Here is a 72,089-nt window from a genome sequence, read left to right on the forward strand (position 1 = left end):
TGTTGCACTGGTGATGGAGGGTGTTCTGTTTATAACTGACACCCAACTACAAATATGCTTGTAATCATGGTGCTTAAATAAAGATTTCTATAAAAAATTTTTAAGTTTTTGGAAGGATTATTAGGGTCAAGTCCTGAGCCTCACACAAGAAAGGCATGGTCTCTAACACTAAGCTATATCCTGACCTTGATAAAAAAAATAATAAAGACCCTTGACCCCTTATTTTTATATAAGTGTCACACCTAGTGTGATGCTAGTTGGCTCAGCAACACTTTGAGTGATACTCTGCTCAATGGTATTGTCTTCCAGGTGCTCAGGGGACACCAATACCACAACCTAGCTGTGCTTGGAGGACATTAGGAACAAACTCATTGGTTCTCAGGAGACACGTGGTACCAGAGATCCAAGTCAGGAACATTTCAGTGTTAAACATGTGTTTTGCCACTTGAGCTATTCCCTGGCTCTGATCCTGACTTTATCTTTCCTTTCATTGATGTGATTTCCACATTAATTTGTATGCATATGTTGAGCACCCTTTTGTCCCTGGAATAAATTACACTTGCTAGGTTTGATTTGCTAAGATTTTGTTAAGCATTGTTTAATCCATGTTTATCATAAATATTGACCTGTAGTTTTATTTTGGGCTGTACATGATATATGCAAGGGAAATGTCTTAACCCCTGTAATGCCTTTCTCGCCAAGTAATTTTCTTATTTTGTGATGATTTTGTGTGCTTTTATCATAAGGATTATGATGTTCATATAAGTCTCTTTTTTGATTCTTGGTATTAATTTCAAAATCCTGAGTTCTTAGAGAAAATTTTTCATACCAAGTGGCTAATCTAGAACAAGTTTGTTTTCCTGGACAAATTTCTTCAGCTGTTCCATTTTTATTGAAAATGAGTATACAGCTTTTCTTGCTTGGCTAAACAAACAAATCAGCACCAGAGGAAAACTTACTTTAATTGCATTTTCTTTTTTCTTCTCCTCCACTTTTCTTCCTCTCCTCCCTTCTTCTCCCTCTCCTTTTCCCTTCTCCCCTCTCCTCCACTCCCCTCTTCTCCCTTCTACTTTCCTTTCCTCCCTTCATCTCCCCTCCCCTTCCTCCTCTCCTTTCTTTCTTTTCCTTGCATATGTACCATACTTCGATGCTTAGCACTGAACTGCTGACTCTGTACACAGGAGTAACTTCTCATAGTGCTTAGAGGAACATATTTAGTGCTGGGGGTTGAACTGGGGTTTTCCATGTGCAAGACAAATACCGACCCTCTTTTCATTTTAAAAATATTTTTATAGGTGATGGAGCAGTGGCGCTAGAGGTAAGGTGTCTGCCTTACAAGCGCTAGCCTAGGAAGGACAGAGGTTCGATCCCCCGGCATCCCATATGGTCCCCAAGCCAGGAGCGATTTCTGAGTGCATAGCCAGGAGTAACCTCTGAGTGTCAACGGGTGTGGCCCAAAAACAAAAACAAAGAAACAAAAAAACAAAAGTATTTTTATAGTTTATGTAATGTTCTTTTAATATTATTAACAGTTATGATTTTTGATGTGTAAGTTACTACTTTGTAGTTTCTTAAGAATTTCATACAAATTATTATAGTTTAGGTCAATGTTTATAATATGTTGATATTTATGGTTTTGGTATATACAATTACCTACCTGATCACCACCAAAATCTGTGATACTGATCCTGCCTTTTTAAAAATTCAGTTTCTCAATTGTGTACTTTCACTTTAATTAATAATGCTTAGCAAAACGTTATTGATTCAGATTTCTGAGGTTTCTGGTTCCCATATGTTTCATGTGCAAGGTGAGTTATTCACTTAAGTTATGCTACTCCCAAGATTAAAAAAATTCTTTGTGGAGCTTTTTGTGGATCACACCTAGCAGTGCTTGGGGGTTTGTTACTGGCTGGGTACTCAGGGATTCATGTGAGCTGTTCTTGTGAACAACAGATGAGTGGCTAAAGAAACTGTGGTACATATACACAATGGAATACTATGCAGCTGTCAAAAGAGATGAGGTCATGAAATTTTCCTATACACAGATGGACCTGGAGACTATTATGCTGAGTGATATAAGTCAGAGGGAGAGAGATAGACACAGAATAGTCTCACTGATCTGTGGGATTTAAGAAAAATAAAAGACATTATTGTAATAATACTCAGACAATAAAGATGAGGGTTGGGATATGAAGCTTACCACAAAGAATGGTGAGTATAGTTAGAGAAATAACTACACTAAAACTATCATGACAAAGATAGTGAGTGAGAGAAATAGAGTGCTTGTCTTGAATACAAACAGGGAATGGGGGAGGAAAAAGATGGAGGGCATTGGTGGTGGGAAGGTTGCACTGATGAAGGATGTCTGTAATCATGGTGCTTAAATAAATATATTATAAAAAAAACCAAATGTGCTACCTCCAACTTTCTAAAATAACTTATAAAAGTTTGGGGAACAATCCTCAAACTTTCAGTTTTAGTGTGTATCACTAAAGGGTTCTAAATGATTAAGGACTGTTAAAGAACCACACAGCCATGAGTTAGGACTTACCTGCAAGTGAAAAAATGTTTTTATTTAAGGTCTTTAGATCAGATGTTCCAGTGAGGGCAAGGTAGGGTAGGGAGTAATAAGAAACATACATAGGCAGAACTTTTTATTAAAAGTAAGATAATTAAGTTCTTTAACTTTTTAAATTCTTTAAAAGGTATTAGTGTGTTAAAGATTTATTATTAATAACAAGTCAAAAGAAAAATAGCGACTTTCTAAAAGATATAGAAAACGTAAGTGTTACAGATAGATTGAAACATCAAGTAAGATAAATCCAGTGCTGCTAATACTATCAAAGCACAATACTAGCAACAACAAATTAACTGTTTGTTATCTCTTGTTAGGTTTTATTTAATCAGCCTATGATACTTGCTTTTTACCTGTGCAGTGAAATTGAGCAAAGCAATGGCTGTTTAGTAGGCTTATCATATTGTCAAAGTAATGGATTCATGGAAAATTAGAACAAACAATGGAAACATTTTAAAAATGAGAATTGGGGGGCCGGAGTGGTAGCACAGTGGTAGGTGTTTGCTTTGCACGCAACTGACCCAGGACAGACATGGGTTCAATTCCTGGCATCCCATATGATTCCCCAATCCAGGAGCAATTTCTGAGCACAGAGCCAGGAGTAACCCTGAGTGCCACTAGGTGTGGCCCCCCAAAAATATGAGTTAGGGACCATAATGTTAAAATGGGTTAAAGCCCTTGACTTGCACACAGTGGACACTGGTTTGAACCCATGTATCAATCACTGCTAGACATTCCGAGCACCTACTATGTGACCCCATGAGGCTTTCCCACATGAAAAAAAAGAAAGCTGGGGGTGTTCTTTACATGACTGTAATCATACAACTACAATTATATTTGTAATCACGGTGTTTAAATAAAGATAATTAAATTAAAAAAAAAAGAAAATACGAAAAAAAAAGAAAAAAGAAAGCTAATGATTGTTCAAGGGCTGGTCCACAAAATTACATTAGTGTTATGCAACTTAACATTTGATGCAATAGAGGTAGTGCCACAGCAGATAATTAGGTAAAATTAATATTATATAAACTAATGAGACTTATAACAAAAGGATATCTTTATGGAAGAGAATTAATATAAGGAAAAATTTGACCTCAGCAATACTAAGTCAATTATAGTTTCTTAATTCCTGAGCTCATAGACCTCATACAACAGGTAATCAAACTGTAGAGTTAGCTCAAAGATATGAGAAATTTATGCTGGAATTTCTGGATGATTTAAACTCTTCGTATGTATTTATGTGTTAGTTTGATGATAAGATCCTGTGTCATTTATCACAGAGCAGGGAATAGATGAGTAGTGAGGATTAATTTCTGTAACTCTGAAATTTTCCTGAGCTTATTTTTTATTTTCCTAATAATTTTTATTGTGACCAATGTGAATTACGAGTCTTTGACAGTTATATTTAAGGTACATAGTGACAGTGAAATAAGGCCAATCCCACCACCAGTGTTGTCCTCCCTCCACCCCTGTTTCTAGCATGCATCATATACCACACCCCTTGCCCCCTGGACTGCAAGTATAATAAGTCTCCTCTGTGTATAGCTTGCTGTAGATTGGGTTATCTTGATTCTGTTGTCGTTGTCTTTGGGTTTGGTGTTTTTATTTCCACTGAGCTCATTTTATAACAAATATATCAATGCCCTCATTTTTGGTTAAGACACAAAGTCTCCTGATTATTAATGCAACTTTGTGACATTGGGCAGTAAGTTTCACATCAAGCTGGTTGGCATGTGAGCTAATGAAATTAGTGATTTGTACTTGTGCTGAATAACAGGTTCTGTTATTGAAGGTATTTATTAAGAAATATATGCCGGGGGCCGGGCGGTGGCGCTGGAGGTAAGGTGCCTGCCTTGCCTGCACTAGCCTAGGACGGACCGCGGTTCAATCCCCCGGCATCCCATATGGTCCCCCAAGAAGCCAGGAGCAACTTCTGAGCGCATAGCCAGGAGTAACCCCTGAGCGTCACAGGGTGTGGCCCAAAAACCCAAAAAAAAAAAAAAAAAAAAAAAAGAAATATATGCCCACCTGTCAAACTTTCCATCCAGCCTCCCTGGTTCTCAGACGCTTCATGCCCACATTGGCAGTTCCTGATCTGAGAGACAACATTGCTATCTTAGAAGGTCTAGAAGATCATGGTTTTTTTTTTTTTCTTCTTCTTTTTTCAGAGGGCAGGAAGTTTAGGTCATACCTAGTGGTGGTCATAGCTCACTAAAGCTTTGTGCATAGGGATCTCTCATACGTTGCCCATAGGACCATATAAGATCAAACCAAAGTCAGCTACTTATAAGGTAAGTGCCTTATTGTCTGTATTATCTCTTCTGCCATATTGGGTCATGCAAGTAAAAGTAAGGTCACTAGAAATTTGGAAACAGTAAAATGTTTCTGAACACACAAAGACTAAAATCTAATCCAAGAAGATGACTTAAAGGGGTTAGAGACCAAGCTATGCATGTGAGAGCCCCAAGTCCAGTTTCTAGCACTGCATGGTCTCCTGAGGACCACAATGGGAGAAGCCCCTACTGATCACATGGTTTGATCCAACACTCACCCCTCTGCCTCAAATAACCAGGAAACAAATACAAGTTTTTTCAGCAGTGCTCACCTAAATTACATTTATCCAGCAAAAAAGGGGGTCCGAGGGGAGAAAGTAAAAGAAACCCTGTTTCTGATGGCCTTTATTATTATGTGATACCAAAAGGAACCCAGACTCAGTCACCTTTGTTAGGTACCCTTTGGCAGTGATTCATATCCTTTTATGCTTCTGCCACACGTGTCTTCCTGTTGTAAACTAGAGACTTGTAAGTATTATTATTTTAGTCTTTTGAGCCTTTAGCAATTAAGCCTTTTTGATAGTCCTGTTAGTATTAGGCAACTGATATTTACATTTTTGCTTTATTTAAAATATTTTAATGATTTGAAAATGTTATTTTAAATATCTTAATGATCTATAATTATTATTTTAATTTTAATGTAAAAAGTCTATGCATCCAAAACTTGATGCCCCACCCCCCCAAATCCATGGTAGAATTATTTTATATTCTTCTATTGACTGCTTTTCTTCAGTACTAACATATTGCGAATACAGTGCTGATCAGATCTATGAGCTTTATTTTTTAAAGGTTATTATTACTGAAAGGTACATCTTGCCTTTTTCAAGAAACAAGACTTACCTTACAATGTCAATATTAAATATCCTTATTTGAAATTCAAGTCATTTTTGAAGGCATGGCTTTGTTCAAATAAGCACAGCTGTTTTTCCACACAGTGAGTGCCAAGGAGGCTTGGTGCTCTCTAAGAGTGTTGGTGTGTGAATGGAACACCTGACATCAGCTCCAAGGCACAGGGGAGCCCTAAGTTGTAGGGGATGGAAAAGATTAGATAGGGAAGGAGACTTGATGGCAACTATGCTGCAGACCAGGCAATGACTGTTTTCTTCACAATTTTGACCAGAAAGTATATCAAGATACTTATCTTAAATGATTGATAGGTCTTAAGTCATTCCTAAAGTCATTTATTGGGACAAGAAGAATGACCAGTGAAAGGGACAAGATGAGATGAGGAAAGGAAGGTGTCTAGTGTGACTTGATCAGTGGAGCCAGTGGTAATGTTGTGCTGAACCTGCAAAACACTAATATTCAGATAGTATGACAGACAATTGGGAACAGGACCTGTGACTTAGAAGTTGATTACAGTCTAACCTTTGGACCTTTGCTTGTTGTGATTGGCTCACTGTGGTACATACAGTTGCAGCACAGGAACGTTCTGTCTTATACAGCGAATATAGGCCTAAACCTATGTTTATTAGGGGGTCGTCTTATATGCCCGATCATTTTATACGCCGGAAATTATGGTAATCTCCATTGACAGTAGATAATCCTAGAGTCGTGTCTTGAGTTGTTTCTCCTTCTAAATATTTCTGAGTGAACAGTTTCACCACTAATCTGGAAAGAGGTGCAAGCCAATCTACTAAACTTCATGGATTAGTGATGAAATAGACTTCCTCTCTGACTGGCCAATCTGAGCAGGCTTTTGACAGTGTAGATTCGGGTCCAGAACATTGCCTAATTTGCATGCATAAAAAGCCTGCTTGGATCGGCTGAGTTAGAGAGGTGGTCCGAGCAGCCTTGCAGTGATTGGTGAAGGATCGAATTGGAAAATTCGTTTCGTGGCAATATCCAGACGATTTTCGTTTAGAGGCATATTGAAATGCTTTTCGGGATATACTCAGCGTGTAAGACCACCCCTGATTTTCCGTTGACTTATACGCTGAAAAAATCGGTAATTAAAAATCTACTTATAATAGAAAAATCTACCTATGATGTATTAATAAAAATTGACCTACGGTAAACATTTCTGAATATAAGAACGAGTTTAAATGTGTATGTACTAGATCATTATAATTCTATTTTAATGACTATAATTTACTTATGCTTATATAGACAAATGACAAACTCTACTAAAGACCATTCTGTGACACAGAATTTTATTAGAATAAAAATACATGTCCAGTATCCAACTTTGAATTATTTTAGTAGGTTTAAAATTATTGCAATGCAGATTTTACTTCCATTAGTTTTTTTTAAATGTTTTTAAAATCTGTGCTTTAAATAATCTGAACATGTGTATACAAATCTTAGATTATCAAAGATGCAATATCTTTATTAAATAATGAATACTGAAATTTAGTGGGAATTGGCAATTCCATCATAATGCATTAGACATCTCTGTTGAGTTTTAGAAAGATAAGAAAAATTGATGATAAATAATTCACTTAAAATGAGGTAAATTGAAGAAGTTTTAGAAGCAAAAATCACCAACGGTGAGAGTATTTATGAAAAATTCCCTTAATGTTTGCATAGTCTGTTACTTTTTTGAAAGAAAAATTTAAATGATCAAGACTCCTTCTGAGAAAAAAACAATTAGCTGGTTTTACTTAAGAGCTGTATATGTCCCAAGCTTTCCTCTCATTTAGAAACTATAAAGAGTGATACAAACATTCACAAATCTGGAAAAAGGGAAAAATTAAATTCAGGACCAATATTTCAAGCTGCCTTTTGGAAAGAGAATTAAAAACAGAGGTAGATGGTTAAATATTAGCGGCCAAGTTACTCAAGTGACTGTTTTCTATCTTGGTACATATTTATCAAATTTTTACACTTGAAGCCAAATAGCAAATAACTTTAGAAGGACAGAATAATACCTAGCACAAGTAATTTTTCTTATGTCAAAAAAATAATAAGAAATAAACCAGGCTGAAGACTCCTGTTAAAGATATGATTGTTTAAAGCACTACAGTTCATGCATATTTTTTAAAGCAGGAGAGTGAACTTTGTCCCTAAGTTTCCTAGGCTTATCTGAGGCCAAGTCACAGATGCCCCAGGTCTGGTCCGTCAAAGTAGGACTGCAGGGTGCCTCGGCGCCGGACATCACAGGTCCAGCAGTGGAATCCTCCTCCCAAAGAGTTGGCACTGCGGATATTCACCTTTATGGTATTAATTCCTGCAATTAGAGAGAGGGACATGGCCAGTTAAACTTCAGGCAAAGATTCTCCTATGGAAAATAGCTACAGAATCCTGTGGTTCCAACCTGTCCATCAACACCAACCGAGGAGATTCTGTTCATTATATTTGTACAATTCTATTTTATTCTAATCTGCATGATTGATAATGTAAAACATTCACCAAAAAGTCAGCAGAGGCTGTGAAGTCTTCTTTGGACTACTGAAAGTCTTTAAGCCCATAAGTTGGAAGAACACACAGTATCTGTCAAATCTTAAAAATAAAATGATCAAAAATGAAAATTTCAAGCCTTTTAGAATTATGCAATGGCTGCTTTTTTAGACTATTTAATTTGACCATGTTAACTTAGGAAGAAAGACTTACTTTAGTCAACCTGAAAACTCAGTTTTATATTCTCATGTAAGGCAAACAGGATCTATCAGGATTTATCTTCAGGATGAACTTTCTTAGAGCTCATATTTTTAACCCTGGTGTTATGGTTGTGTGGGTACTAAAGTTATTCAGACCATTAGTCTCACCATGCACCATTTGTACTGATGTAGCTATGATTATTCGATTCTATTTATCAATAGTATCGAGTATGCTCTGTTTAGCATATGGGTCTTTTGCTCTCAAGGAAATTTTTTTTTTTCAGAGGAAAGACTATAGCTACTAGCAGATCCACTGATTTAGTTGATATGGGGGTGGGGGACAGGCAGAAAGTGAGGTTGAACAGGGCACAGAAGGTAAGAATAGGGTTTGGATACAGTCATGAGTGCGTTTGGGATAAGATGTGGGCCTTTAATTTAAACATTAGCATATTTTCAGGCTTAAAAGGCCAGGTTTATTTACTGACAGGGAATGGGGAGAAAGAGAACAAATAAGTTGGCTGGAAGTTACATAGGAACATAGGTAGAAGATCTTGAGCACATGGGTGGTGCTAAGAGAGGATGCAATATGTACTAAAACTATAACAGTCAATAAGTAAAGGGTGATAGATTTGAGGAAAGTAATGTTGGGCCAGAGCTGACATAGAGATGGTGGTGGTGAGGGTTGTGGGTACTATGATGGCAGAGATGTGCAGTAACTTGGACATCAATACTATAAAATTGAATGCTATTGCCTCAACTATAATTGTTTAAATTTTAGTTAAAAAATTAAAAGTGAACATCAGCCTATTTTTATTAGAAATATATACAGTTATCCCATAAATTGAACCATATTAACCCTAAATTAGGGAAAATTTGACTATTTAATAAAAATTTACTTTAAGAAAGTCTAGTTGTCTACAAAGATTTTATTTAAGAGGCCATAGAGGTGGTTAAGAGGCAGAGGACATAATGGAAAGTCCTAGTTTTGATATCTGGCATAACACGTGTCACCCTTTTCTCTAGCACCAATAGGCTGAATATTTTGGGGTGTGGTCTCCACAAAAATTTTGTTAAAGGTACTATTTAAAATATCATTATAGATCATATAGTCAGCATTTAGTAATATTTTACAACAAAAACTCTTTTTAAAGTGTTTATGAGCTCCTTAATAGTGCCACGGGCCACCAGAGCTATATCCAGTGTATGGGAATCATGCAGTGCTGGAGATAGAACCCGGGGTTTTATGCATGCTAGGTAAGTACTCCAGCCCTCCAAGCTATTGCCACAGCCTAAGAAACAAAATTTTAATGGACAAAGAAAGCAAACCCAAACAAATTGGTTGGTTATTTAATGAAAGCTGGAAAAAAAATGGCATAGCATTATGGAGTCAGATTATGAAATTGAATCATTCTAATACTGTCAGGCCAGTTTATATTATACTATAAACAGTTTAGTTTATACTATATTTAGGATACAGTTTATACTATATTAGTCAAAAGAATGAATAATTTCCTCTAGGTATTATACTACAAGTATAAGACATAGATCAAGGGGCTGGCGAGATAGCAGGAGGTAAGGTGTTTGCCTTCCATGCAGAAGGATGGTGGTTCGAATCCCGGCATCCCATATGGTCCCCTGTGCCTGCCAGGGGTGATTTCTGAGTGTAAAGCCAGGAGTAACCCCTAAGCGCTGCCGGGTGTGACCCAAAAAACAAAAACAAAAGCAAAAAAAAAACAAAACAAAAAGACATTGATCAAAACATGACTCAATTTCAGTAATTGTACTATTGAGGAGTTTTTGTGGGGTTTTTTTTTGACACAGGAAATGTCAAGCATATTAAAAGTGATAAATATACATTATCCTGCCTCAAGATAGTAGCTCTGTGAAAATTATTTCTTACAGCACTTTCCCAATAGTATTAGAATAACTTGTCTAAAATTTGAATATCAGGAGAAGCAAAGTTCTGACCAAAGAAACCAGTTCTGTTTTACTGACAACCTCTATTGGATTACATTTCTGTATTCATTATATTTATAGTATCTATGATTCATTTGTACCTATATTCCTATAATCCTTTAAAATGTATAGTAGAAATTACTTTTAGAGTATCATCAATCATTTCTAATTTGGGGAAGTGCTCAATAAGAGGTGATTTCTTCCCAAATGTGCACTGGAGATCAGACATCACAGAGACTGATAAGCCTGCTAAGGAAAATGAAGAAGAGAATGAGATATACTTTCAATATTCTTAAGTTAGGACTACAGAAAACAAAAATATTGTCCATGTACAAAAGAACAACTACTTCTAAAGGAAAAGGCACTGAATTAAATACACTATACACCCAATCTTTAATATCATTTCTTCAGTTCTTCTCCTTTAATATTATCACGTGTAACATTTTTGACTTATATAGTACATACCCAGCTTTTCAAACATCTTTTGAATAGGAACTTCATTGGCATCCACCATAACTCGTTTTTCATCCAGCATTAAGACATTCATGGAAAGCCATTTGGATGACATCCAGAGTGGGTGATCTAAAACAGCAACAATTAAATCTCATTCACCCTAATGTTTATTTAAAGCAAGAATTTTCCAGTGAAGAAAACTGAAGCTACAGATCAATTCTTTCAACAGATCACTTTCCTGTTGAAATTTCACTTATATGTTTGAATCATTTACCTATACATGTCAGTCTACTCTCATCCGATACTTTTATTTCACCTAGATTTGTTTTTTAAAAGACGTGTGTGTGTGTGTGTGTGTGTGTGTGTGTGTGTGTGTGCCAATGATGTAGTTCAAACAGAGAGCATTTATCTTGCATTTTAATGCCTAGATTTAATCCCTAGCATTATAAATATAGTCAATTTCTGTTTTATGGGCTATTGTTTTAAAGTTACTTTTATCATCTTCTCAATTTCATTTTTATGGAAGAACAGGTTGAAATATAAGGCGAGTTGCTGGAGAGATAGCACAGTGGTAGAGCATTTGCCTTGCACGTGGCTGACCCAAAATGGACGTGGGTTTGAGCCCCTGAATCTCATAAGGTCCCCCAAGTCAGGAGTGATTTCTGAGCGCAGAGCCAAGAGTTACCCCTGAGCACTGCCGGTATGGCCCAAACTTGTTCTATTATCTATATTCCAAGCACCACTCTACTTTATTGGGAAACATTGTCTCTAACTTACTAAAATTTGGGCTGCTGTCAATAGGTAAAAGTTTTTATTCACTGAAGTAATCAATTCAAGGACCAGGTAAAGAGCTCAATAGAGTGGCTGAAGTGTTGGCACAAACAGTAGGGCATGTGCCTTGCACGGGTTAACCTAGGATGGATTCCCCAACATCCCATATGGTCTCCCAAGCCAGGAGCAATTTTTGAGTGCATAGCCAGGAGTAACCCCAAGCGTCACCAGGTGAAGCCCCCCCAAACAAACAAACAAACAAAAAGAGTTCAATAGACTAGAGTATCTCTAACTTACTAAAAATCGGGTTGTTGTTTTTTATTCACTGATGTAATCAATTCAAGGACCAGATAAAGAGCTCAATAGACTGGAGTACATGCTTTGCATGCAGAAGGCCTGGTGTCACATAGTCCCAAGGGCACCACCAGGAGTAATGCATTCCTCGACATTAAGGTGCAGTAACTCCTAAGCACTACATAGTGTAATCGAAGAGCCCCAAACATTAAAATAAAAGCAATCACATGAGTCTTGAGTATATAAAAGCAAGCATACCATCTGGGATGACTGGTGATGGAGGAGTAACTATGGTCCATCCTGCCTTCTTAAAAAGATCAATCTGTAGATGAAAACAAATGAGAAAAATCTTAAATACATATTATGTGTATTATTATCATTTATATATTATAATTAATAATTATTCTTTTTGATAATCTGTCTTAACTGACAGTGAAATAAAAAAATTTAAAATGTATTTGGTTGGAAGATGAGAATGGAAAGAACTTTTCTTTTTTTTCTTTTTAAATTTTTCCTTTTTAATTATGAGAAAAATGATGCAAAGAGGACAAGGTAAAGTTACAGTGAAAGGACAATCACCCATAAACAGAGTTCTCAGAAGAAATCCCCTTGCTGATGCCTAGATATTGAACTTACAGTCAAAGAACATTAAGAAAAATAAGGCAGAACCCATGTACAATGACTTTGTCCACAAGTCCCCAGATTGTAGTACATTATAACATTTCTTAGCAGTACACAAAGCAACCTAAAGCCATGAGATTTATGTGACTCCTTAAACATTGAAGGCATAATATTTTTTTATATTTTCATGCGCATACATATTAGTTTAAGTTAACATCAAAAGTTTAAGAGTTTTTTTTTAAGGGTTAGTCAAAGGGCACAGTAAAAGCGGTGTTAGAGTGGCAAATATTGTTTGTATAGGCCCACCAAAATATGGGGGACATGGAAAGGAAAAGCCTTGGTCTAAATACAAGGAGACCCCTACCCCTGAAGTTTCCTGGCATAAGACCAACTTTAGGCTACAGGCAAACTAGTTTATTCAATCCAAGTCATTGTGGGTAGTGTCAATACAGTTTTATTTTTCACGCAGTCCTATTGTTGGCATCAGGTTTCTGTATTAAAGATCCTGGGATCTGCACATCCTACTTTGAAGTCAAACTGGTGTGGAGTACCCTCTAGTTTCACCTCACAATTAAGGGGCAATACAAAAAGCCCTGTCCAGTAAGCAGGTCATTGTTGTTGTTAAGTCTTCTCAGTGTTAAGGGAAGTCTCTTTTGAGTAGGTCAATGTCAGAGCAGCCATAGGGTCTTCCCTGGTAGAGGATTGCCTCCAGGTGATGTTATAGACAACCCTGGATGTTTTGTAGATGTCTTCTCTAGATCAGGGGTGAATGGAGAATGCCCATTCTTCTGAGGCCTATGCCAGGTCTTTATGTCAATGTTCAGGGTGTAAGGTCCCATTGCACTACAAGATTTGTGTGTTCCCATCTCTATTAGATAAGGACTTATTTGTATGTATAGTATTTTCCCTTTTTAGTGTGCCTATGCAAACAAGAAATAAAGCCACGTGGCATTATCAGAGTATATGGGGGCGTAAGAACACGTCCAACAATACCCATGACTTGGTTCAAACATAAGCATTAAACTGAGGGATTCTTTCACACCAAATTCCATATTTAACAGTTCTCAAAGAGAAGATAAAAAAAAGGGGGGGGGGATCGTCATTGTATAAGAGAATATTCAGCAAAAGTTATAGCCGTCAAAAAACACACACACACACACATAAAATGTTGAAAAGACATACATGTCCTTTCTATGCCTTTTGGAATAGTTGGGTGGGTGTTAACTCCAGGGCACCACTTTGGTCTGTGACTTAGGACTCTACAGTACTTAAGTTAAAAAGGGTAAATGAGGAGTAATGATGATAGGGGTTAAGAGAGTTAAAGAGAAAAATGATCTTTTGTAGGTGTGCGAAAGGGCAAAGTACAAAATGGACATTCTGCATACAAAAACCCATAATTCAATGATAGTGAGAACTATTAATGTATCTGGTGCATTTTGAAAATATAGACTGGAAAGAGATTACGAGTGACTGCATCAAGAAGCTGGGAGGCCGGAAGTTCAGAGCCCCACCCAGACCCTCCCTAAGGAGCCAAATGGGGGAAAGCCTAGGGTACCTTCAAGCTCGCCAAGAGACCCAACTCGCTGGCTTGCCCAGGCATGTGGCCCAGGGAAGCCCTGGAGATCTGGAGCAAGGCGGTAGAGGGGTGCTGGGGTTACCCAAGTCCCGTACCCCCTCCCAGGCCTGGTTAAGAAGGCCTCTGGCATGGCGGAGGCCTGCCGAACTCCATGCTGCTAGACTCCCGGCTCCCCGGAAGGAAAGAGCAGAAAGAACTTTTCTCAGTATGGTCAAAGTCATTTACCAAAAGCCCATGGCAAATATTATACTCAATGGGGAAGAATTGAAAGCCTTTTCTCTAAAATCTGGCACAAGACAAGGCTGCCCTCTGTGGCCACTCTTAATCAACATAGTACTGGAAGTATTAGCCAAACAACTAGGCATGAAAAATATATCAAGGGCATCCAGATAGGAAAGGAAGAAGTAAAAATCTCCCTGTTTGCAGATTACATGATACTATTTTTAGAAAATCCTAAAGATTCTATAAAAAAACTTCTAGAAACAATAGATTTTTATAGTGAAGTGGCAGGCTACCAAAATTAACATGCCTCCTTTTATAAAAATAATGATAAAGAAGAAATATACATTAAAAAAACTATTCTAGGGCCCAGAGAGATAGCACAGCGGTGTTTGCCTTGCAAGCAGCCAATCCAGGACCAAAGGGGATTGGTTCGAATCCCGGTGTCCCATATGGTTTCCCGTGCCTGCCAGGAGCTATTTCTGAGCAGACAGCCAGAAGTAACCCCTGAGCAATGCCGGGTGTGGCCCAAAAACCAAAAAAAAAAAAAAAACAAAAAAAAAAAACCAACCTCCCCCCCCCCCAAAACCATAAAACAAAAAACAAAACCTATTCTATTCACAACAGTGCCACAGAAACATAAGTACCTTAGAGTCAACTAAAGAGGTGAAAGACCTATACAGGTGCCCCTCTCTCCTCTTTCTTTTCCCTCTCTCTCTGTTCTCTCTCTCTGTCTCTGTCTCTGTCTGTCTCTGTCTCTGTCTCTCTGTCTCTGTCTCTGTCTCTCTCTCTCTCTCACTCTCTCTCTCTCTCATGCTTCTTTAAGATCTCCAAAGCCCCGTTGGAAACAGAATAAAAAAAAAAAAGACCTATACAAAGTAAACTACAAAACACTGTTTCAAGAAGTAAAAGAGGAAACAAGAAAATGGAAATATATACCCTGTTCATGTATTGAGAGGATCAACATAATTAAAATGGAAATACTCTCCAAAGCATTGTACAGATTTAATGCAATCCCTTTAAGGATACCCATGACAGTTTTCAAAGAAGTGGATGGCATGCTTCTGAAATTCATTTGAAACAATAAACATCCAAAAATAGCTATGATACTGTAATAAAGACAGAGCCTCAGGTCAATAAAATAGGATTGAGTATTCAGAGAATGATCCCATACAAAAATTAATTAATCTTTGAAAAAGGGGCAAGAAACATAATGTGGAGCATGGAAAACCTCTTCAACAAGTGGTATTGGCGCAACTGGTTGGCCACATGCAAAAAACGCAAACTCAGACTACTCTTTAATGCACAAATGTCAAATAAAATGGGTTAAAGATCTTGATATCAGACCTGAAACCATAGGGTATATAGAAGAAAACATAGGCAAAACACTATGACATTGAGACTAAAGACATTTTCTAGGAGGAAACACCACTGTCCAAGCAAGTAGAAGCAAAAACAAACAAATGGAACTACAATAAACTGAAAAGCTTCTGCACTTCAAAGAAAATGGAGATTAGGATACAATGGCTACCATGGAATGGGAAAAACTATTCGCCTAATAGCCAACTGAGAAGGAGCTAATATTTAAGATATACAAAGTGCTGACAGAACTCAACAAGAAAAAAAAATCTAACCTCATTAAAAATAGGGAGAAGAAATGAACAGAAATTTCCTCAAAGAATACAAACAGATGGTCAAAAGTCACATTAAAAATTGCTTCACATCACTAATCATTAGGGAGATGTATATCAAAACAACAATGAGGTATCATCTCACACCACAGAGACTGGCACACATCACAAAAGAACAAGAACAACCAGTGCTGGAATGGATGTGGGGAGAAAGAAACTCTTGTTTACTGCTGGTGGGAATGCTGTCTAGTCCAGCCTTTATGGAAAACAATATGGATATTTCTCCAAAAACTGAAAATTGAGCTCCTATATAATCCAGCAATTCCTCTCCTAGGGATATACCCTAGGAACACAAAAACACAATACAAAAATGCTCCCTGTACTGTTATGTTCATTGCAGCACTATTTACAATAGCCAGAATCTAGAAACAACTCAGGTGCCTGACAGCCAAAGAGTGACTAAAGAAATTGTGGTACATCTACACAGTGGAATACTGTGCAGCCATTATGAAAAACGAAGTCATGAAATTTGCCTATACATGGAGATTATTATGCTGAGTGAAATGAATCAGGGAGAGGGGAAAAGACAGAAGAGTATCACTCACTGTGAGACTATTTGTGGGATATAAGAAAAATGGAAGACAGTATGATAATAATATCCAGAGACAATAAAGGCAAGGGCTGGGAGGAGCAGCCCATAATATGAAGCTTGTCTCAAAGAGTGATGAGTGCAATGAGTGCTCACATTGATAACTACCATGACAATGAGAGAGACACACAGAATGCCTGTTCCAGAGACAGGCAAGGTGTGGGGGAGGTAAATGGAGGATATTGGTAGTGGGAAAGTTGTATTGGCAAATGGTGGCATACTCCTATGTCTGAAATCCAACTATAGACATTTTAGTAACCATAGTACTTTAATTTTATTAAAATTAAAATAAAATGTAGTTGATTGAGACTGGGTCCCAACTATACACACACACACACACACACACACACACACACACACACACACAAAATCTCCAGGTTATCATTTCAAATAGAAAAGTATAGTATTTTAAAAATATGCTTCAAGTATGCTTGTCTGATATTTCAGAGATTTTTAACAACAAAAATTATTTTTCTTGATAAATTCTAATTTTAAAAATTAGAATATTAAGCTGAGGAGATAGTACAAGGGATTAGAACACATGCCTTTCATCTACCCAACCTGTATTTGATTCTTGGCACTTCATAGAGCCCCAAGCCATAGTCCTGGAGGCCTAGAGAGCAGAGACTCTATGGGAAAAGTACCTGGGCTCCCTGTTTACTACTTTCCCCTTACTCTCCCCAATACAGAAATTTTCCTAGTCAGAAAAAAGCAAAAAATGCCAAACCCAAAGTTCATCTACCTCATCGATCATCAATTTATATCTACTGGTCAGAGTGTAAAAACAAATGTTTGGAATATACCTCCATAATTTCCCTTCATGACCTGTTGTAATAGCTAAATTTACATACCTACCTCTTAATATAAAAAATTGGGAGGTTGAAGTGATAGCACAGCAGTAGGGTGTTTGCCTTGCACACAACCTACCCGGGATGGACCTGGGTTCAATCCCTGGTATCCCATATAGTCCCCTAAGCCTGGCAGGAGTGATTTCTGAGTGCAGAGCCAGGAGTAATCCCTGAGCACCACTGAGTATGACTCAAAAACCCAAAAGAAAAATAGAATATAGAAATTACATTATAATGAAGTGAATACATCCTCTTGGCCCATGAGTCTAAATATATGGGCTAGAGGTAAAGGATAACATGATAGAATAGTGCTTCTAGGGGCCGGGCGGTGGTGCTAAAGGTAAGGTGCCTGCCTTGCCTGCGCTAGCCTTGGACGGACCGCGGTTCGATCCTCCGGTGTCCCATATGGTCCCCCAAGCCAGGAGCAACTTCTGAGCACATAGCCAGGAGTAACCCCTGAGCGTTACCGGGTGTGGCCCAAAAAACAAAAAAAAAAAAAAAAAAAAAAAAAGAATAGTGCTTCTAAAAAAAGGTTTCTAGTAGGGTTTATAGATAGTGGGCAGGGTTCTAGCTGGGTTCAATCCCTATCACCCCAAATATTTCTCTGAGCCTGCCAGGAGAGATCTCTGAGCATAGAGCCAAGAGTAAGTCCTGAGACCTCTGTACCAGAAGCCAAACCAAAAAACGGTATACTGCAGCCTCAGAGCAAGTACTCCCAAAACACACCATTCAACAAGAAATAGGGATAGCAGGTAGAAATCAGAAGTTGTAGGTAGTAGAATAGACTGGCCAGCAAAAGCAAGGAAGTGGCAGAGGTCTTCTCTGCTGTAAAGGTCTGACTAAGGGGGCCAGACCCACCAGAGTGCAGAGGAGATGCCCAATGCCCAATGCCATTCCCCGGCATGCAGGGATGATTGTGCCTCCAATTGAACTACTATAGGACCATGGCTGCAAATTATGAGGCGATATGATTCTATATGATAACACACACACACGTCCAGGTTCACATCTATGCCTACAAGCTGCCAAAGTTCAAAAACAGAAAATATGACTGTGGTACTTATTTGTGAGAGTTGAGCATGTTGTATAAAAGTATCCCATGGATGATCCAATATTTGATTATAAAAATGTTCAACTTAGCTAAATTTGCCATTTTGAACCAATTAGAAATATTCAAAACCATGATATTAGAGGGGCAAAATCTTCCATTTCTAGATTCTTGCTTTCCCAGAGTCTAAGACTTATCTTACCTGGTGACATGGCCGATCAGGATTGGAGAGCACAAGACCCGGTCCAATGATATTGAAAGTTGCATCAATATGCATTGGATTGGGATCTTTAAAGGAGATGATATGCACTCGGTAGTCTGGAGCAAGATGCCTACGCATCCATTCAATGCCCAGGTAGTTAGTAACCTGCAAATAAAAGAAAGATGAAAGTCTGTAGTTAATAAAAATATTGAGCATGAAAATATTTTAACTTGGAAACAAAAAATGCAGTAAGAAAATGTGACATTTCAGAGGCAACTTGGATCAACCTGGCTTCTCTGTACGAAAATATCTCTTCCAGCTCTAATGAAGTCAGCAGCATCAAAGCATGGCTCATACTCAGTTGTTACGAACTTTCCCTGAGCAGCCAGTTTGTGTCTGTCTTCTACAGAATGAATGGGGTAATCCTAATTGGAACAAGAATAAACACATGCAATGTATCGATTTATGCATTAATTCATGACTAAGAAAATTAGTTCAAATAATTAATTCCCAAACACTTCTATTTTTTTCTATTGAAATACATGAGAGGGAAGAGTAAACTCATGTTAACCATATAAATCAGCGATAAAAAACTTTGTATAGAGATAGAACAATGGTAGAGCATATTCCTTGCAAGAGGCTGCCCAGGACAGACCTGGGTTGGATTCCCAGCATCACATATGGTTCCCCGAGCCTGCCAGGAGCTAGTTCTGAGCGCAGAGCCAGGCGGAACCTCTGAGAGCCATGGGCTGTGACCCCAACTATATGAGATGCCGGGGATTGACCCTGGGTCCGTCCCAGGTCAGCCACATGCAAAGCAAATGCCCTACTTGCTGTGCTATCGCTCCAGCCCCAACTACCAATTTTGATTGAATGTTATGAGGTCAAAATCTTTTTACAGAAGAGAATAAAATTCAGCCCAGTCAATTGTCCCCACCAATGAATAGCTGTACATCATTAAGCAAATTTTTCTCTTTACAATAAAATGATTCTACTCTCCATGGGGTTGTTGTGAAGAAAAAAATGAGACTGTAATAAAAACACTTATCTCAAGACCTCTTGTATAGGAAATATCAAATGTTTGTTAGCTGCTAGTATCAGTATCACAATATCACTCCTATATTTTGTCACAGAACAATCTCTTGTAAAAAATCATGCTTTAAATTTCTGAATGTATATTAAATAGAAGATAATGAGGCAATATCTCACTCTTGAAGTCAGCTTATAAAGTCACTAATAAATTTACCTGTAATTTGGGACTTACCTGGTCATAAAGCTCATCTGCCATGGTGGGCTTTGGAGCTGTTGTCCATTTAGCTCCACGGTGGAAATAGTCTTTGATAATTGAGCGGTATGCACGATACTCAAAGAAACGCGCACGCCAAGCCATGGGAGCCTCGATAATCTCATTTCCCACCACTATCAAGATGTCTCGAGGCATTGCAGCATATAAACCTGTCAAAGAAAAAATGTCCACAGAAATCTCAGTAAGACTGAGATGTCTAAGACAGGGATATCTTGTAACATCATGCTGTATATAAATTCCATTCTTTTAGTTAAAAGAAGACAGAACACCTATATATTTGTGTGCATATAGAATTACATGTACATGTACATGGGAAAATATGGAATAATATAGAGTAGAGAGAAACTATGGAATAATATAGAGTAGAGAGGGTTAGTGTGGATTCATTGAAGGAATGAAGCTAAGCAACAAAAGAAAAAAGAAAAATGAAGCAGATCTTGAACCATCAAATTTTCACCTACTATAAGATTTCTTGCAATAATGAAAGAGTTATTCTGGGAACATTAGTTTCACAAAATAAAATTGGACCAAGGATCACTTTTAGAACAATAAATTAAAGAATACTGAACTCAAGTATAAGAACAATCTTATAGTAAAATGCCTGGCCCAGAGGCAGGCGGGAGAGGGTGGGTGAGAGAGAAGAGGGCATTAAGGAGGGTAAGAGGGAAACTGTTGGCATTTTGGTAGCAGGAAATGCTCACTTGTAAAGGTTGTTATACATTGTATGACTGTAACTCAATCATGAACAACTTTATCTGGTGGTGGTGGGGAACTGTATTATGAACAATCTTGTAACCGTGGTCTTTAAATTAAAAGAAAAGAGAGAGCATATAAAAAAGAAACTATTATGAACAACCTTGTAACCAAGGTGTTTAAATTAAAATATTTAAAAAAGAACTATCTTACAGCCATGTCAGTTAATTTAAAAATCAAGAATGTTGGGGCTGGAGAGATAGCACAGCGGTAAGGCGTTTGCCTTGCATGCAGAAGGATGGTGGTTCAAATCCCAGCATCCCATATGGTCCCCCAAGCCTTCCGGGGATGATTTCTGAGCATAGAGCCAGGAGTAACCCCCTGAAAGCTGCCGGGTGTGACCCTAAAACCAAAAAAACAAAAACAAAAAACAAAAAAAACACCAAGAATGTTTTTATTCTCTTAATTTCTGTTCTTTTTTTGTTTTGTTTTGTTTTACTAGTTGTAATCAAATTTGTTTTAATCTTTTATTTTTCCAATATAAATTAGCTTTTCTTAAGGACATGCTTTAAATAAACAATTGTCAACAAATATATTTTTTAATAACTAATACTTGGGGAGGACTAAAAAAATAACTAACTAATACTCAACTACAAACATGCTCGTAATGATGGTGCTTAAATAAAAATATTTAACTTTTGTTCTTTAGGAAAATCAAATAGGATTATTTATTCATTTCACTTATAGAAATGTCTTTAAAATGTAGAAAAAGTGCTTTCATAAAGGTTTAATATAAACAATGAAGTAGAAAATTTATATATCCTAATCATATTTAAAAAAAAACAAACTTTTTAGTGTTCCTCTATTTTTCTCTTTGGTTTTTGGGTCACATGCAGCAGTGCTCAGGGCTTATCCTGGTTCTGCATCTAGGGATCACTCACTCCTGGCAGTGCTCATGGGACCAAATGGGATGCTGAGGATCAAAACTGGGTTAGCTGTATGCAAGGCAAGAACCTTACCTGCTGTACTATCACTCTGGTTCTTGTTTTGTTTTGTTAAGAGTTGAATCTACACATGAAAGGCAAATTCTCTACCAATTGAGTGATATCCCTATAAAAATAGATCAACTTCAAAGTACAAAGGATTATTATAAGAACCCCTAAGAAATACTTTGGGCTTTCACCTTATAAATGAAAAGAGAATAGAAAACAAAGATACTAGCATATGAGGTATCTGTTACTTACCTGTAGACTCAAAATCAGGAGTTTTATACATCACTGACCAGTCTATGATGTCAGGCCTCCTCACTTTCACTCCTTCCATTTTTAAAATATTGCACATTTCTTCAATTTCAGCAACAGCCTTTTTCAAATGATCTTTGGGAAAATAATGACCTCCATGCTTTTGATAAAATGACCAGTACTTTTCATAGGTATTGGCCTAGAAACAGAAGAAAGTAAATTCAATGCTTCGAGGAGAAAAATGTAACTATTAATAAATGCAGATGCAGTGACCCAGCCTTAATGGTCTGGAGGACTTAGTGGAATTGAGACTAAACACATTGAGTCCCATATTGGTCCTACCACCAAACACACAACCTTTGTGAGAAGAAACTCAATATATGTTGTACAAAGAAATAGATAATTCCTTGCTGTTTGGGGACTTAGGCCCTTTCTGTCTGAGGTCACTTGTTACCTTTCACACTGTGCTTGGTCTCAGATGGGTCTAGGTCTTTGTGGGTATTCCTCCCCCCCCCCCCCCGAAACTGTATCCATTGTTGCCAAGGCTTACTCCTGGCTCTGTACTCAGGGATCACTTTTGGCAGTGCTCAGAAAACCATATGGCCCCTGCTTGTTTTTGTAAATAAAATTTTATGAAAAAATACACCTTCCTGTCATTTACATGTTTTCTATGGTTATTTTCATACAAAAATGGTAGAGTTGAAAGATGAGTCATTGCTAACGAGACTGAGGCTCTACAAAGCCTGAAATAGTTATTATCTGGTCCTATCCAAAAGTTTGCTGAATCCTTATCAAAATTATTCATTAGTAGGGCTGGAGAGATAGCATGGAGGTGGAACATTTGCTTTGCATGCAGAAGAACTGTGGTTCGAACCCCGGCATCCCATATGGTCCCCGAGCCTGCCAGGAGCGATATCTGAGTGTAGAGCTAGGTGTAACCCCTGAGTGCTGCCGGGTGTGACCCCCCCCCAAAAAAAAGTTAGTCATTAGTGATTTTGGGGGGAAATATGCAAATAATTGACTATTTCTGGACCATGAAAAAGTTATCAGTATTAAATATTTATCTACTTTTTAAGAGCAATCTATTCTTTAAAAAATATATAAAGATTTTTACTGTTTTCTATTTTTACTTTTGGAAGTCTTGTGACAACCACCAGAAAGAGGATAATAGTGACTCTTTATATTCCTCTCAGACACATCCTGGCGCTACTCATCCATTCACCACTTCCTTCTCATGCCAGGCACATCTTTACAGTCCTCTAACGGGACAAGAAGCCTTTGAAAATGTAACACTGTGCTATGTCAATGCATAACTGCACGGTCGCCTGGCCAGACACATTCCAAAGTATCCTGTGTCACTAGTGTGCAAACTAAAGCTTGTCTTGATAAATATAAAACAAACTATAATGGGAGTGAAAAGTTATTTGAACAAATGTAAGTTTTCTTGTAGTGCTTGTATTCTGGCTGAGGTTGGATAAAGTCCAAATGATTAGCACACATTACAGTTTACAAGAGATAATTGGAGATTATTCATGCTTTCTTTATAACCCTGATAACTGAGTTAGTAATCATTTACTCAATGTCTATGAGATGAAGAAATAACATTAAGAGCTTAGGTTATGATGCTTTGAACCTGCTCTGGAGATACAGCTCATTCCTAGAAACATGATAGTCTTTCAGAGCCTGAACTATTCAGGCAAAGTTGCTAACTGAATTTTTAAAACTGTATTTATTTTGGTGACTGGGAAGGGGAAGTTGAGTTAGAGAATTGAGCCTCCTGGTTCTCAGGGTCTACTCCCTGTTTGATGCTCAGAATTGCTTCTGCATATGCAAGGGGTTATACACTGCTGGATCCAGGCCTCCTTCCCGCAAATCATGCACTCAGCCAGTTCAGCTTAAATACTATCTTGGGAATGCTAAGAAATTCCAATAGAAATTTCTTATTTATCTTATTTATCCAGCTGCAAACTTATATTAACCTTGAATGACTTTGAAGTTTATAAATGGTTCTTGATCAAGACTATTATTTTTTAAACACAATATTAAAATAGTGATTTTTATCTCTTATTTGAGAAAAATATTTGCTATATTTAGAGACTAAAATGTCATCTAGTTTTTAAATTATGGATCTTAACAACAATTTTATTCCCATAAAATTTCTCTAACACAGCTGATACATATAACTGCCAAAAAATTTCGCTGCTGTTTATATCTTCCAACATATTTATCCTCTGATTGCCTGTAAAATTGTGCTGTATTATTTTTCATGTTTCCACACCAACTAAAACATGTCATTTTTCTCCAACTAGAAACTATTCTAGTGGTCATACATACATTTATTATCTTCTCCCTTAATATTTAAGTTTACTATGTGATATATAGCAGAAATCGCTAAATTAGTTAGTGAAATCAACATTAATGCATCTGATTAGTTTATATATAATCTATAATCATTATACTCCTGAGAGATTAATAGGATTTTGGGATTGACTTGAGCTCACTCCTCTTGTTACTCATTGGTTGGAAACATCTTTGAATGTGGTGTTTATAGACCATCCGGCCCCACCTCCAGATGTGGTCTTTTCCTCAGATTAAATAGTCAGCTTTTGAGGAAAATGCTGTCTTGCATTTTCAGACCTCAATGGAGCTTGCTGCTTCTTAGGAGCAAAAGGCAAACGTGTGGGATCTCCTGAAAATCCATTTCTGGCTCCATGCATATGCATGTGGATTATTTTCCAGACCACTAATTGCTTCCTGATCCTAGTCTCTCCAGTGTTTTGATTTTAGAGCCTGAGGATTTAATTCAATATACTTCCAATTTACTTTTGTAATGCAACTGGCAAAATGGATCCATACAACTATAAAGAATTGTCATTTTTTTCAGGACCAAGGTGTATTTTTAGGAGCACAGTGGTAAGGCTCTTGTATTGCACACAGCCAAACCATGTTTGATCCCCAGAATCCATATGGTCCCTCCAATCACCGTTGGGATTGGTCCCTGAGTGCAGAGCCAGGAGTACCCCCTGAGCATTGCTAGGTATGGCTTCTCAATCATTAGGAGCCTGGGATATATAGCTTAGTGATAGAGCACTTACATGTTCAAGACCCTGGGTTTGAACCCCAGCACTACAAAAATAAAATAAAGTCAGTCAGTTTACAAGAAATACAGAAAGACAAACTACTGCCTGAATTTAAAATATAACTTTAGCCACTTAAAATGTGTAGATTAGACTTTGTTCAAAAAGACTTCAGAAGATCATACTATTTTACAACAAGTGGACTGTATAAAAATTAACTTTTTTCCCCCCAAATATCAGAACCAAGGGGTTGGTAGAGTATGAGATTGAAGCACTTGTAACTTCCAAGCACTGCCAGGTTAGCCTAAATTCTTCTTCCCTGACAAATAAATATATCAGAATCAAAGACAATTCCAGAACAATTAGAGTTATTTTTCTTTCTTTTTTTTTATGGTTTTTTGGGTCACACCAGGCAGTGCTCAGGGGTTACTCCTGGCTCCATGCTCAAAAATTGCTCCTGGCAGGCACAGGGGACCATATGGGACGCCGGGATTCGAACTGATGACCTTCTGCATGAAAGGCAAACGCCTTACCTCCATGCTATCTCTCCGGCCCCTATTTTTCTATTAATATGTCTTCAGGGTCTAATTCAAGATTGTTTTTCTAGAGTTCCTAACTAACCAGCACTATCCAGTTGTTTGATACAAACTACTTAGTATCAAGTCTTCGTTTCTATGTGAACAGTGTTAGTGTTATCTCTCTAAATAGAATGCAAGTAATGTTGTGCTAATACCTCTGGAGTTTAGGCACAGGGTTGGCAACATTTCTGACAATGACACTGACATAAGAACTTACATTTTTACGCAAATCACAAAAAATGCAGATATTCAAGTCTCACTCATCTATGAGTTTTAAGAAAAAGAAGACATTATTCAAATAATTCCCAGAAAGGAGGGCTGAAAGGACCAGCTCAAGTTATGAAGCTCACCTCAAAGTGTGGTGAGTGCAGTTAGAGAAATAACTACACCAAGAACTATCATAACAATGTCAATGAGTGAGGGAAGTAAAAAGCCTGAAGCCTTTCTCTAATACAGGTGCATGGGGGAGGGAGATGGGGGCATTGGTGATGGGTATGTTACACTAGTGAAGGGGGTGTTCTTTTTGTGACTGAAACCCAACTACAATCATGTTTGTAAACAGTTTTTAATAACTATATTAAAAAACGCAAATATTCAGATATAATTTAAGTACACTGCAGGAAACACTTATAACACTAAAGCGTTACCTAGAATATGGATGTCTCTTCTTTATTTAGATAGAGCCCAGGCACTCACACATGCAAGGCGAGTGCTCTTGCTGAGCTACACCCTTGACCCTCACTCCTTTAGATCTGGAACCCTTTGCAGTACATAAACTGAATATCACTTTATGGAGGCTCTGGCTGTAAAAATGATCACAGATAACTGAGTCTTTTTTTTAAACTCAATTTTTGAAATAGTGGAAACACTATTGCCAGGAAAATCTCAGAAGGTCTTCTGGAAGGTGCCATTATAGGTTATTAAGAGGAAAGATAGGTAGAAGAGACAAAATGGAGGCAAAGGCCTGTGGCTTATTTGGGGGACACGAGTAGTCTAATCCAGCTGCTTATATGTTTATCTGATAATATCTGCGAAATGCTTGGGTGAAATATTAAAAAGGAAGGAGCATGCATCAATCTGTCATTAGAATTGCATGTCTAAGATGGGCAGTAGTGATTGAAAGGGAAATTACTAGAAAGGAAAACAAGCCTCAAATTGTGAAGGCTCGGGGCCAGAGCCGTGGCACAAGAGGTAAGGTGTCTGCCTTGCCCAAACTAGCCTAGGACAAACCATGGTTTGATCCCCCAGAATCTCATATGGCCCCCAAGCCAGGAGCAATTTCTGACAGCATAGCTAGGAGTAACCCCTGAGCATCACTGAGTGGGGCCCAAAAACAAAAAAACAAACAAAAAAAATTGTGAAGGCTCTTGAATTTTAGACGAAGTTTATCCTGAGTAGGAAGATATCACAAAACAGAGAAGCAACAAGAGCAGGATAAATGACAAGATTCAATTCTGGTTTTTAAAAATAACTGATAGGAGCTGGAAGACTATTTACAGTGAAGAGAGAATGGGACACCAGTTAGGAGTTCACTGTTATGCCAAGCAGAAGATGAGAGCTTCACTTAAGGCAGCAGCACAGTGATAGAGGCAAAGTTTATTTCAAAAGACTTATGGATTCTGGAGAATGAACATGGAAAATGTGATTGATGAAGGCATAAAAGAAGGTATTTCAGTATGAATAAACAGAAATGCAAAGACCAGAAAGGCAAAGACAGGTCCTTTTTAGCAGAGTGGCAATTGAAACTCAAGAAATGCCAGGCATGAAGCCCTACAGTAGAGTCCAGCAAGGAGCCAAATATGTTCAGGGGCCAGATCAGAACCAGAAGTTAAGAATAGATCAGAGAGGCTGGAGCAATAGCACAGTGAGTAGGAAATTTGCCTTGCACACAGCCAACCCACGTTTGATTCCTGGCACCCCTTAGGTCTTCTGAGACTGCCAGGAGTGATAGCTCAACACAGAACCAGGAAAAATGCCTGAACACTACCAAAGGAAACAAAACAAAATAAAAAGTTTTGAGAGAGAGAGAGAGAAAGAGAGAGAGAGAGAGTAAGAGTGTGAAACACATAATTACAGATAGTGAAGAAAGAAGAAGCAAGAAATAGAGAATAAATACCACCCAAAAAGATCCCTCAGAACTCCAAGGAAGGCATTATCATTGGTGAAAACAATATAAAATACCACAGAGATTTTGAGTATGATCACTTAAAAATCAACACTCAACCACTGGTGAAGAAGGTATTGGTGTTGAAACACTGTATGCTTGAAATACAATCATGAATAACTTTGTCATTTCATGATGACTAAATAAAAAAAATTTAGTTAAAAAAAAAAACCACTCAGTAGCTGGAGTTGGAAGGTCCGATGTGAGCTAAGGGAGGCAGTTAGAGGCAGGGGGGTGGGGTACAGAAGCCAGACAGCAGCTGAGAGGCATTAGTGCCCGTCAGAATGGAAATACCCCAACTTTACCTTCACCTCCACGGTGAATGGTGGAACGCAGGCATTTTCTGCTCGGCCCACAATCACTTCTTCCAGTGGATCCCATTCATTGTAGGAGGAGACGGGGCAGTCCTTGGCTAGAAGATCTGTAGCCTTTTCATCAGCTACACAGGAGTTCTGGGAAGATGCTGCTGCTGCATGGGTGCTCTGGAAAGTTCGCTGCACCCATCCTTGTAAGGTACTTCCAAGCTTTCAAGAACAAAGAAAAGATTATTTGGTAGTCCTAGACTACTACTAGAGCCTGGGGGAATGAGAACATAATAAGGAGATGAAAACCTTGGATAAAAGTCATTTAAAATATCGCAGGAGAGGGCCCGGAGAGATAGCACAGCGGCGTTTGCCTTGCAAGCAGCTGATCCAGGACCAAAGGTGGTTGGTTCGAGTCCTGGTGTCCCATATGGTTCCCCGTGCCTGCCAGGAGCTATTTCTGAGCAGACAGCCAGGAGTAACCCCTGAGCACCGCCGGGTGTGGCCCAAAAACCAAATAAATAAATAAATAAATAAATAAATAAATAAATAAATAAATAAATAAATATCGCAGGAGAGCATAAACCAAGATATTGAGTTAGTGGGACGTTAGATTTTTTTTTTTTAAATTGATATGCTCCTGAGTATGCTGGCAGGGGCAATAGGTCTATAACCTGACAATTGAATGCAGGACCTATGTGTTCCAGGCCTCTGCTCTTACCATTTAAATCGGGGTGGGACGGGGTGGTGGTGGCAGAGATGGTTCACACCTACTGATGTTACTCAGTGTTTACTCCTGGCTCTATGCTAAGGCACCATTCCTGGAGGTATTTCGGGGGGAGGCATGTTTGGTGCCAAGGATCAAATTCTGATCATCCTTGTAAAAGACAAGACTTTCTGTTGTACCCTTGTACTCTGGCCATTTCTCTTATAATGTAGATTCTTTCCTTGAACAAGGATGAATTGTTTTATCTTCTTGTTCACTTATATCTTTTTTTACTTACTATGTTAGCTAGTTGGCATAACTTTTAAACCCCCTTAGCTTCCATCATCATAACCCCACTTATATCTGTTTTTCTGCAATCAGTGTTTAAAGAAATACTTTGCAGTGGATGAGCAGCTCCCTTGCCTCAAAACTTCACCCACCTGCTCTTTGTCTCCCTATGAAATCCAGTTGACAGAGATCCTCCTTCCTTTTCAGGAGCAAAGATTATTAATATTTTACAAATATGATATCTCATCAAAAAAAAAAAAAGAAAATAGAGAGGCTGTAAAGAATCTTATCTTCCAGAGCAACGAGCTTCAAAATATTAAAGTTTACTTCTCTCTTTTCCCTCTCTCCCACCTCCCGCCCCCACCCCACACTATTTGGCATTTTGATTCTAAGAGCGGCCAATTAATTGCAGACTCTTGACCAAATGCCAGCAGTGGCCCTCTGGGGGGGGGGGGCTCGTTTTACAGGTGGTTCGAGGTATCTTTGCCAAGAAAAGAATTAACCCTCGAATGTGATTAAACAGAAGGCCTAGGAACTTTCCAAAAAAAAATAAATAAATCCATATTCAAACTTGTACATTCTATATAAATCGAGCTCGGAAAGAGAGTTCCTCTCCTTTTTGGGCAAACCTCACCCCGCCCCACACCAAATCTTTGTCCTAGTTTGTTAAGTCTTAGGAAGAAGCGGATGGAGAGCCAAATCCAGGCTGACAGCTGTTCTGGCACTGTTGGGAGAGTCAAACTACTCTGGACACGCTTGGAGCCAAGGGTGTGGACCTGGCCTGGATTTTGCGCATGCTGAAGTGAATTCGATCCCTCTACAGTAGAAACCCAGGATCCCCAAAGTGACACTCTCTCCACTCCTCCCCAGAGTCTCCCTTTTGCCTCCTCATCTATTTCTCCCAAAATTTCCCAACTCCATGCCCCACTTCTGCATTCCAAAGATTTCCTCTTCGCCCAACTCGCACCACCTTGTGCCAGCAGTTCCCAGGAGAAGCTGAGCGAGCCTGGATCTAGCTGGGCAGGCCAGTGCCCCCCAGGGCTGAACTTCTGCTCCCCGGGAGCAAGAATCGCTCAGTGGCTGCGTGTTTGGGTCCCAGCCCCTGCATGCACCCTTTCCCCAGGACACCTCCTAGCTCAGCACTGTGCACAAAGGGGCGTTTGCAAAGGAGCTTTTCCAGGGGTGTAGGGGGATCTTCATGGTGCTTTACTGTCAGGGGACGCAAAGGGGGAGCACGCACCCGAGACCCGATGTAATGCACCGCCTCTGCTCCTCGGCTCCCGCCTCGCAAGCACCGCACCCGCAGCATCGTCGCGCACCGTCTTGGTCCAAGGTCCCCTTCGCCTCTCCAGCTCGAGCGTCCCCGTGTGCGCCCGGAGCAGAGCGCAGTAATGCGGGGTCCCTGCCAGCCACCTTTTATAGCCTCGCCCCGCCTGGCCTGGCCTAGCCACACCCATTGGGTGCCCCAATTGGCTGCAGGGAACAGGTGGCTGGGCCCCTGGCTGAGCTCCTGGCAGCCCCGAAGTAGGAATCCAGGCGCCCAGGATCAAGATGACCAAACGCACTGACCAATTTTAGCTGGGTCCCAGCAGGACCCGCCTGATCTGAGCCATGCAAGCAAATCAACTTAACAGCATTCAGATATTTTTATTGCCTAAACGGTCTATGCTATATAGTGAGGATCTTACACTATGCTATCTTATACCCGTTGTTCCATACCGCTGTGTAAACAGGATCATATATATGGACATTTGGATGGATTGGAATGGTGTACCACCTCATGCTTATATTTGCACAGCCCCTCTCTCTCTCCTATCTATTCTCTGGTGCAGAGATAAAATCCAGGGCTTCGTACATACTAAGGCAAATACTCTGCTCCTAAGTGACTTTCCAGCCCCCCCCCCCAACCCCTAATCCTCATTCTAAAGTCTTGGTGGCTTCCTGGACCAACATGAGGTTGGACAGTGGAAGGGCCCCAGTCTGGGGACATTTGCTCCCTCTGGCTGCTGTGCTGGCCAGCCCCTTCTCTGGTTTGGTTGAGGGTTTGAAATACTTGCCTTTTCCAGTAGACTTTGGCCTTGTGCCCCTGGCTTAAGAAACACAGTCATAAAAAAAAAAGAACAAAGATAAATGTGGGATGGAAAATAGGGAGGACTAGTTTCTTCGCTATCATTTTTATATAGTTAACTTTTGTTTCAAATTCATTAGGTTCACTAGAATACATTTGTTAGCCAAGTAGCTCCCTGACAGTGCAAAAAGCCTTGAAGGCTGGATTTGTGCAGAACCAGAAAACTCTTATTTTTTCTTTATTTAAACACCATGGTTACATGGTTGTTCATAATATAGGTTTTTTTTGGTTTTTTTTTTTTTTTTGCCCCATAGTTACAAAGTTTGAGTTTCAGTCAATAATGTCCAACACCCTTCACCAGTGAACCTTTCCCATCACCAATGTTCCTAGTTTCATTCTTGCCCTTCTGCCTGCCTTCCTTCGGAGCAAACATTTCTCTTCTTCTCTTCTCTTCTCTTCTCTTCTCTTCTCTTCTCTTCTCTTCTCTTCTCTTCTCTTCTCTTCTCTTCTCTTCTCTTCTCTTCTCTTCTCTTCTCTTCTCTTCTCTTCTCTTCTCTTCTCTTCTCTTCTCTTCTCTTCTCTTCTCTTCTCTTCTCTTCTCTTCTCTTCTCTTCTCTTCTCTTCTCTTCTCTTCTCTTCTCTTCTCTTCTCTTCTCTTCTCTTCTCTTCTCTTCTCTTCTCTTCTCTCTCTCTCTCTCTCTCTCTCTCTCTCTCTCTCTCTGTTTTTAGGCCACACCTGGTGATACTCAGGGGTTACTCCTGGTTATGCGCTCAGAAATTGCTCCTGGCTTGCGGGACCATATGTGACACTGGAGGGTCGAACCATGGTCAGTCCTATATCGAGTTGGGTTGGAGATCATGTATGTGGGGCGATCTTATAACTCATGGAATTTATTTTACAATTGTTTTTATTTGCATCTCCCTGATGATTAAAGCTATGAAGCAATTTTAAATGTGCCTTTGGCTATCTGTATTTCTTCTTGGAGGGAATGTACAGAACTTATTTTAATTACAAAATGTTCTTTTTCTTGTTTTTGTTTTTGGGCCGCACCCAGTGATGCTCAGGGGTTACTCCTGGCTACATGCTCAGAAATCTCTCCTGGCTCGGGGGACCATATGGGACACTGGGGAATTGAACCACAGTTCATCCTAGGTCAGTGCATGCAAGGCAAATACTCTACTGCTGAGCCACCACTCTGGCCCCTTTAATCACAAAATTTAATCTAAATGTTTCATTCCTATGCAGGAAAGGAACAAAGGGACTTGAATATTTATTTTTATATTATTTAATTATTAATATGCAACCATTTAATTTTCTCTTTTTAGTCCCTCCCCTCTTTGCCTTCCTTTCCTTGTTGGCATTGTTGGAGTTGTGGGAAGTTGCCTGGTGTGGTACTCACAGAGGTGGTCCAACAATTTGTAGTACTTGCACACACAGCATGGTGCTCACAGGGCTTTGTGCTTCTTTATGGTGCTTGCTCCTGTGCCCTCTGGTATGAACACTCTAAGTTGAGGTGCACAGCTATGGGTATGTGGTTCTCAGAGGTCACCACCATGGAGTTCATATACATGCTCACCAGAAGTCTCACTTTCTGGCATGGTTCCTGTCTATCTTTTAGTGACCCAGTGGTCCTTAGAGGCTAATCTCAGCTCAGTACTAGGGGGGAAGTCACTCCTGGCAGTAGACAGGGAACAATGTTGTGCTAGAGATCACACCCAGGACTCCATCCTTGACACAGTCCTAGAAATGACTTATGGTCTTCCCCAACATTACTGCCAAGAGTGATCCCTGAGGACTGTCTATTATTGACCCAAGATAACATATAAATATATAAATAAATAAATTCTGGGTATTTGAAACTAGTCTCCAGAGTTCCCTGAAGATGAGCAGGATGGCATGAGGGAACAAGCTAGAAAGAAGGATTGGGGAGAAATGGGTTTCAATTCTATCTCTGAGACTACTATCAAGAAGATACAGGCCCCATACCAGAGATTTTCTTCCTAGCCTGGGGAGTCCTGGGAGGCTTGGCAGGCCCCCAGCCATCCTTGTCTTTTTCCCCTGACTCCAGGCCTTCCCTGGGTGCCAGCTCAGATGGCCAGAAGTGGGTTCAGGTGGACTCTTAGTGGTCCTCAGGTTCCCCCCTCCCTCCGTACTCCAGCGGGGAGGTGCATGGGAAGGAGGGCGGGCAGACATCTGGCTTTCTATTTCGTCCTTGATTCTGGAGACCAGCTCTTGCCAGGTACAGGGTTTTTCTCCCCTGGACTTCAGTCTTTCCCTGGACATCGGTCTAGGTGGACTCTATAGGGGTCAACAGGCTTTCCCCCTATCTCTCCCTACACTAATGGGAATGCACTCTGGGAGGAGGGCAGGCTGTTCTAGCACTGGTTTATATTGGGACAGTCAGTGGAAACTTTTTCTCTTTTTTTCATATTGATATTATTGTGTGCATATATTCTATATATCCATAATATCCATCTTGTATTGGGACCTTGATACTGCCCTACAAAGCTCATTTCTAATATTTTATTGCCTCAGTCCCAACCCTTACTTCCCCCCATCCTCCCATGTAGGTGCAGCTAATGACATGAAACTCACCACATAGAATGATAAGTGCAGTTAGAGAAATAACTACACTGAAAACTATCATAACAATGTGAATGAATGAGGGAAAAAGAAAGCCTGACTCGAGTACAGGTGTGGGTGGGGTGGGGAGTAGGTAGATCTGGGAAATTGGTGGTGGGAATCCTGCACTGGTGAAGGGGGGTGTTCTTTACATGACTGTAATCATACAAGTACAATTATATTTGTAACCACGGTGTTTAAATAAAGATAATTAAAAAAAAGAAGATACATATCTTCTTGAGTTGTAGTCCTCTAGCCTCGAAGGGAGAACAAATTTGCTTATTGTCAAGAGCATGCCATTAAAAGCCCTCAAGGAGAGACTGTACAGGCAGGACTTGGCATGATACCAAAAGATATATGGTGATTGATATACTTGGCAGTTAGGTGTTACTGTTTTACGGAAGAAATGGGAGACATTGAGCTCTTGCCTTCAACTCCCTTGTTTGTAATAGGTCAGTTTAACGTTAAAACTTTGAATCATGAATTTTAGAATCTTGGATTTCATAATGGTTATGTATATTAAATATATACATATTATATACAATAATTAAATATTAAATGATTTCATTAAATAATTAAATTTTGGTATTCTGTTTATGACTGAAACCCAACTACAAACATGCTTGTAATCATGGTGTTTAAATATTTATAATAAAAAATGAGTTTCCAGAAGGACTCCGCCCATTTTCGGCATATTTGATTTTTCCCCGGTTTATTACTTTTCACTTCTTCAAACAAAACCACATAACTTGAACTATCTAGTCCTGCCTCCCAACTAGAGCGGGAAATAAGGAAGGTACCAAGACCAAACAGGTGTAGGACCACTAAGTAATTAGCTAAGTTAGTTAGTAGTTAGGGGACCACTTATTCTGGCAGCCCCGGGGGTGAGGGAGGAGGATATAGGAGGTAGGATGGGAACGGAGGTGGAGGGAGGACAATTCGGTGATGGGAATTACCCTGATTTTATGTTAATATGTACCTAAAATATTATTGTCAATGATATGTAGGCCACTATGATTAAAATAAAAATTATATTAAAATAAATTCTAAAAAAGGACCACATTAAATAGAAAAGAATAGAATAATTTTATAAATACTAAAGTCTTTATATTCAGAAATATTTAAAATAAGGTTTGTGGTTCTATATAGTATTTTTACAAAGTTCCTGTAATTGTTTTTTAGCTAAATCTTACAACACTAAAGTGAAAGGTAATTTTTATCCCATATTTGAATTTATGCTGTTACTGTTATTTTTGTCAGGTCACATGTTTCCTATATTTTAAATTTTATGATGATATGATTTTTAGTACGCAGTAATAAAAGAAGACTCATCTTCTGAAAAAATATAAAAAAATAAAGTTTTTAAAAAAGAAAATGGAAAAAATTAAATATTAAAGCCTAACAGTAATGTAGCAAGTCAGCCCCTGAAGAGGTTGACTGATGGTGGGATGGAGAATGAGGCCCTTTTCTTCCAGCTCGGAGCACGCGTCTGCCACCCTGTCTAGCCCACGGTTCTGAGGTGAAACGGCGGGTAAACAGCTCTCAGACAGTCAGGCTCGTGGAAATATTTGCTTTATTCGGATGGACAAAACTGAAGTCCAAAGACTCAGATTCAGTCCCAGCCAGCCAAAAGCCCCGGCCTTCCACAGACCTCTCTTTTTATACTCCAGAGTCAGGTACCACCCAATGGTGGGATCAGATACCAACCAATGGTGAACGCAGAATCAGGTCTTACCCTAGGGTGGGGGCAGAATGCCAGGTCACACCCTAGGGTAGGGCACAATCACCAATCAGTTTAGGGTGAGTAACATAGTAATCCCCCAAAATATTTACATACACAACAATTCCCCCGTTTGTTTTTAGTAAAGAAACAATATTGTCTACAATTATTAAAAGAAAAATTAGTCAATAATAAAAGAGCGGCTGTTTGCAAAAGCGCATCACAGGAAAATGTAAAGAAAAACTTCTAACCTAAGCACAGGGTATCTAAAACCAGAAACATGTATCAAGGAATCAACTACAAGCTCCTGAGAAGATAAATTTAAGACGTACATAGATCTTTCGAAGAGACACCAGAAAGGTTGTGTAGCAGGCAAGACAGTAATATACAATAAGTCGGGCCGGGAAGGTGGCGCTAGAGGTAAGGTGTCTGCCTTACAAGCGCTAGCCAAGGAACGGACCGCGGTTCGATCCCCCGGCGTCCCATATGGTCCCCCCAAGCCAGGGGCGATTTCTGAGCACATAGCCAGGAGTAACCCCTGAGCGTCAAACGGGTGTGGCCCCCCAAAAAAATATATATATATATACAATAAGTCCTCACTTAAGTGTCAATAGGTTCTTGGAAATAGCAAGTTTAGGCTAAAAGACATTTAACTGAAGTGGGTCTTCAAATAATGTCAGTTTCATTCAATGTAGGTTGAGAATGGGGATTTTTTTTTCCCTCAGTGTTTTGGACAAAAGAATGTCGAATGAAGGACCAGAGAGATAGCACAATAGGTTGGAACACACAGTACTTTTGCATATGGGGGACTTAGGTTTCATTCCAGTACTGCATACTCTGCCCAGCAGGCTCCATTAGCAAGCATAGCCTCTAAGCATCGCTAAATATTTCCCCAAATGAAACCGGGACTGTCCTAGGGATACAGAGGTGAAGGAAAAGCACAGCCCAATAAGAAACAGATAACTCGGCAATTCGAGAGCAGTCTGTGTGGTGCTTCGAACTAGGATAATAAGGTATTGTGGGAACAAGTCAGTCCCACAGCGTTTCATTAAGACAGTGGACTTTGACTAGGCAGGCAAAAATAAAGGGTAGGGGGGAGCATGGAGGTAAGGCGGTTTCCTTGCATGCAGAAGGACAGTGGTTCTAATCCTGGCATCCCATATGGTCCCCCGAGCCTGCCAGGAGCAATTTCTGAGCCTTGAAGGAGTAACCCGTGAGCGCTGCTGGATGTGACCCCCCAAAAAAACCCCAAAACAAACAAACAAACAAACAAAAAAGAACATATTATGAGAACAAGAACTGGGCAAACCTATGAAACTAAAGGGTAAGTGAGAATATTGATTGAATATTTTCCAGTGTGATTGTGAGGTATCTCTTTCCTGGCTCTTGTGCTTCCCCATGTGAGCATTTTCAGGTATTAGAATGTTGCTTGGTGAGCTCAGAGGTTAAAAGTATTTTCTCCACCTTGGAGATTTACTGGCATCTTAACCTGAAATTTGTACTTTGGGTTCTTTTCCCTATGGATCAGCCCAGATTTCTCTTGAACACCTCCCTCTATTTTCCCATCCCTCTCCCTCATATTTCTCAAAATAAATGTCTCTTTTTACTATATTGCTTCACTGAAAAAAAAAAAAAAGCAAAAAAAGAGATTATTGAGGCAGATTTTTTTCCAAATCCATGGATCTGATTTTGTTTCACTCTTCCAGGAAATAAATATTCTCATTTCGGGGCCAGAGAGAGCGTGGAGGTAGGGCTTTTGCCTCTCATGCAGAAGGTCATTGGTTCGAATCCCAACATCCCATATGATCCCCCAAGCCTGCCAGGAGCTATTTCTGAGCGTGGAGCCAGGAGTAACTGCGGAGGACTGCTGGGTGTGACCCAAAAACCAAAAACCAAAAATTAAATAAATAAATAAATAAATAAAAATCACATTCCATCTTAGCTAGTGCTGGAGGACTAGATTCTGATAGATTATAACTCTGATTTCCTTTGAGATAACTACATTTTGACAACTACACGTACAAAAATGCAGACTTTTTAGATCTGTTGTTATTTCTTTGTTAGGTAACCCATTCACACACCAAAATTCAGAAATGCACTTATATGCATTTACAGTGAAAACTCCTCTCTTGACACTCTATCCTAGTCATCCAGATCTTTTTACTAGGACAGTTTATGCTATTAGTGTTTGGTGTGTCCTTTCAACAATGTTGTATTAATGTGGTTCAAATACTGCTTTCCCAAAATGGCATCTTTCTTTAATTACATCTAGGTATGAGAACATAGTTTTGCCACCTTCTTTGAATCTGGATAATCTTACTATTTGTTTTTTCTGGGTTGGGTGACATCCTGCTCCCTATTCAAGGCGATAGTGCCGGCAGATAGCTAATCTCATCTATAATATTTTATATTTTCATAGGGAATTATATCTGTAAGTTGTAAATACTCACTATGATTGCTTCCACTGTCAGTTTCTTCCAATAGGTTTTTCTATTGTTTGTTTTACTGATCCAATGACTTTACTAGCCTTTTGTTTTAATATCAGAAATACTGTGTCTTAGAACAGAAAGATGGCCAAAAAGGGCTGGAACTGCAATATAAATGTTTTGTCAACATCTCATTTGATCAACTCATCTGTCAACATCTGATCAGCACCTTGACACACCCACTGTGGACCTCACACACAGTCCTTCCTCCCAATTCTTTTCTTTAAAAGTTTTTGTTCATTTAGTTTTTGTCCACACCTACCTATGACTCCTGACTCTGTACTCAGGGATCAAGGATTATTTGTGGCAGGCCAGAGGGAAGGGGATCATATGGGTGCTGTGGACTGAACATAGGTCAGCCACATGCAAGACAAGCATTGTACCCACAAAGCATTGTACCACTATAAAGTCACTCTAGTCTGTACTATCACTTTGATCCCCTTCCCCAACTCTTGAGAATGAATTCATTCTACTTTAGTTTGTTTGGCCTGAAACTCTTGAGTTATCTTTGTTTCTTTTACCTAACCTAGTCCTTCATATTCAGTGGGCTGCTAAGTAAAAACAGCCACCACACTGCCATACAGATGTTTTTAGTTGTCAACAGCTGGATTATTACTGCCCAGAATTACACAAGGAAGTGGATTCTTTCACCAAATGACAGCTGCAAAGCTTGTAGCTTCCGCCCAACCAAATCACAGCTTTCTCCAAGTATTCTTTTTTTAATCTCAGTTTAAGTCAACTTGTAAATTGATCTTACTTTATTTCTTTCACTTCAGTTTTTGCTATTCATCTGGAATTGAAAACAGCAATCCTTACTCTCCTCTTGGAGGTCTCAGGTAAATGTTTTTTGTTTGTTTATTTGTTTTTAAAGTAGTGCTTTATTAATTTTAAATTTAATTTTGTAATAAGTAACTATAAGTAAATTCTTTAATTTATGATTATTAAAATTCTTTAATTGAATCACAGTGAGATAGTTACAAAGTTGTTCAGGATTGAATTTCAGTTATACAATGTCCAATGTCCTTCACCAGTGCACATTTCCCATCCCCACTTTCCCTCCCACATTTCCCCCCACTGTCCTCTCACCTACGTGCCAGTGTGATAGGCTTTTTTTCATCTCTCTGTCTCTTTCTTCTCTCTTGCTAATACTTTATCTATCTTCCTTTTTTTTCCTTTTAGACACTGTGTTTTTGCAATTATTCTTAATTGGTATTATGCATAGCATTTTATCTTTTTTTTTTTTTAGCATTCAATTCTTGTCCAGAGTGACCATTTCCAACTATCATTGTCATAGTGGTCCCTACTCTGCCCTCACTGCACTTTCCCAGCATTTGTGGCAAACTTCCTTCCGTGGACTGGTCCTTTTGGCATCTCATCTCATCTCATTATTGCCATACTATATTTTTTATATCCCACAAATGAATGTGATCATTCTATGTCTATTCCTCTCCCTCTAATTCATTTTTTTATTTAAACAACTTTATTACATACATGATTGTATTTGGGTTTCAGTCATGTAAAGAACACCACCCATCACCAGTGCAACATTCCCATCACCAATGTCCCAAATCTCCCTCCTCCCCACCCAACCCCCGCCTGTACTCTAGACAGGCTTTCTATTTCCCTTGTACATTTTCATTATTAGGATAGTTCAAAACGTAGCTATTTCTCTAACTAAACTCATCCCTGTTTGTGGTGAGCTTCATGAGGTGAGCTGTAACTTCCAGCTCTTTACTCCTTTGTGTCTGAAAGTTATTATTGCAACAATGTCTTTAATTTTTCTTAAAACCCATAGATGAGTGAGACCATTCTGCGTCTTTTTCTCTCTCTGTCTTATTTCACTCAGCATAATAGATTCCATGTACATCTATGTATAGGAAAATTTCATGACTTCATCTCTCATGACGGCTGCATAATATTCCATTGTGTATATGTACCACAGTTTCTTTAGCCATTCATCTGTTGAAGGGTATCTTGGCTGTTTCCAGAGACTTGCTATGGTAAATAGTGCTGCAATGAATATAGGTGTAAGGAAGGGATTTTTGTATTGTATTTTTGTGTTCCTAGGGTATATTCCTAGGAGTGGTATAGCTGGGTCGTATGGGCGCTGGATTTTCAGTTTTTGGAGGAATCTTCATATTGCTTTCCATAAAGGTTCAACTAGACGGCATTCCCACCAGCAGTGGATAAGAGTTCCTTTCTTTCCACATTCCCGCCAACACTGCTTGTTCTCATTCTTCGTGATGTGTTCCAATCTCTGTGGTGTGAGGTGGTACCTCATAGTTGTTTTGATTTGCATCTCCCTGATGATTAGTGATGTGGAGCATTTTTTCATGTGTCTTTTAGCCATTTGTATTTCTTCTTTGTCAAAGTGTCTGTTCATTTCTTCTCCCCATTTTTTGATGGGATTAGATGTTTTTTTCTTGTAAATTTCTGTCAGTGCCTTGTATATTTCGGAGATTAGCCCCTTGTCTGATAGGTATTGGGTGAATAGTTTCTCCCACTCAGTGGGGGCTCTTGTATCCTGGGCACTATTTCTTTTGCTCAGCATAAAATTCTCCATATATTTCCATGAATAAGCAAATTTCATAACATCACTTTTTCTAACAGCTATGTAGTATTCCATTGTGTAGATTCCATTGTGCAGATGTACCTTTGTTTCTTTATCCGCTCATCTGTCCTCAGGTACTTGGGTTGATTTTTAGATTATGGCTGTTGTGAATAGTGCAATGAATTACATTGAATTACAATTACAAATGAATTACAATAGTGTAATGAACATAGGCATGCAAAGGAATTTTGGGTCATAAGAAAGCTCAATTTCTAGGGGTTTTTTTTGGAATATCTATGTTGTTTTCCAAAAACGCTGGACCTAGATCATTGGTCTAGATCACTTCACTTAGTGTAGAGTTTTTAAAGTCCATCTGTATTGTAGTAAATATCAGTACTTTATTCATTTTAATTTAATATAGTTAAATTAAATAGTTAAATTATAGTTAATATTAGTAAGGTCCTCACATCTGATAATGTCTTAACTAATCATGATTATATTGCATTATTTTGTGTTTACATTGAATATTTTTACATGAACAAAGCAGAACATTTTGTTAACATAAAAACAAGAGCATCTGTTTCTGTCTCATTCCTGTCATTAAAAACTTAATAGCTTTTTTTTATTTTTTATTTTTTTTTTGGTTTTTGGGCCACACCCGGCAGTGCTCAGAGGTTACTCCTGGCTATCTGCTCAAAAATAGCTCCTGGCAGGCACGGGGGACCATATGAGACACCAGGATTCGAACCAAACACCTTAGGTCCTGGGTCAGCTACTTGCAAGGCAAACGCCACTGTGCTATCTCTCCAGCTCCCAAAAACTTAATAGCTTTTTAATTGGTGGCAGGAAGTGGGCACTGGTGAAGGCTGTACATTGCATGACTGTAACTCAATCATTAACAGCTTTATCTGAATATAAAAACTTCAGTATGAACAACTTTGTAGTCATGTTGTTTCAATAAAAAAATTTCCAACTGTTAAGATGTAATTCATGGGGCCTGAGAGCATGAAGGTAGGGCATTTGCCTTGCATACAGAAGGACAGTGGTTCGAATCCCAGCATCCCAAATGGTCCCTTGAGCCTGCTAGGAGTGATTTCTGAGCTTAGAGCCAGGAGTAACCCCTGAGTGCTGCCGGGTGTAACCCAAAAAAAAAAAAAAAAAAAAAAAAAAAAACAACAACAAATAAAGGGCATAAACATAGCATAAAGTTCATCTATATCTATTAATTCGACTGCATGCTTATCATTCTCCTTCCCAAGAAATCTTTCACCCCTTATCAGATACTCTTGATTCCTCTCCCCTTCAACACTTGGCAATCACAAGTATGCTTTTGATACAGTTATCCTCCTATACTGGGTGTTTTATACAAGAGGAAGCATAGATATGGTGTCTCGTGTTTAGATCACTTCACTTAGTGTAATGTTTTAAAGTCCATCTGTATTGTAGTAAATATCAGTACTTTATTCCATTTTAAGGATGTTTACTCTTTTAGTACATTGATTGCTACGTGTATTCGTTCATCAATTGATAGAGGTCTTCTTCTGAGGAAACTGAGGACCTGAAGGGAGCCCTGCCCTGTGCTTCTCTGTCTTTTCTGAATCCTTGGAGCTCTCCTCAGAGCCCTGGGAAGCGAACCCCCAAAAACTGCATTCTGAACCTACCCAGCCAGCGGGGGAGTGAGTAAAAAATGGCTGACCAAGGAGACTGCTAGGTGAAGAGCTGATTGACTCACTTGCAGAGTCCCCGCCTGGCTGTGCTTCTTCTGAGGAAACTGAGGACCTGAAGGGAGCCCTGCCCTGTGCTTCTCTGTCTTTTCTGAATCCTTGGAGCTCTCCTCAGAGCCCTGGGAAGCAAACTCACAAAAACTGCATTCTAAACCTACCCAGCGAGCAGGTGAGTAAGAGGTGGCTGACCTTGGGGACTGCCAGGTGAAGTGCTGATTGACTCACTTGCAGAGTCCCCGCCTGGCTGTGCTTCTTCTTAGGAGGCTGAGGACCTGAAGGGAGCCCTGTCCTGTACTTCTCTGTCTTTTCCGAATCCTGAGACTCTCCTCAGAGCCCTGGGAAGCGAACCCCCAAAAACTCCATCCTGAAGCTACCCAGCGAGGGGCTCTCCTCAGAGCCCTGGGAGGTGAACCCCCAAAAAAACAGCATTCTGAAGCTAACCTGCGAGCGAGCAAAAAAGAATATCATCGCAACAAGAAGAAAAAAATCACACTAAGAACCTTGCTGGATCACAGAAGCAAGCATTTCTCTCCGGACTGTCTTCTCTGCTGCGTGCTCGGGCCTAAGATTTGATCCTGTGTGAGGCTTCATCCACGGAGGACTCCCCTCCCTTAGAGGCAAGTCGGCCCATCCAGAAAGGGCGGAGCCAGAGGAGAGTGGTGCCTGCATCATATAGCCAATGAATTCCACCACAACACGTAGAAAAACCCACAATACAAGTGGGACAATGGGGAAACAACGCAGGCCAGCATCAGACATAGAGAATGAAGATGACAATTCTGATGACCAGATAATGACCAACCAACTAATCAACCTCTCAGATAAGGACTTTAGACTAGCAATATGGAAGATGCTCAAAGAACTCAAAGAAATGATGGATCGAGTTGAACAGAACACTAATAAGAACCAAGAAAATATGAAGACAGAAATCACAAAACTCCAAACTGAAATAACATGTCAACTAACAGGCCTGAAAAAGTCAGTAAACGAAGTGAATGACAAAATGGATAAGCTCTGGGACAGGGTATCAGAAGCTGAGAATAGACTTGGTGCTGTGGAAGATGAGATACATAACAATTCCATACAGCAGGAGAGATTGGAAAAAAAAACTTAAAGCAAATGAACAGACAATGGAAAAATTAGTCAAAGAATGGGAACAGATGAAGATAGAAGTCTATGATAAGATCAACAGAAACAACTTCAGAATCATTGGAGTTCCAGAGACCCAGGAAGAAAATTTCCAGGAAGAATCAACGGTCAAGAATATCATTAAAGAGAAACTCCCAGAGCTAAAGAATATATGTGATCAAATCCTGCATGCCCGAAGAGTACCAACCAAAAGAGACCCCAGAAAAACCACCCCAAGACACATCCTAGTCACAATGACAAATCCCACAGATAGAGACAGAATTCTGAAAACAGCAAGATCAAAAGGGGAAATTACATTCAAGCAAGCATCCTTGAGATTTACAGCAGACCTGTCACCAGAAACACTCAATGTCAGAAAGCAGTGGTGGGACATTGTGACAAGACTGAATGAAATGAATGCTTCACCTAGAATACTGTACCTAGCAAAACTCACTTTCCGGTTTGACGGAAGAATACATGGTTTCACAGACAAAAAACAGCTCAGAAACTTTACAGACTCAAAACCAGTCTTAAGAGAAAAACTGAAAGACCTAATTTAAGACAAGAGTAACCAAAAGACACACCAAATTTCGATATAAAGATGGCATTAAATCCCAGGACAATTCTTTCTCTCAACGTCAATGGACTAAATGCACCAGTCAAGAGACACAGAGTGGCTAAATGGATCAAAACACTCAATCCAACCTTCTGCTGCCTACAAGAAACGCACCTGAATAGCCAGAACAAACAGACTCAAAATAAAAGGCTGGAGAAAAATTATCCAAGCAAACAACACCCATAAAAAAGCTGGAGTGGCCATACTAATATCAGATAATGCAAACTTTATACTCAGGAAGGTTGTAAGGGACAAAGATGGACATTTTATATTAATCAAGGGGTATGTAGAGCAGGAAGAAATAACTCTAAACATATATGCACCGAATGAGGGGCCAGCAAAGTATTTAATACAACTGTTGACAAATCTGAAAAATAATATCAATAACAACACAATAATTGTGGGGGACCTCAACACTGCTTTGTCAACACTGGATAGGTCAACCAGACTGAAACCCAACAAGAATATACTAGACCTGAGGAGAGAAATGGAAGAAAGAGGCCTAGTGGATATATATAGGACACTCCATCCCCAGAAACCTGGATACACATTCTTCTCCAATGTACGTGGGACATTCTCCAGAATAGACTACATGCTGGCACATAAAACATACCTCCATAATATCAAGAGGATAGAAATTTTGCAGACTACCTTCGCTGACCACAAGGCTCTGAAATTATTTGTGAATTCCAAAGGGACTCAGAAGAAAAACTTTAACACCTGGAAGTTAAACAGCCTCATACTCAATAATCAGTGGGTCCGAGATGAAATCAAGGAGGAAATCAAAAGGTTCCTGGAAACAAATGACAATAAAGACACAAACTATCAGAACTTATGGGACACAGCAAAAGCAGTACTGAGAGGAAAATTTATAGCTTTGCAAGCACACATCAGGAAGGAAGAAGGAGCTTACCTGAGTAGCTTAATAACACAGCTAATAGACCTAGAAAGTGCTCAACAAAAGGACCCAAAAATAGGGAGACAGAAGGAAATAACAAAGCTGAGAGCAGAAATCAACGAAGTGGAAACTCAAAAAACAATCCGAAAGATCAACGAAAGCAGAAGTTGGTTCTTTGAAAAAATAAACAAGATTGATAGACCACTGGCAAACCTAACAAAGAAAGAGAGAGAGAGAAACTTGATAACTCGTATTAGGAATGAAAAAGGAGAGATCACTACCGATATGACAGAGATTCAAAGGGTAATCAGAAACTACTTTGAGAAACTCTACGCCACTAAAAATGAGAACTTGGAAGAAATGGATAAATTCTTGGACTCTTATAATCTTCCACGGTTGAAAGAAGAGGATGTAGCATATCTAAACACCTCCATCTCCATCGATGAAATTAAAATGGTAATCAAATATCTGCCCAAAAACAAAAGCCAGGCCCAGATGGATTCACTAATGAATTCTTTCAAACTTTCCAAGAGGAACTACTACCAATCCTGGCAAGACTCTTTCATGAAATTGAATAAACAGAAACACTTCCAAATAGCTTTTATGAAGCCAACATCACCTTGATACCTAAACCAGACAGAGATGCTACGAAAAAAGAAAATTACAGACCAATATCGCTGATAAATGCAGTTGCAAAGATCCTCAACAAAATTCTGGCAAATAAGATTCAATTCCTCATTAAGAAGATCATCCACCATGATCAAGTAGGTTTCATCCCAGGAATGCAAGGATGGTTTAACATCCGTAAATCTATCATCGTAATACACAACATAAACAACAAGAAAAATAAAAACCACATGATCATATCAATAGATGCAGAGAAAGCATTTGATAAGGTCCAACACCCATTCTTAATAAAAACTCTCAGCAAGATGGGAATGGAAGGAACCTTTCTCAATATAGTTAAGGCCATATACCATAAGCCAGTGGCAAACATTATCCTCAATGGAGAAAAACCAAAAGCCTTCCCTCTAAATTCTGGCACAAGACAAGGCTGTCCTCTCTCACCAATCCTATTCAACATAGCACTGGAAGTACTTGCTATAGCGATTAGGCAAGAAAAAGATATCAAGGGAATCCAGATAGGAAAGGAAGAAGTCAAGCTCTCACTCTTTGCAGATGACATGATACTCTACTTAGAAAATCCTAAAGACTCTACCAAAAAGCTTCTAGAAACAATAGACTCATTTAGCAAGGTGGCAGGCTACAAAATTAACACACAAAAATCAATGGCCTTTCTATACACCAATAGTAATAAGGATGAAATGGACATTAAGAAAACAACCCCATTCACAATAGTGCCACACAAACTCAAATATCTTGGAATCAACTTGACTAAAAATGTGAAGGACCTATACAAAGAAAACTATAAAACTCTGCTCCAAGAAATAAGAGAGGACACGCGGAAATGGAAACACATACCCTGTTCATGGATTGGCAGGATTAACATAATCAAAATGGCAATACTCCCCAAGGCATTATACAGATTTAATGCTATCCCTCTAAAGATACCCATGACATTCTTCAAAGAAGTGGATCAGGCACTTTTGAAATTCTTTTGGAACAATAAACACCCTAGAATAGCTAAAGCAATCATTGGGAAAAAGAATATGGGAGGAATAACTTTCCCAAACTTTAAACTTTACTACAAAGCAATAGTTATCAAAACAGCATGGTATTGGAACAAGGACAGGCCCTCAGATCAGTGGAATAGGCTTGAATATTCAGAAAATGTTCCCCAGACATACAATCACCTAATTCTTGATAAAGGAGCAGGAAATCCTAAATGGAGCAGGGAAAGCCTCTTCAACAAGTGGTGTTGGCACAACTGGCTAGCCACTTGCAAAAAAATTGAATTTAGACCCCCAGCTAACATCATGTACGAAGGTAAAATCCAAATGGATTAAAGACCTCGATATCAGACCCAAAACCATAAGATATATTGAACAACACATAGGCAAAACAGTCCAGGACATTGAGACTACAGGCATCTTCAAGGAGGAAACTGCACTCTCCAAGCAAGTGAAAGCAGAGATTAACAGATGGGAATATATTAAACTGAGAAGCTTCTGCACCTCAAAGGAAATAGTGCCCAGGATACAAGAGCCACCCACTGAGTGGGAGAAACTATTCACCCAATACCCATCAGATAAGGGGTTAATCTCCAAAATATACAAGGCACTGACGGAACTTTACAAGAAAAAAACATCTAATCCCATCAAAAATTGGGGAGAAGAAATTAACAGACACTTTGACAAAGAAGAAATACAAATGGCTAAAAGACACATGAAAAAATGCTCCACATCACTAATCATCAGGGAGATGCAAATCAAAACAATGATGAGATACCACCTCACACCACAGAGAATGGCACACATCACAAAGAATGAGAATAAACAGTGTTGGTGGGGATGTGGAGAGAAAGGAACTCTTATCCACTGCTGGGAATGCCGTCTAGTTGAACCTTTATGGAAAGCAATATGGAGATTCCTCCAAAAACTGGAAATCCAGCTCCCATATGATCCAGCTATACCACTCCTAGGAATATACCCTAGGAACATAAAAATACAATACAAAAACCCCTTCCTTACACCTATATTCATTGCAGCACTATTTACCATAGCAAGACTATGGAAACAACCAAGATGCCCTTCAACAGACGAATGGCTAAAGAAACTGTGGTACATATACACAATGGAATATTATGCAGCTGTCAGGAGAGATGAAGTCATGAAATTTTCCTATACATGGATGTACACGGAATCTATTATGCTGAGTGAAATAAGTCAGAGAGAGAGAAAAAAACGCAGAATGGTCTCACTCATCTATGGGTTTTAAGAAAAATGAAAGACATTCTTGCAATAATAATTTTCAGACACAAAAGAGAAAAGAGCTGGAAGTTCCAGTTCACCTCAGGAAGCTCACCACAAATAGTGATGAGTTTATTTAGAGAAATAACTACATTTTGAACTGTCTTAATAATGAGAATGTGGGGCCGGGCGGTGGCGCTAAAGGTAAGGTGCCTGCCTTGCCTGCGCTAACCTTGGACGGACCGCGGTTCGATCCCCCGGTGTCCCATATGGTCCCCCAAGCCAGGAGCAACTTCTGAGCACATAGCCAGGAGTAACCCCTGAGCGTTACTGGGTGTGGCCCAAAAACCAAAAAAAAAAAAAAAATAATGAGAATGTATGACGGAAATGGAGAGCCTGTTTAGAGTACAGGCCGGGTCGGGTGGGGAGGAGGGAAACTTGGGACATTGGTGATGGGAATGTTGCACTGGTGATGGGTGGTGTTCTTTACATGACTGAAACCCAAACACAATCATGTATGTAATCAAGGTGTTTAAATAAAAAAAATAAAAAAAATTGATAGAGGTTTGTATTACTTTTGTTTTTTAGTAGTATGAATAATGATGTGCTTACCAAGTATTGGATCCAAGTGCTCCTCTTTTATTCACCTGTTTTATAACAACCTGATTTAGATGAAGAACTTGAGCCTTCGAGAGGTTAAATCAATGATTCGAAGTAAAACATCCCCCCTGTGCCAAATAGCCTACAAGAATCCAAAGACTGTGTCCATCATACATATAGCTTCTTATTTTCTCACAAGTTCTTGGGAAGTATTAATTGTGTGATTTAAACTTTGTATGTATACAGACAGATATCTGTTTAGTCTAGTTACTCCCAGGGTCACGCTCCTGTAAATTTCACCATAGATCCCATATTCCCATAAATCCCCCTAGAATATTTCTGTCTTTTGGTTTTTCTTCAGAAGAGATATTTATTGGATAATAGCCCTTCTTTGGATAAACACATGCCAGTAAAGATTGTGTGGCAATGAATCATGGACTATTTGAACTATTTGTTAGATCAGCCATAGCTGAATGCTGTTGCATTCAGAGAATGCATTCAGAGAAAAGACATGAGCACATGAAGACATGTAAAGAGGTGATTGCCTCTAAAGATAATTTCACAATTATAAAGATTGTGTGGTGATGAACCACTGACTAATTGAACTTATGTAGGTCAGCTATAGCTGAATGCTGAAAGCAGAGAAGGACCTGAACAAGGCATATAAGCAAATGCATGCCTGATGTAGGCACTGTGCTGGGAATAATACAAAAAGAAAAGAGAACATGTTGTAGCATAGGTGTTATGATTGTCCCTTGCCCTTTGATCAAAGAAGGAAGAACACAAAGATGTGGATGGTGATTCAGAAAACCTGTGTAATCAGAATGAGTCTGAAGATATAGACTACATTTTTTTAACAATTTTAATTTTTAACAATTTAACAATTTTAAATTTAGCAATGAATCATTTTTATGGAACTTTATGAACATTAAAACTGTCTTAGTCTATCTTTCCTACATTCAACAAATATTAAATATTTAGGGTGTGTTAGTCATAATGCTCTAAACACAAAACTACAAAAAGTCAGATGCTACAGTTTGTATCTAGCTATAAATTTTGTCAAATAAGCCCACTAGAGCTCTTTCTCTATTGTCCTTTCTTCAATAACTTTAAAATTTGAAGCCTCTGCTTTCTGACTAGCAAATCAGGGTCTTCTTACTTTTAAGGCAAACTCAAATTAAGACTTATTTCCCAAAGTACTTCTGTTCTGTCGTTAGTGTTTATTTTAAATCTTATGAAGACAGGCAGCCATAGTTATGTTGGTTTAGGAGTTAGTTCTTGGTGTAGTAGTGGTTTCACTTATTTTTTAATTAATATCTTTATTTAAACACTTTTTATGTTCTTCTGTGCCAGTCTTAGATGGGGGCTAAAATAGCTCCACTACCAGTACTTTTCTGTGACACACTTTCTCTCCTAACCCAGAGACTGAACACATCTTGTCAGCATCTAAGGGCAAGGAAGTGATACAGAAATTAGTATGTCACCAGCATTACATAATGCCAATGCCACAAAGTTTTCTCTGCCCCATTTTTTGTAGGGATTCAAATAATTCAGTCAGCAGGATGCAAGGCATTAACCCCTGTTCTCTCTCTCTCTCTCTCTCTCTCTCTCTCTCTCTCTCTCTCTCTCTCTCTCTCTCTCTCTCTCTCTCTCTCTCTCTCTCTCAGTCCAAATGCTTCAGCCTTAGTTCTTTAAACTTATTCAAGCTGACACCATGCTTTTATTTTTTTAATTACAGGCCCATGTCCCTCCCTTAAAATCAAAGAAACCAAGATCTCAAGCTAGAGGCCTAAATCTATCATCCACAACGAGCGGAAAGTTTCCTGGCACCATGTAAAGTCCTTGGGGTATGAAAAAGAGTGTGTATGGAGCCTGTAGTTATTCCCATGAAAGTATGTTTCAAGGCCAGAATAATCCTGTATCTTTCAGGCCAAGAGAATTCCCTTTCTAATTTCCCATATTTACTGTACCTATGCAAAAACCAAACCAAAACAAACAAACAAAAAATAATAAAATCTTGCCACACCAGTCCTCCTTCATTTTTTCTATTCATTTCTTTGTTCTCTCTTCTTTCATTCTCATGGTTATTGTTTGGCTATTGTATTTGTTGCTGTGGTGCCTTTTTGTAGTTGCTAGTTTTGTTTTTTTGTGTGATTTTTCTCTTTTTTTTTTTTGCTTTGTCTGTTTTGTTTTTGTTGTAGGTTTTTGGTTTTTTTTAATATTTTTTGTTCTTTTTGTTATGTTTTTCTCCTTTATTCCCCTTTCTTCTTTTTAAATTGATATTTATAACCTCTAGAATGACTCTCTCTGTTTTTTTTTTTTGGTTTGTTTGTTTTTTCTTTCAATCAGAACTATATAACTTGAATCATCTTGTTCTGCCTCATAAATCGAGGGGAAAGAAAAATGGATGGTACCAGAACCAAACAGCCCTAAGAACAATGAGTAGAAATTATAAAGGATCAGACAAACACCAAATCCAAAGTCAAAGGCAATAGAATCGATAGCCAGTCTTCAACAAGCTATACACAGAGGGAACCAGTTACTCTAGCAGTCTCGGGGGCAAAGGAGGAAGATGCTGGGATCTGGGGTGGAGGGAGGACTACATTGCTCTTTTTATTATTTCTAAAAAAATATTTCTAAAAAGGGCAACTTATATAAGACACTCTTTTTCCTTCATGCACCACTCCTCTGTTATCAGCCTCATCATACACGCATGTATAAAGTAAGGGATCAGATGTAGTTAATCCTATGCTAAGTGGGTCATAGTTTAGTCTTATAGGTGGTTCCTATCATTTGCCCTGTATTAGATATAACCATTATGTGCCTTTCTTTTTCTTAGGAACATAAAAAATCCTGTTTCCTTACCTGATCTATTTCTGACTTATTATAGGGATACCCATATGAATCAATCACAGTCCTTAAGTGTCTCCAGCTGTCAGGGTTTGTGCGATGGGCTTTTCCCTAGATTCTTCTATGAGAGACTCTTCTACTTGTAACTGATCCAAAGTTGTGGCTAAATGATTCTTACTTGTATCATTCTTAAAAATAAAGTGCTGGAAGGGATGTGGAGAGAAAGGAACTCTTATTCACTGCTGGTGGGAATGCCATCTAGTCCAACCTTTATGGAAAGCGATATGGAGATTCCTCGAAAAACTGAAAATTGATCTCCCATACGATTCAGCTATACCACTCTTAGGGATATACCCTAGGAACACAAAAATACAATACAAAAATCTCTTCCTCACCTATATTCATTGCAGCACTATTTACAATAGCCAGACTCTGGAAACACCAAGATGCCCTTCAACAGATGGCTAAAGAAACTGTGGTACATATACACAATAGAATATTATGCAGTCGTCAGGAGAGATGAAGTCATGAGAAATTTTCCTATACATGGATGTACATGGAATAGATTATGCTGAGTGAAATAAGCCAGAATTATTGAAAAATGTCTTTTATTTTTCGTACAACCCATAGGTGCATGAGATAGATAGACACAGAATAATCTCACGCACCTATGGGTTGTACGAAAAATAAAAGACATTTTTCAATAATTCTCAGAGACAAAAGAGAGGAGGGCTGAAAGATCCAGCTCACAACATAAAGCTCACCACAGAGTGATGAGTGTAGTTAGAGAAATAACTACATTGAGAACTATCATAAGAAAGTAAATGAATGAGGGAAGTAGAAAGCCTGTATAGAGTACAGCGGGGGTGGGGTTAGGAGGAGGGAGATTCGGGACGTTGGTGATGGGAATGTTGCACTGGTGAAGGGAGGTGTTGTGTGTGTGTGTGTGTGTGTGTGTGTGTGTGTGTGTGTGTTTTGGGTCACACCCGGTAGTACTCAGGGGTTATTCCTGGCTCCAGGCTCAGAAATTGCTCCTGGCAGGCACGGGGGACCATATGGGGCGCCGGGATTCAAACAGATGACCTCCTGCATGAAAGGCAAACGCCTTACCTCCATGCTATCTCTCCGGCCCCAAGGGAGGTGTTCTTTACATGACTGAAACCCAACTACAATCATATTTGTAATCAAAGTGTTTAAATAAAGATATTAATAAAAAATTTTCAACTAGGAAAAAAAGAATATTAGTGATAGCTTTTAAACAAAATACTTGATTTTCTGCTAAAGGCTGCTTTTCTTTTTCTTTTTTTTTTTTTTTTTGGTTTTTGGGCCACACCTGTTTGACGCTCAGGGGTTATTCCTGGCTATGCACTCAGAAATTGCCCCTGGCTTGGGGGGACCATATGGGACGCCGGGGGATCGAACCACGGTCCATCCTACGCTAGCGCTTGCAAGGCAGACACCTTACCTCTAGCGCCACCTTCCCGGCCCCTAAAGGCTGCTTTTCTAGCAATTCATTCTTCGCTGTTTCTGTGTAATTCATAAAATCATTTATGTGCTCTCAAATGCTTATGTAATGGGTTTCTATAAAACTGAGTATTCCCAGGTTAGTGTAGCATGGAATAAGAACAATCATCATTGTTCCCAGAAGCAGTACCTGACTTGGGGGGAATATTTCCTTGTTCAGGGACCACTTGTGACTCTTACATGAGACTAATTTCCCTGAAGCTTTTGCCTCAGGTCTGAGAGCATGGCTTTCGCTATGTCCACTGGAGCTACCTTGGCACATAGCCAATCTGGGCTCGATCTCTTCCCAAAATGGCCAGGTTTCTGCTGCATGGGCCAATAAACCCATGATCTTTCATGGCTCATTTGACATCTCTTTCAAGTAAAGAGTGAATCTATGGAGCTAGCCTGGTTTGAGGAGTGTGTTTTTATAGTATTTCTCTTGTTTTTCTTTTTCTTTATTTTTTTTATTGTCCTCGGATAGAGGACATATCAGATATTAAACTGATAAGAACAGATACTACATTTGATCTTAGCCAAAAGGCTGAGAAGCGATCTTGCTTTTTAATAATGTGTAGTTTTCTCTCTGAGTCATTCTTACAAATAAATAAAGTCAGGAAAAATGCTTTTTTAAAAGAAGCAAAGAGTTTTGCATAAGCTCAACAAGAACTGTTTTTCCTTGCACTTTGCCCCAAGAACACTGTAGACAATGCTCTGGGAGAAAACTTCCCCAGGATATGCTGGTATGGGAGATTTGCATAGTCAGGTGTCTGTCTGTCCCATACATTGGCTCAATTTTAACAGAATAATGTTTAAACATTTATTTGTTTGTTTGTTTATGTTTTCGGGCTACACCCAGAGGTGGCACTCAGGGGTTACTCCTGGCTCTGTGCTCAGAAATCATTCCTGGCAGGCTCAGGGGACCATGTGGGATGCCGGGAATTGAACCTGGGTCCATCCCAGGTTGGCCAAGTGCAAGGCAAATGCCTTACCATTGTGCTATCGATCCGGCCCAACAGAATATTTTTGTAAAATTTAAATTACTGTAGAATATTTTTGTAAAATTTAAATTACTGTATTTAAACACTGTGGTTTACAGTTGTTTCTGGCATTCAGTGTTCCAACACCAATCCCACCACCAGTGTAACATCTCCTCCACTCTTGTCCCCAATCCCCTCTTCCCCCTAGCCTGCCCCCTTTGTCAGGCACAGGATAATTTATTTCATATTGCTTATTATAATTAAATGGTAATGGAATTATGAAAATCTTCAGTTAAAAAATTTGTAAAAATTGTTATATTACGGTGTAGCAAGTCAGCCCCTGAAGAGGTTGACTGATGGAGGGATGGAGAATGAGTCCTTTCTCTTCCAGCTCGGAGCACGCGTCTGCCACCCTGTCTAGCCGACGGTTCTGAGGTGAAACGGCGAGTAAACAGCTCGCAGACAGTCAGGCTCGTGGAAATATTCACTTTATTAGGTGGTCAAGACTGAAGTCCAAAGACTCAGCTTCAGTTCCAGCCAAAAAGCCTCGGCCTTCCACAGACCCTTGTTTTTATTCCCCAGAGTCAGGTACCACCCAATGGTGGGATCAGATACCAACCAATGGTGGAAACAGAATCAGGTACTACCCTAGGGTGGGGGCAGAATGCCAGGTCACACCCTAGGGTAGGGCACAATCACCAATCAGTTTAGGGTGAGTAACATAGTAATCTCCCAAAATATTTGCATACACAACATTACGGAGGGTTCATTAAGTCATTGTCTGAAGGTTTACTGCTAGCTAAGTATTCTGTTTTTTTGTTTGCTTGGCTTCACTTTCTCAAAATCTTATGCTTGCTGTTTCACTCCTGTCTATCTCACTTGTTGCCCGTGAGGAATTTTCCAGAATGATCAATTCTGTCAAAAAGTACTGTTTCTGTTGAACTTTGTGGAAGAAGGCACGTTTCCTAGCTTTCTGATCTTCACTATTTCTTTTTTTTATATAATAATATTTTTATTTAAACACTGTGATTATAAGCATGATTGTAGTTGGGTTTTAGTCGTAAAAAGAACACCCCCCTTCACTAGTGCAACCAATGCCCCCATCTCCCACCTCTTCTCCCCGACTGCCTGTATTTGAGACAAGCTTTCTGCTTCTCTCACTCATTGACATTGACATTGTTATGATAGTTGTCAGTGTAGTTATTTTTCTAACCGCTCTCACCACTCTTTGTGGTAAGCCTAATATTTATTTTTTATTTGAGCAAAAATTCCAGGAAAAACCTTCCTTAAAGTCCAGAAAAATTTTCTCCTAAGATCTGCTTTGAGGTTCTATAAAGGCCCACTCAGGAACTATCTGCTCAAATATAATTATTCAGAAGTTGCAAAAGTGAGACAGGAGAAATAGCACAGTGATAAGATGAATAAGATGCTTTGTATGCAAAGCCATTCTGGCTTTGAAATCTGGCATTGCATAAGGTCCTCTGACTGCCTAGCAGGTGTAAAACTCAAAACAAAACAAGACAGAAACAATGAAAGCAACCATAAACATCTGTAATTTAGGGTCAAGGAAGGAGTATATTTTGACCTTTTGTTTAGGAATCTGAAATTTCTGTTTCTACCATATTTTTCAAAATTTAAAAATAAGAGTGGAGAAATAGTATAGTGGTTAGGGTACTTTTCTTGCACATAGCTATTTTAGGTTTGATCCTTGACAACCCATATGGTCCCATAAGTCCCTTCAGGACTGATTCCTGAACACAGAACTAGGAATAAAGCCTGAACACTATAGGGTGTGGCCCAAATTTTTATAAAGCAATATTATAAACACTTTGAGAAGGCTGGAAGGACACTTGCCTTGCATGAGGCTGATCCTGGTTTGAATTTAGGTACCCCATGAAGTCAATGAGACTTCCAGGAGTGATCCCTGAGTACATAGCCAGGAGTTAGCCCTGAGCATTGCCAAGTGTGACCTCAAAGCTCTCTCAAAAACTAAACAAAATAAGCAGAGACTGGGAACTGCAAGGCCAGAGCCACAAATATTTAGCTCTAAGATGAAAATGACAATAAGAAGCATGACTTACATGAAAGCATATGTGGGATATGTTGTGCATGTCTCTTCAATTAAGCTTTCTGAAGTGACAGAGTTCCTGTATAACATCATTCCCAGAAGAGTGTACATGCAGTGTACAATATTTGTGGGGTTTTTTTGGCTCAGCTCTGGCGCAACAGTAAGAGCCAATGCCAAATTTCATGCATAGATTAGAATAAATGCTTAGGACTATAAGACTAACTCCACATGTCTGGTTATATAAATAACCATACTTCATTTCTAGAGTCCAAAGCCTTCTGTAGCCTCAACAGGCAGAGCACCAGCACTCATTGTGACTACTTCCTCTATTACTCTTCCTAAAGGGCCATCATGGCTTGTGTGCAGATCTAACACTTTCACCAGATGGATACCTATACTTAACTCAATAATCATTTATCGGAGGATCCAAACTTTATTTTTAATCTTTGAGGGTCCCCGAGAATTAATCTCACAATTTCTTTCCCCTATTTTATTGTTCTTGTGGGGATGACTGAGTTGCAGCCATTTGGTGGCTGGACTTGCACACTTTCATTGCAAAGGTAGTGCCCGCAGGAGTTCCCATATCTTGTTGTGCTCACATCATTGTGTTGCTCACTGTGGAGATGTTCCATACTTTAGTTCTGGTGCTGCATATACTTGGCTTGTGATACACTGAAGATTGCAACACTTTTGTAGTGCCAGGGCAAATAAACATGCTGCCTGTCAGAGATTTTGACCTCCTTTCTTGAATAGACAGGTATATCTGTGCTTGTAGACTAGCAAGCAATTAGTCTTTTTTGTTTTGTTTTTGTTTTTTGGGTCACACCAGGCAGCACTCAGGTGTTACTCCTGGGTCTGTGCTCAGAAATTGCTCCTGGCAGGCTGTGGGGGGGGGTGCATATGGATGCCGGGATTTGAACCACTGTCTTTCTGCATGCAAGGCAAATGCCCTACCTCCATGCTATTTCTCTGGCCCCATGATTACTTAATATATACATAATTATTGCTAAATTCTTCCCCCCCAAATAATGACTAGAAATTAAAGTTTATAGTTTATAGTAAGAATTTTGCCAGGTGGTTAAACTGGTAAAATGTTAAAATTATCATAATTGGGCACCAACCATTATTGTAGGAATGATTTTAGGCCAAAACATGACTGGTTTAATTGACAGAGCTGTAGGTTAAGAGGAAAACTGAGCTGTCTAAAAATTGAGCTTGATAGAAGTGTATCTGTGACCATGGTATGCACAGAGATAGAGAAGGCAGCAACACAGACATGGAACAGAGGTTCTGTGTCTTTCTGTATAATTTTTAAATTAGTTTTTGTCTTTCTGTAGTAATTTTTTGTTTTGTTTTGGGTCCCTACCATGACACCAAGTGTTGCTCAGGAGTGACTTCTGAGAGTTCTCAGTGAACTATTTATTGTACCAGGGACTTGAACCATGGCCATTATTGACGCTGCTGCAACGCAAGTGTTGTATTCCAGAACTGTCTCTTAGTTCCTTATTTTCATATTTGATGAGTTTAGATATATAACCTTTGCCTAATGTTATCTGACTAGCAAACCTAGTTTGCATAGCACTTATAATGCAGCGATTCAGAGAGGGAACTTAGGAGATAGTCAAGTCTCCTGGGTTTTGTTTTGTGTTGCTTTGCTTTGTTTGGGAGTGGAATGAATCTACCAAATGGTGTTTAAGGGACCAGAAGTCCCTTGGCAGAATTCTTGGTGTATCAGGCTGAAAGTTCAATGTGAGGGCCCAAGGATGGGGTACTGCTCGGCTTTGCAGTGCTGGAGATTACCCAGGATACCCCATGGTGCCTGGGACTTCCAGGGCTGTACTCCAGATGATATTAGAGGTACGAGTTCAGGCTGAGAAAGCAAGAGGAATATTCAATGAATTCTGTCTAGAAGCAGGGGTCTCAAACTCAATTTACCTGGGGGCCACAGGAGGCAAAGTCGGGGTGATCCTTGAGTGCAAAGTCAGTAGTAAGCCTTGAACATTGGGGGGTATGACCCAAACAACTAAAACAAAACAAAACAAAAAAGAGATTCCTCTAGGGCAGGGTCACAACATGTTGTACGGAGGGCCGCAAACGGCCCGTGGGCTGCGAGTTTGAGACCCTGGAGAGGAAATTACATTTGCTTAGAATCCATTGCAATAGCACCAAAGCAGGTCAGATAGCGTTTGATGAAACACACTGAGTTTACTGAAAGTGAGGAAAATATGAAGTCTGGAAAAAGAAGTATCCCAGAGCAAACTGAAAAATGCCTAGGCATTCATGTCCCACACATTTTGGATGTAGGAGGGAAAGAGCGACCTTCATTTCAGTGAACAAGTGAAGTATTCAGTACTAGGATGATGTGAACAATGTGAATATTCTAAAGAAAGTTCTCTATCTGCTTGTGAAGCTTCAGAATGTTTATTGTCCTCCCTTTATTTTCAGTTTTGCTACTTTGGAACCCAATAGATTAACTTCTTCTGGAGATAGCCCTCCCATTTTGAGGCCAAAAGGTTTTGAGATCACTCTTACTCCCCTCTGAGAACTTGTACTCTTCTAGCAATATCTTTTCAATCAGTGAGAATATCTCTTTTGTTACCACTTCCCAAAGCCGAATGCTAATTTTACCTGGATGTTCAGACCTTCCCATAGCTGGAGAGGTCTGTGGTTGGTAATTAAGAGTGGCCTGGGGGGGGGGGGGGTAATGAGGACAGATTCAGCAAGGAAGATGCAGCAGGTAGAGAGGAGACACAGGATGGAGGCAGAGGATGCAGAGAGGCTGCTTAGTTTAAAGGCATTGTGGGAATATGCATGTGGTGGTTGGGGCTTTGTAATAAAGCTGGATGTCTCCTAAAACTTCATTTGATTGCTGTGGATCATTTCCTCACCCTTATCCTGAACCCCCAGAACCGCGGGCCAAAGGGGCTGCAGGGGCTGGGCTGGGCTGAGAAAGGCCTCACCATCCATTCATGCACCTCTAGGACTCTATAAGTAATAATTAATGCAACATCTTATACCTAATCTTAATATCTTAGAAAACAAATGAGATTTTATTCCATTCTTGGATTGGATATATAGTAAGTCTCTAAAGCAAAATTTGACACAGTAGTACCTGTGAATGAATAAAAAAACAATTTTCAGATAGTGTTTCTCTTATTTTCTAGTCTGGTCTTCTTATTTTGTTTTTCTTTTTGGGACACACCCAAGATCATCAGGGCTTATTCCTGGCTCTTCACTCAGGGGACCTCATGTGGTACTGGGGAATACACATGAGCTGTGGGCAAGGCAAGTACCTTAAATCCTGTGATATTTCTTTAGCTCTGTAGTTTGGCCTATTTATGGTTCAGTACTCAAAACCAAGTTGTTCACCATACCAGATCAACACTCTTAAAAAATTTTCAGAGTGTGGAATGTCTAGAATTCATTTGATTAACCAGAATCCTCAGATCTAATATATCTCATGTGTACTAGATTTATTTGCTCTAAACCATAGTTTAGGAGAGTCTTCGTCTAAATGAAAATCAAATATTTAGTAACTACTGAGGGAATAGACATATTTAACTATTAAACACCCAGTATTTTGTTCAATATTTTGCTCAATATTGGGATTGAGCAATATATATATAAAGGGGCTGGAGAGAGAGTACAGGGATTAAGGTGCTTGCTTTGCATACAATCTACCTTGGTTTGATTGTTGGTATCACATCTGATTTCTTTTTTTTTTTTTTTTTTTTTTGGTTTTTGGGCCACACCCGGTGACGCTCAGGGGTTACTCCTGGCTATGCGCTCAGAAGTCGCTCCTGGCTTGGGGGACCATATGGGACGCCGGGGGATCGAACCGCGGTCCGTCTCCTAGGCTAGCGCAGGTAAGGCAGGCACCTTACCTCGAGCGCCACCGCCCGGCCCACATCTGATTTCTTGAGCATTGCCAAAAGTGATAGTGAGCACAGAGCCAGGAGTAATCAAACACTGGGTATGGCTCCCAAAAGCAATATAATACATATATATATATATATATATATATATATATATATATATATATATGTTAGTAAAGATATAAATTTCCAAATCTCTTAAAATATCTCTGAAAATATAATACAAAGTCACATGTAACTGAATAATGTAAACAGAACTAAACAATAAAATCTCAAAAGAGTTTGGAAAGAAAAGTTATTTGAAATTGCTCAAAGCTAGAAGATCAATTCTGTTTGTTTGGATTTCTCTCAAAGGAGATTAGGAAGATCTCCTTTTGATGTATAATACAGCAATTGGAAAGTGAAAATTTTACATGGCCTGGAGCATTTAGAAGTCATGTAAAACTAAATAATAAAATGCACACAGATTTTTTTTTTTTTTTTTTTTTTTTTTTTTTTTTTTTTTTTGGTTTTTGGGCCACACCCGTTTGATGCTCAGGGGTTACTCCTGGCTAAGTGCTCAGAAATTGCCCCTGGCTTGGGGGGGACCATATGGGACGCCGGGGGATCGAACCGCGGTCCGTTCCTTGGCTAGCACTTACAAGGCAAGACACCTTATCTCTAGCGCCACCTTCCCGGCCCCCGCACACAGATTTTTTAAATATATATTTTATATACCATTTTATATACAAGATATAAATCTGGGAAAATAATGGAGAAGCTAACTTTGAGAACAAGTCAAAAGCAATTCTGTAGCTTTCTGGTTTATAGGTTCTAGACTCCCTCTAGTGGTTCAAGCTCTTGATGCTTTTACTAGTTGGACCTTCAGAAATAGCGAGGCAGTGCATATAGGACAGAGAAGGGACAATTATGACAATGATAGTTAAAAATGACCACTCAGGAACAAGAACTGGGTGATAAAGGAGGTAGAGTAATATGCAACAATACTGCAGTAACAATATTGCAAACCACGATGGGAGTAGCACCACTGGGTATTACCCATACATAAAAACAAACAGGGGCTGGAAAGATAATACAGTGAAGAGGGCACTTGATTTACACATAGCTAATCCTGACTCAATCCCTAACATGATACAGGCCACATTAAGCACTGCTAGCCATGATCCCTGAGCACAGTGCTAGGAGTAAGCCTTAAGTACAGTCAGATGTGGATCCAAAACCAAAACAAAGACTACCAAACCAAACAAAAAAGACTGGATTCAGAAATAAGTCATAGATCTACCATAAGATCTACTTACTTGGGGCTGGAGCGGTGGCGCAAGCAGTAGGGCGTCTGCCTTGCATATGCTGACCTAGGACAGACCGTGGTTCAATCCCCCAGTGTCCCACATGTCCCCCAAGCCAGGAGCGATTTCTGAGCGCATAGCCAAGAGTAACCCCTGAGCATCACCCGGTATAGCCCAAAAACAAAAACAAAAACAAAAAAAAGATCTACTTACTTGGGTTAAGTAAAACAAGAACTGTAATAACTTTCAAGATTCCAGACTCCATAGCACTTCCTATTGGAAGGACATTGCAACAGTCTATGCAAGTGTGTTTATGTTGGGGAAAGGTGGGGAGAGCTATTAAGGACTATCTGCAATCTCAATTTTGTAAGCCATTTGGGTTGTAGTGAAGGAGAGAAAAATAGTGTAGGAAGGGGCCAGAGTGACAACATAGAGAGTAAGGCATTTGTTTGCACTGAGCCTACTGTGTTGGATCCCTGACATACCATGTGGTCCTGTGAGCCTAACCAGGAGCATTTTCTGAGTGCAGGGCCAGGAGTAACCCCTGAGCACAGCCAGGTGTGGCTCAAAAACAAAACAAAGCAAACAAAGGATGTAAGCAAATAAAAATTAGGCATATTTTGGGGGCTATAAATATCTCCAGCTTCTTTTTTCCTCTTTCTTTCTTTCTTTCTTTCTTTCTTTCTTTCTTTCTTTCTTTCTTTCTTTCTTTCTTTCTTTCTTTCTTTCTTTCTTTTCTTTTCTTTTCTTTTCTTTTTCTTTCTTCTTTTTTTTTTTTTTGTGGTTTTTGGGTCACACCTGGCAGTGCTCAGGGGTTATTCCTGGCTCCATGCTCAGAAATTGCTCCTGGCAGGCACGGGGGACCACATGGGACGCCTGGATTCGAACCAATGACCTTCTGCATGAAAGGCAAATGCCTTACCTCCATGCTATCTCTCCGGCCCCATCTCTAGCTTCTTTTAATGAGTTGAATACAAATGAAAAGAACTATATGCCATTTGGTATGAAGGAAAGAAAAATTCTCTATTAAGAGAAAAGTTGGGAATAGAAGAGGAGTAAGATTAAGGCAATTTAATGTAGACCAGCAAGAGTTTTTTAAATTTAATTAAAGAAAATGCATTACTTTACATAGTTGACATAACTGATAATAATACGTTTTTAGGAAGACCAAAAGCAACATATTTTTTTAAAAAATTAGAAAGTTGAAAGAAAAGCTAAAAAGATGAAAGAGAAAGAAAAGAATATTTTTGAAAACTATTGGCTCACAATGAATTCATTGAAGCACCAGCAGAAACTTTAGTAAGCTCTCCTTTTTAAAAAGAAAAAAAGGATAAGAGTTTAAAAAAAAATACAGCACAAATGGTGTTAGAGTGGCAAGTGTTGTTGTTTGCATAGGCCCAGAAAAATGTGGGTAAATGGAAAAAAAAAAAAAAACAACCCTTGTCCTAAATACAAAGAGACCTTATCCCTGAAGTTCTCTGGCATAAGACTGATCTGGGCTCCAGCCATCCTAGGTTGTCCAACCCCTGATTCATTCTCTGTGATCAAGGCGAATTTTTTTTCACACATTAGCTGTTGTTGGGTTTTTTTTTTTTTTTTTTTTTTTTTTTTGGTTTTTGGGCCACACCCGGCGGTACTCAGGGGTTACTCCTGGCTGTCTGCTCAGAAATAGCTCCTGGCAGGCACGGGGGACCATATGGGACACCGAGATTCGAACCAACCACCTTTGGTCCTGGATCAGCTGCTTGCAAGGCAAACACCGCTGTGCTATCTCTCTGGGCCCTAGCTGTTGTTGTTGTCCAGTTTGTGTAGTTAAAGATTCTGGTTTCTGTGCGAGAAGAATTCTGGTTTCTGTGTTTCATCAAAGTCAGGAGTGGAGCATCCTCCAGTTTCACCTCACCATCAGATGCGAAGCGTCCTGCCCTGCAAGCAAGTTGCTGCTGTCACTGAGTCATCTGGGTGTCAAGGGAACTTTCCTTGGAGTAAAGTCTATGTCAGGGTAGTGGCAGGGTTTCCCCTGGTGACGTTGTAGACAATTGTGGTTGTTTCCGTAAATGGTCAATGGTTTAGGGGTTTATGGGCAATGCCCATTCTTCGGAGGCCTGAGCCAAGTCATTATGCCAGTATTCAGGATATAAGGCCTAGCTACATTACAAAATTTGTGTTCCTATTTCTGTTAGATAATAACTTGTTTGCATTTGTAGTATTTTCCCATTTTAATGTGCCTATGCAAAAGAGGAACAATGCCACAATGTATTATTGGTGCCTCTGGGGAGCAGAGGGAACAAGTCCAACAATCCCCTTAACTTGTTTCTAACATGAATTCTAAAGCGAAAGACTCCTCTACCATAATTCCTTGTTAAACAGATCAGAAAGAAAGAAAAACAAACAAACAAAAAATAGTGGGCACAATTTCACTGTATAAGAGAATATTCAATAAGAGTTATAGCGGTTGGGGCCAGAGAGATAGCATGAAGGTAGTGAGTTTGCCTTGCATGCAGAAGGACGATGGTTCAAATTCCGGCATCCCATATGGTCCCCTGAGTCTGCCAGGAGCGATTTCTGAGCATAGAGCCAGGAGTAACCCCTGAGTGCTACTGGGTGTGACCACACCCTCCAAAAAAAAAAACCCAAAAAACAAAAAACAAAAACAAAAAGAGTTATAGCCGTTAAGGGAATACATTTAGGATATTCATAAATGCATGTCCCTTTTGTCATTAAAAATAGTTGGGAAGAGAGTGCTGAATCCTGGGCGCCACTTTGGTCTGTGTGATTTGGCCTTCTGGAGCCTGCAAAATGACTCCTAGCAGTTCCGTATCGGAAAATGCCTTTGAGTGGGAACTAATCAGAAACCTAGTATGATAGCAATCACAGTTACACAGTGAAGGAAAGTGGAAGACAGGCGGCTACTATCTACTGAGAGTAGATAAGTAGGAACAGAGTATTGGTTTCCTTTCAGCCTGAGAGTCTATTTTTCCACTTTGGTAGCTGGTTGGCAGCTAGCTTGAGTGGGGATAATAATATGCTTTATGGGGAGCCAAGAACTGGGGTAAAATGGTTAAATGTGGGGTGATAGGCATTGGGAGTGAGGTAGTAAAGGACTAAAAATGAGCTTTTGGGTGGTGAGCCAAGGTGGGAAGGAAAGTATAGAACAGGTGTCGGCAACCTGCGGCTCCGGAGCCGCATGCGGCTCTTTTGAAGGCTTGCCGCGGCTCCGGAGCCGATGTCAGAAAAAAAAAATACTGCTTTAATCTCAGCTCCGCTTCTCTCCGCTATATCTATAGCAGTGAGGCGGAGCTGAGGAGCGGAGCCAATGGAGGCAGCCGTACCTGGTGACGTCAGGCCGTCTGTGTGCCCCTCGCACACAGACGGCCTGACGTCACCAGGCACCAGGAGGAGTGACAGAGCCAGATTCAGCCCTGCGCGGGAGCGAAGAATAAAAAAAAAAGGTGAGTTTTTCATTTACTGTTTTTTTTTAAATAATAATTTTGTCACTTTTTTATTATTATCTCTTTTTTGGACCCCCTCAGAATTACTCTTCTAGGAAGAGTAATTCTGAGGGGGTCCAAAAAGAGATAATAATAAAAAAAAAGGAGCAAAAATCCCATTAACCAGGTAATAAAAAATTTTTTTAATTAGCTATTAATTAGCAAAAATATATTTAAGATTGTTCAGTGAAAAAGTCCTATTTTTCTCTTTAGATTGACAGCTGACTGCACGATCCTGTATATAGCATTAAGGTAAGAAACAATATATGCAGTGTTATATTTGTTTTAAATGTTGCAATGGTTTTGCGGCTCCCAGTTTCCTTCGGAAACGGGTCCAAGTGGCTCTTTATGTCTGAAAGGTTGCAGACCCCTGGTATAGAACATAGACATTCTATATATGGTAAGCAGTTTCAGAATGGACAGGGGTAGGAAGGAAAGGTGCCTATGACTTCCTGAAGCCAGCACCTCTTGTGCTCTTGTGCTGCCATTTCCCATGCTGGCAAACATTCCCAGCTCCCAGGAAGAAAAGAGATTCTTCAAGAGCTGGAAGCCTGGAAGTTCACCACCCCCACTCAAACCCTCCCTCCGGAGCCGGGTGGAAAATGGGGAGAGCTTGGGTACCCCTTTAAACTCTTCTTTGGGACCCACCTCACTGGCTCTCTGGGCGTGTGGCCCAAGGGTAGCCCTGGAATTCTGGAGGGAGGAGGTGGAAGGGTGCTGGGATGACCCAAGCCCCTCACCTCTCCTAGGCCTGATTAAAAAGGCCTTTGGCATGGCGGAGGCCTGCCATCCCCCAACCAGAATGAGTTTGAACTTAATGTGCAAGCCCCAATAGGAAAAAAAGCAATTATTACAAAAGCACAAGAGGTTATGATTAAGTGGTCAATAAATACTTCAAGACAATCAGTAATCAAAACAGATTGTACTGGTGTGCAACAATGTTTGAGGGTCCGATTTCTCCCCCCCCCATCTCCAGGGAATTGTTTAAACTGTACACTGTGCTTCACTCTCCCAATGCTGTTGCCTGCCTTTATGAAAGCTAAGCAGCCCAAACTTCATACATTCTCAGCTATTCCACATCCACTAAGGCAGGAGTGTCGAACAAGTTCGACACAAAGAGGCAAAATTTTAAACTGTGAGAGTTAGAGAACCACACCACGCAGTGACCTGCAAAACAGACAAACATACACACAAAAGCATATAATTTTAACAATAACATACTAAACACATATTGCATTTTGCCATTTTGAGTGAGGGTAAAAATCCTGTTCGCCACCCCTGCTGGGGGGCAGTGGCATACATCTGTGTCCAAGGAACAGAAGAATTTTCTTTGAGGGGTTGGAGTGGTACCACAGTGGTAGGGCATTTGCCTTGCATGCAGCTGATACAGGATAAATCCAGTTTGATTCTTGGCAGCCCTTATGGTCCCCGAGCTAGGATTGATTTCTGAGCACAGAGCCAGGAGTAACCACAGGGCCTCCGGGTGTGGTCAAGGAAAAAAATTTCTTTGGAAGAAACTTTCTAGGGAAAATGCAGATGGTGATACCTTAGTCCTTAGTCCCAGGAGCAGCATATGCTATTTCATTCCATCTCATAAACTCTCAGGCACCTGTAATTCTTTGTTTTGAGCCACTAAACTTTCTTTCTCTCTTTTAAATAATATCTTTATTTAAGCACCATGCTTACAATCATGTTTGTAGATGGGTTTCAGTCATTAAAAAAAACCCTCCTTTCACCAGTGCAACTTTTCCATCACCAATGCCCCCAACTCCCTTCTCTCCCACCCCTTGTCTGTACTCTAGACAGGCTTTCCAGTTCCCTCATTCATTCACATTGTTATGATAGTTCTCAGTGTAGTTATTTCTCTCACTGCGCTCACCATTCTTTGTGGTGAGCTTCATGTCGTGAGCTGGGCCTTCCAACCCTCTTCTCTTTTGTCTCTGAGAATTATTGCAAAGATGTCTTTTATTTTTCTTAAACCCCATAGGTGAGTGAGACTACTCCGCCTCTATCTCTCTCTGACTTATTTCATTCAGCACAATAGATTCCATGTACATCCATGTATAGAAAAATTTCTCATGACTTCATCCCTCCTGACGGCTGCATAATATTCCATTGTGCATAACCACAATAATCACAGTTTCTTTAGCCACTCATCTGTTGAAGGGCATCTTGGTTGTGTCCAGAGTCTGGCTATTGTAAATAGCACTGCAACGAATATAGGTGTGAGGAAGGGATTTTTGTATTGTATTTTTGTGTTCCTAGGGTATTTCCCTAGGAATGGAATAGCAGGATCCTGTGGGAGCACAATCTCCAATGTTTTGAGGAATGTCCATATTATTTTGCAATAAGGTTTGGCCTAGCAGGCAATTCCCACCAGCAGGGAATGCGACTTCCGGTAGGTCACGGAGCCGAGCTTTCTGAGAACTTCCGGCCGCCGCTAGGAAGGGTCGCTGGCGCAAGCGCATCACCCACTCCCGGGAGAGCGGGGTCTCTGGCGCATGCGCACCACTCACTTCCGGCCTTGGGGCCGCCTCTTCCGGCCTGGGCGCCGCCTTCGCGTTCCCTCCTCACGCTGCAGGATGCGATGGCTCTCGGTGCTGAGGATCTTCCCGACGCGTCGCCCGTTTTGAAGCTGCTGCCGTTGGAGGCGAAAGACAGAGGCACTCAGCGCTGTCGCCTGGGCCCGGCCGCCTTGCGCGCCTTGGGCGCGCGCCTGGGCTCCGTGGTGAAGGTGTCGCTGCCCGGGGGCGGCTCCTGCCTGTGCAGCGCCTGGCCCCTGTGGGGCGGCGCCGACGGCTTCGTGCAGCTGGACGCGCGCTGCTCGAGCCCGGGCGCCCGCCTGGAGGCGCCCCACGGCCCCGACACGCTCAGCCTGCGCTGCTTCCAGGCCGTCGCCTGCCCGCCGCTCCGGCGCCTCAGCGTGTGGCCCGAGTGGCGGGAAGGCCGCGCGCCCCCCGGCGGCCCCGCTTCCCCGGCGGCCCTGGAGGCGGCGCGGGCGCTGCTGAGCCTCCGCCCCGTCGGCCTCGGCCTGGTGCTCGCGGCCCCTCCCGACGCCCCGGGCCCCCTGGCGGCCCTGCACGTCGTCGGCGGCGCCCCGCGCCCCGACCCGGCCGGCCTCGTGACGCCGCGCACCGTCGTAGCCTTCAGCCCCGCGCCGCCCGCGAGCCCCGCGCCGAGCCTCGACCTGCCCCTGGGCGGCCTGGCCGACGCGGCCCGCGCGCTGCGGGACCTGCTGCTCCTGCCCCTGCGCTACCCGCGCACGCTGGCCTCCCTGGGCCTCGCCGTGCCTCGCGGGGTGCTGCTCTCGGGCCCCCCCGGCGTCGGCAAGACGCGCCTGGTGCGGGCCGTGGCGCGGGAGACGGGCGCCGAGCTGCTGGCCGTGAGCGCCCCGTCGCTGCAGGGCTCCCGGCCCGGGGAGACGGAGGAGAACGTGAGGCGCGCCTTCCTGCGGGCCGAGGAGCTGGCCCGGCGGCGCCCCACCGTGCTCTTCCTGGACGAGGTGGACGCCTTGTGTCCCCGGCGTGGCGGCGCCCACCGCGCCCCCGAGACCCGCGCGGTGGCCCAAGTGTTGACGCTGATGGACGGCATCGGGGGGCCCCGCCGGCTGGTGGTCGTGGGAGCCACGAACCGGCCCGACGCGCTCGACCCGGCGCTGCGCAGGCCCGGGAGGTTTGACCGGGAGGTAAATCGGTGCCTGCCGGGCGCATCTGTCGCTGCCCCCTGGGGCTTTCTTCTGTCCACTGCCAGGGGTGTCTTGCCACGTTTGCTAGCTGTCTCAGGGAGAGAGCCCACGCTGTGTTCTCAGGGGGCCTTTGCGCCAGGACGGTCCACCTCCAACTTGGCTGAGGAACATTTATTGTGCCCCTTAGAGGTTCACTTAGGGTGCTGGTCCCCAAGATGGACACTCCGATCAGGGAGGATTTGGCGTGCAGGAAGCATATTCAACTCTTCCAGATTGGAAGTGGAAGGAGTGTTGAAATGCAAAGGCAGAAAGCGGTGCAAGAACTAAGTCAAAGCTAGCATTACATCTATTTTTTGAGGGGGGGGGTTGTTTTCTTGGGCCACACCCGTTGACGCTCAAGGGTTCCTCCTGGGTCTACGCTCAGAAATCACTCCTGGCTTGGAGCACCCTATGGGACTTCGGGGCATCGAATCGCGGTCCGATCTAGGTCTGCCGCGTGCGAGGCAAACGCCCTACCGCTGCGCCACCGCTCCAGTCCCATCTTGATGGGCTTAATTTCATACTTCCTGAGTCACCAAAGAGGTGGAATCTTCAAAGCTTCCCATTTTATTAGCTTCCGTAACTAGATTCTTGATTAGTGATTAAGTCGTGTTTGAACTTTGTTGTTGGGTGGCAATTACTCAATTTGCGCTTAATTTGTTCAAGACTTTCTTTTATGGGGGGAGATCACACCTGGCGGCGCTCAGGGGTTATTACTCCTGGCTCTGCGCTCAGAAATCGCCCCTGGCAGGCTTTGACTGACCATTTGAGATGCTGGGGATTGAACCTGGGTCAGTTCCGGGTAGGCCACGTGCGAGGCAAAACAGCCCACTGCTGTGCTATCCCTCTGGCAGCTGTTCAAAATTTGAGTGGATTTCTTAATACCTAAATAAGCTACCTAAAGACAGTGAGCTAGACTGACAGTTTCATAGTTGCTTGAAATCTCTGACCCCTAGAAGCTGGTCGTTGGTTGAAAATAACCAATAAAAATTTGAAATGGGGGCTAGGGACCAGGTTGAGGGTGGAGCCGGTTAGGACTCGTCCATATGGCCCACTAGGGATGGATCCCTGGCACTCTTGGTCCCCCGAGTACTGCCAGAAGTGATCCCTGAATGCAGAGTCAGGAGTAAGCCCTGTATACTTCTGGGTAAGGTCCAATACAAAAAAAAAAAGTGTAGATGGGACTTAGAGCTCAACCACCTGAACACATACTTTGTATGAAGGAGACCTGGGTTAGATATCTGGCTGGGACCTCTCATGTGGTCCCAAGTGCTGCCAGGTGTAAACCACTCCTCCACCCCATCACAGCACCAGGAGTATATCCTGAGCACCACTGGGTATGGCCCCCAAATCAAACTAAAGATATCTAAGTGATATTTTTATTATGCAAACCTTTATCCAGGTTATTCTTGGAGAAGAGTTTTTATATTCAGAGTCAGAGTGTACTAAATATGTAAATCATGTTTTACAGGATCAAAATGCTATCTCAAATGATAAAATTTTATTCTTGTTCTACCTATAGGTTGTCATTGGGACTCCCACGCTTAAACAACGGAAGGAGATTCTACAAGTGGTCACCTCCAAGATGCCTCTCTCCAATGAAGTTGATTTGAGCCTCATTGCAGAAATGGCCGTTGGCTTTGTTGGTGCAGACCTCTCTGCACTCTGCAGGGAGGTTGCCATGAATGCACTACATCGGAGTGAGAAGGTAAGGATGGATTTTTTGATGAGACAAGTTCATTTTGGAGTTAGAGTGCTAAGGATCTTTTGATATCTTCAGTTGCTGTTCTCTACATGTAATGCTACATCTCAATTGCATAGAAACCATGTCTGGAGACAAGAATAGATTCTCCAATTTACTGAGTCATGATTCCTCATAGAAATTCTTCACTAGAGCCAAAGTGTATAATAGACAGGAACAAAGGCAACCAGTCCTCAGGGGAGTCAGATATTACTTTTGAATTTTGTTTTGAAGAATTTCTGGGACCAGAGGGATAGGTAGGGTTAAGGTACTTGCCCTTGCCCCCCCCCCCCCCATTTCATCTTTGCCACTGAGCACATCTAACTCATATTGTTAATCCATTACTTTTGTTTTTTCTCTTTTCTTTTTTGTAATATCCAGGGAACAAACCAAGAGGCTGACATGTGCAAGTTTGTACTGTACCATTGACTTGTTCCTTGCCCAATTTTGACTTTCCTAAGATATTTTACTGAATATTTCTTTAAAATATCTAGAATTTAGCTTGCATGCCCATGTTTTCAGGATTCCAGATTGAAAAATACATTCCACTTATTTTAATATAGTAAGTCATCCTAAGTCTCTAAACTCTTCAGGAAAAAATAATTTCAACATGTGGAAGATTCTGGAGTTTTTCATGTCAGTTGTAACATTAAAATTATCATGATCTTGGAAGTTTTTTTTTTGGGGGGGAGGGTTTATCAGAACCATGCCTGGGGTTCAGGACTTGTAATTCTGTGCTCAGGATCATTCCTGGCAGAGCTTGGGGGACCGTTTAAGCTACCTGGGGCTGAATCCAGGCCAGTTATGTGCAAGGCAAATACCCTACCCACTGTATATTTCTCCAGTCCCTTCTCTGATCTTGAAGTTTTTAAAAACTTTTTTGTTTGTTTGCTTGTTTTTGGGCCACTCCCGGCGGTGCTCAGGGGTCACTCCTGGCTATCTGCTCAGAAATAGCTCCTGGCAGGCACGGGGGACCATATGGGACACCGGGATTCGAACCAACCACCTTGGGTTCTGGATCGGCTGCTTGCAAGGCAAACGCCACTGTGCTATCTCTCTGGGCCCTAAGAACTCATTTTTGAGTTAAAACTGTTAAGTGATGGTTCATTATCTAACTTTTGCAAATCCTTTTTACTTAAGAGACTCTAAATCCAAAATTTGGGAAGGTAGGGCAATAATTAGGCAAATTTGTAAGTCTTCACCTGGGTACAAAACCAAAATTGCATCAAAATTCAATTCCTCTGTGTTAGAGTATGAGAATGTATGCCTTTTGAGAGGAGGCTAAGACTTACCATGGATGGAAAAAAAATTCCTCTGTTTTGAAGTTTCAGGTTTGACTGGGTGTGCTATAGCTTGGATGGATCAGTCAGCTACCTTCAGGTTGGAGCCCACTCCAGGAGGGGTTTGTCCAGGTAGTTACTGCAGGTCGAGGCTGAATGTTCTGAGAGCCAGGAAAGTGGAAGGAAGACAGGCAAAATGAAGCGAGGAGAGAGGCATCATCTGGGAAGGTACTTGCTCAATCTCCTTTTAATTTTCCTCCGCCAGGCACCTTATAAGGGTTGGCTGCTCTCTCTCTTTGCTACAGTAGGCAAGATGTGTTACAGTATTTTAACTTCACATGAAGTGTTCAATTTCATGTGTGATCATGCACTTTTTATATAACTTAAATCAGGTGAATCAAGTGAGTAATGTTACTTATCAGTGATCTTGAACTATAAATGAATTGTTAGGTTATTACCTAAAAATTATCTACCATTAAGATCTCCAACATTTGGGGCTAGAGAGAGCATGGAGGTAAGGCGTTTGCCTTGCATGCAGAAGGACGGTGGTTCGAATCCCGGCATCCCAGATGGTCTCCCATGCCTGCAAGGTGTGATTTCTGAGTGTAGAGCCAGGAGTAACCCCTGAGCACTGCCGGGTGTGACCCAAAAACCAAAAAAAAAAATCTCCAACATTTAATAAATGTGGTTTATAATAGAATTAAAAGTGTCATTGATACAGGCTTTAAAATTACAGAGAAAGTAAAAATTGCCTGAGATTTCACCTTCCAGAGATTCTAGTCATTTTAAAGGAGTACTATTCTAAATACCTACCTACCTATATATATGTACAACACATAAGTACAACATATAAGTTGTACTTACAAATATACAACATATAAGTACAACACAATTGGGTATTTGAAAGACTAAATATTCAGATTTCATTTAGGGGACCAAA

At 40.5% G+C, this 72,089-nt stretch overlaps 2 protein-coding genes and 1 pseudogene across 2 annotated transcripts in view; 1 reads left to right on the forward strand and 2 right to left on the reverse strand.

Annotated features, from left to right (window-relative positions):
* Window positions 1-7,044: 7,044 nt before the first annotated feature.
* On the reverse strand, window positions 7,045-30,437 carry GATM (glycine amidinotransferase). Its single transcript, XM_049782500.1, has 9 exons — window positions 30,311-30,437; window positions 28,080-28,298; window positions 21,959-22,154; window positions 19,980-20,170; window positions 19,003-19,140; window positions 18,716-18,880; window positions 12,180-12,243; window positions 10,869-10,985; window positions 7,045-8,077 (listed from the first exon to the last, which is right to left on the reverse strand). The coding sequence occupies exons 1-9, from the start codon at window positions 30,377-30,379 to the stop codon at window positions 7,944-7,946; spliced, it is 1,293 nt and encodes a 430-aa protein (XP_049638457.1). The 5' UTR covers window positions 30,380-30,437; the 3' UTR covers window positions 7,045-7,943.
* A 22,712-nt stretch (window positions 30,438-53,149) lies between these two features.
* On the reverse strand, window positions 53,150-53,263 carry LOC126021350 (uncharacterized; annotated as a pseudogene).
* Window positions 53,264-66,965: 13,702 nt separating this feature from the next.
* The window catches only part of SPATA5L1 (spermatogenesis associated 5 like 1), a 17,222-nt gene continuing 12,098 nt past the window's right edge, over window positions 66,966-72,089 (forward strand). Inside the window, exons 1-2 of the mRNA XM_049782529.1 lie at window positions 66,966-68,089; window positions 69,651-69,836. Of these exons, the coding sequence (XP_049638486.1) occupies window positions 66,992-68,089; window positions 69,651-69,836 (1,284 nt within the window). The 5' untranslated portion in view covers window positions 66,966-66,991. The remainder of the gene's footprint in view (window positions 68,090-69,650; window positions 69,837-72,089) is intronic.

Source organism: Suncus etruscus, chromosome 10 (assembly GCF_024139225.1).
Source record: "Suncus etruscus isolate mSunEtr1 chromosome 10, mSunEtr1.pri.cur, whole genome shotgun sequence".
Taxonomy (NCBI): Eukaryota; Metazoa; Chordata; class Mammalia; order Eulipotyphla; family Soricidae; genus Suncus; species Suncus etruscus.

Excerpts from the sequence above, each read along its gene's own strand:
- GATM (XM_049782500.1), bottom strand. The coding sequence starts at position 30,379 with ATGCTGCGGGTGCGGTGCTTGCGAGGCGGGAGCCGAGGAGCAGAGGCG. Across the intron at positions 20,171-21,958 it reads TCCTGATTTTGAGTCTACAG|GTTTATATGCTGCAATGCCT; the intron begins GTAAGTAACAGA and ends TTTCTTTGACAG. Across the intron at positions 18,881-19,002 it reads TTTTCGTACAGAGAAGCCAG|GTTACTAACTACCTGGGCAT; the intron begins GTTGATCCAAGT and ends TTTTATTTGCAG.